Source organism: Solea senegalensis, linkage group LG19 (genome assembly GCF_019176455.1).
Source record: "Solea senegalensis isolate Sse05_10M linkage group LG19, IFAPA_SoseM_1, whole genome shotgun sequence".
Taxonomy (NCBI): Eukaryota; Metazoa; Chordata; class Actinopteri; order Pleuronectiformes; family Soleidae; genus Solea; species Solea senegalensis.
The window spans coordinates 14,952,462-15,013,868 of NC_058038.1; the positions used below are offsets into that span (position 1 = coordinate 14,952,462).

A 61,407-nucleotide genomic window follows, 5' to 3' on the forward strand; every position below is an offset into this window, starting at 1 on the left:
CGTCATCATTTTTAAAAGGTCTTCATTCTTGCCCGTCTGTGCAGAAAGCAGCAGCAAAGATTTCAAACAGAAAATGGATATTGGAGCTCTAAAACGCTGGAGTAATGTGGATGACAGGTGTATCCGGAGCAGAATTTATGGATTTTTAAATTAAAAATGACTAGTATGGATGTAGCCTCTGGTTAAATCCACTGTCGAAACACCAGCAAGAATATCTGTCGCAACTGAATGTTAACATATTTTCTTCCAAATTTGGTCACGTCACTGCGAAAGATAGACATGGATGTGGGATGCAGTCTGGTTTGTTTTACATGCCTGCAAACACATGAAGTTTCACCCCCCCTTGTGCAGTGACTGTGTCAGTAAGGAATCAAAACTCTCGACATGAACAGTGCTGTGTTTACCTGTCTCTTGGGCAGAGGCTTCAGGGTGGGTGTAGCAGTCTGGTTCCTCCAGGCCAGTGGGGGGCAGAACCACTCGACCTCACTCAGGTAGATGAGGAAGGAGCAGTCCGAGCCGTCCACGCCATAAAAGGCATAGCAAGGGTCCGACGTCCAACGGGCACGCATCCACTGGAAAGAAAAGCCCAAAACTGTTTGTCTGTCTGTGTCTATGTGCAGTCTTTTACCTGCTGCCCAAAGCAGAAGTGTAATGATTGAGATGATTAAAATGTTACAGGGAGATTCAAATAAAGTAAATTCAGTGTTCTGCAGCAGGCTGGAGAGAGAGTTCGTAAAAGTATAATGAATACCAATAATTGAAGGGCTCGCTTTTGCACCAGTCTGAGCTGATGGTCTTTGAACAGCGGTTCAAAGACTTGTGTCCCACTGACTTATTGCGACGCACTTTACAATCAGTACTTTTTTTCTGACTCTCAAATCTTCAAGTGTTGAATCTCTTTTAAAAGGAGTTCAACGTGGACCCTTAAACTGCCGCTCCTGAACAAAATCCTTCAAAAAAAACGAGCACAAAATGGAGCAGCCGTGTTCTGACCAGAACCAGAGAGAGAGCAACACACTATACCAACTTTAAAGGCTAGAAATGGCTACATGTTATTGAAAAAAACAATCCATAAAGCCGAATAGAATAAGAGGCTTATTCTGACGAACAAAACGCCAAACAATCAGGTGATTGTATGCTGGTATTTTCTTCACTTTCTGCCAAATTGAAATCATTTCACTTAAATTTCACATACTGGGCCTTTATGAGCAGTTTATTGGTTTCTAAAGCTCAGATATGCTTTTAACCTACAAAACCCCTGCAACACTCAGATCTTCAGGTAGCGGACCTTTTTAATTATCCCTGAACTTAAAACTAAAACCTCCCATCTCCCATCTCTGGAACAGTCTTCCTGGAGAACCGAGGGCAGCCAAGAACGTTGATATTTTATTCAAAAGCAAACACGAGACCTTTTCACCTGGCTTTTAACGGAGTTTTATTTATCTGAACCCCTTTGCTTATCTTTTTTATTTCTACCACTATTGGTGTGCACACATGTGCATTTCATCACTAATATCACATTTTGGACTGTTATTGTATCGTTTTGGCTTGTATTTTTGAATTAAAATCATAAGTCAGCTTTTATTAAACTCCGGTTGATTCAATAATATTTTTAGAGTGTAAAATACTCACATTTAAGAAGCTTACACAATCAGAAATCTTGTTTTAATCACGGAAAAAAGCTTTAAGCCGATGAATCGATTATCAAAATAGTTGTCGATTAATTTAGTAATTGATTAATAATCTATTTGTTGAATAATTGTCTACAGTTATACATTTATCTACAGTGTTTTAATCATTGAGGGCCACTGAGATAATTTTCTGTGAGTGATTTGGGGGTGTTTTGTGAAGCCCCTTGAGTTCAATGACTTAGTATGAAAGGTGATAGATAGATAGATAGATAGATAGATAGATAGATAGATAGATAGATAGATAGATAGATAGATAGATAGATAGATAGATAGATAGATAGATAGATAGATAGATAGATAGATAGATAGATAGATAGATAGATAGATAGATAGATAGATAGATAGATAGATAGATTTTTATAGACATGTTGTTACTGCATGCACACACATCTCACACACCACAAAGCAAGCAACGGCGTTTGAATATTGGACAGAAGGTACACTTTCACACCATCTTGAAATCTATATTAAAAAAAAACAAGCTTTCCTTTCTTTAATTATTTCCACTCCAATAGAAAGAGGCAATGTTATTTATGTGGATATTTCACAGCACACAATGCTCTGCTACCTATATTAAGACTGCAGTACACACAATATTTTCCATGTTTGCTTATAAAAACCATATTTTATTCTGTTCTTACTATTTTCAAGGTCCAGTTTCGCCTTGTTGTCGCCCATTATTTGTTCCCATCACGCTCCATTTCTCCCTTTATCTTATACAAAATTCATGACGCGCCAAGGTGAGTTGCCAACAGAGGACAGGGGAATTTGTGTTGCATGTGTGCCACTGTTTAGACTAAAGTGAGATATATAGACTTACATCCACCTTGCTGGGGCAGTCTGGATAACGGGGATCTTTAGGAATCCCACATTGCCCTAGAGTTCCGTCCCTGACTGGAGAAAACAAAAACAAACACAGTATTTATCAAAGCCTGAACACATATAGAGCGAGAGAAAAGACCAAAAATCAGCAAGTGTACCGCATCATTTTTACACTGTACAAAGACAACAAAGTCAAACACGAACAGGAAGGTGAGACGCTTGCGAAATAAATCATATTCTGTATCCACTGTGTTTTTCCCATCTCTTTTTCAAGCCAAATCAACCATCTGTTGTCCACTTCTAACATAAACACTGTCAACATGAATCATATAAGTTGGGAAATCTGCCAGTAAATCAGATTTTAAACAAGCTGTCAGTCACAAACAGTAAATTGACAGATATATTTTACAGATAAAAAAATATCAGCCTCTGAGTTTGTCTCCAGATGATTATGTTTAATAGTGTTCTTAGCATTACAGGCAAATCCTGCACACAGATCATTGAGAGAGTATACGGCTGGCTAACAAGCTTTTACAAAAATGTTGGGCTCCCTTGCTGAATGTCTGTCTTCCAAGTCACTTGCTGGATTTACTATGGATAGCTTGCATTAGTGTCGTGGATAAAAATCATAATCTTCAGCCCTCTTTGTTCTCTCCCAATCTTTCCTGGCTCTTTCTGCGTTTCTCAGCCGACTCTCTTTTTTTTCCCCTTCTACTTTCCTCTGCCTCTCGCTTTACTTTCCATTCATTCTTTCCCCTTGAAGCCCAGCGCTCGCGAGCCTAATTAAAGGAGCGGTTGCAGCATCTCCAGCAGCATCCTGCCAACCATGGAAGAGCACACTCACGGACACATAATTGCTATCCATTCTGTCTGATTAGCATGATAACTCCAGACCTCTCACGGAGAAGGGCGCTCCTGCCTGCCAATGTCACAACTTAGCAGAGTTCACAGCGGCCTCATTCAAACGCCATCAGACATGATGACAACAGACGGATTAGCTCACTCATTTAAATGAGACATGTCAGGTGAACTATTTTCAGTCATAAAGTGCAATGTAGTGGATACAAGAGAGGAATTGAACTGTGAATCACATTGCGCCGTACCCACGTCTACTCTGCCGCCAGTAAAGAAGCTGAGAATGAAGGCTAATAAAGAAAGCTGACAGACATGGATCCCGTTAACCAGGCAAGTTATTAATCACCGCGACTTAAACATCCTGCCTGCAGTCCTGCGGTGGTGATATGAAGCACTGTGCTGTGGTGCACATGGAGCTCCTTCACCCTGGCACACAGCAGTGGTTTGGTATTTAGACATGAAATGTGCTGTGAATAACGTCTGTCATGTTCTATATGATCAAGCAGCAAGTGCATGTTGCACAGGATATCGTGCGCTCCAGTGACTGACGGAATCCAGCCGGAATCCACAGTCGTTTTTCAGATTAAAAAGGGATTGGAAACGGACGGAGGGAGTTCATCGGAAGGGCGACAGTTATATCTCCAGATGTGTGACACGTGCGCATGCATTTTGTGAGTGTTGTACCTCTGTTGCTGGCCATGCTGTGCTGGAGGATTTGCTCCACCCTCACCGCCATGTCAGACATGTTCTGGGCTATCGCTTGGATGCGCTCCACCAGCCCCATAGGTTGAATCCTGATCGAGCACGCCAAACAGACAGGCAAAATTAACACGCGTGTGCGCACACACGGTGGGTGAAGACTTCAAAATATTCAAGCAACGACCATCTTGAAGTTGACCTGAAATCACTGTCAACTGCAATGAGGTGTCCAGTGTTCAGATTCAGACTGAGACAACATTATTGATCCCAAAAAGGGCAATTCACTTGCAGCTCACCACATCTGCATTACATTCAGACAACCTTAAAGGAATATTTCACCGATTAGCATTTAGCTTTGTAGTATTTTTCCCAGAGTTTAGAAATATCTTCATTGTTTCACCAGTGACACTTGGTCCTGTTAGCGTAACTGTTAGCAAAGATGGCGGACACTGTTTACATTCTGGGAACGAGGTGGGTCTAGTGGTGCGGAATTAGCGTTGTAGTTTCAAGCCTCGGATCAAGCCATGTGTCACTGGTGACAGTCACTCCGGAGAAAGTGAGGTTGAGAAGCACAATTTTTCAAAAATACTACCGCTATTCTAGTAATACAAAGCTAAATGCTCATCAGTGAAGTATTCCTTCAACAATTAACCGACAATGAAGTAATTGGCAGGTCAAATAATACATTTCCTTAGTCACACACTAAATAAATAAATGCACGTGCACGTTTGGCTTTAAAAAAAACTAGATTAAAACATTATCTCAAATGACAGTTATCCGAGGTCAGCAGCCTGAAAGCTGAAGGAATAAAGGAATTAAGAAACGATTTGTTTTGACCCCGAGGTGCATTGTACCTGCGAACCAGAGGGCATCACCTCAGACTCATCAGTCCCTCCCAGGGGGATGCCAAATCATTTAGTCCCACTCCAAAGATCTTGGAGCATGACTTTACAATGTAGCAAAGGCTGTTTCTGTCCCATGTTTTTTAATAAGTTCCTGTTTGTTGAAAGCTTTTTAAAATCCACAGCCAAATTATTTGTTGAGACAAGGACGTGAGACAAGGACGTGAGTCCTTGGGGGGGAACTAGAAACAAAAAATCAATTAAATTGTTAGCAAAAGTATTTCACTGCACCAACAAACACAACAAAATAATTATATAATTATTAAAATGACTAAAAGGACAGCGAGTGTTGCAGAACTGTACTCTTTATAACCACAGATCAATGCCCACGGACATTGCCCCTACAAGCTCCAGCACGTACTGTTTTTGAAAATACGACAATGACAAAGAAATGGTACCAAGGCAGGTTTTAAAATATCTTCATAAACAGCATCACTGATAAAAAAAATAATTGATCCTAGTTTGTGACCTCCAATATCCTTACACACACACTTATTTTTCTTGCAAACCTATGGCCTTATAAAGAAACATTACTTTCACAATAACACAGTTTGTAGCAATGAAAAATATGAAAACCTTGGATAGATATATTTTTTTTTTTACAGGCCTTGATACAGGGACTTGTCCATGACACCTGTTGCAACAACGTTGTGTGGTTTGACCCTCTCCCATTATTTCCTCAGAGTCTAAGAAATCCCAGTGAACAGTGAGAAATTTCAGCTGTGTCAAAAATCCAAAACCTAAATATATAATACAGTACAGTCAAAGAAGTGAAACTAACTTGTTACACTTCTGTGATACACAGTAAGAGAACTGATGCTTTTTACCGTAATATTGTATTTTGGAAGAGAAAAACTTCTAAATGCTTTTTTTGCCTGCAGTTGTTTGAATCTCATTCCCACAAAATTGGTGCAACAAAGTCTCTTGCACGCTGATCCCGCGTCTTTACATAACTCGACATCCTCTGATGAACATCCGATGCGAGACAACAACAGATAAAAATGTCAAATTTAAGTTGCATGCGTCACCACATGACTTTAAAGCTCTGACTATGTTGTAATCAGTGATTATGAATGAACAGAACAACTGCCTTGGCCTGTTTTTACATGAGAACAAACTGTGAAATTATTATTTATTTTTTTAATGAGTTCTCTTTTCATGTCGTAGCATTATTAAAATGGATATTGCTCGTTAACAAACTCTGAATAAATAAATAAACGCCGGAAAACTAGAGCAACAGTGATTCTGGGCCAGATGAAGATCAAGCAAGACTGAATTCAATGAGGCTGCATGTATTTTTGCGAGTTCTCCAGGGGGAAGGTACTATTAGCGTGTTGTGTTGCATAACGTAATCCCATATCGTTTCCAGGAACAGTTACCTTCAAAATGTAACACGGCGGTAACAATTAACTCATTAATCACAAGCTATTCTGATAATCAGTGTCTGTTTTATATTATTATTCAAAGGTTTCGAAAATGTTCTTTGCTCCTCTGTGACATACAGCCATGGTTCTCAAACTGCAGTATGTGTGCCACCAGTGGTACGTGAGCTTCCTCTGGTGGTACTTGAGAGGAAAATCAGAAAATATTGTCCTACTGTATACTGTATTGGTGATAATGGTGCTACTTCAAGAGCTCAATATTTTCTCAGGTGGTACTTGGTATAAAACGTTTGAGATCCACTGACCTACAGGAAACTGAAGGGAAAAGGGAAAAACAGTCATTGACATTTCTCACCATTTTCTGATATTTTAGGGACCACAAAATAATTGAGCTATTACAGAAAATAATAGGCTGGTTAATCAATGATGAAAATCATCATCATTTGTAGCCTTGAGCCTGCGGAAAAACAGGAAAGTAAAAATGTGTTCACTTACACACAGGCATATAATATAATACAGTACAGACACAGACCAGTGGTTATTTATGCACAGTGTTGTTGGGGTGGAGTGGCTCAGTCGTTAAGACCCTACCCTGTGTGCGAAAAGACATCATGGTCGCAAGTTCGATCCCACCCCTGGCTGATTGTACTTAATTCCATTGTAAGTCGCTTTGGATAAAAGCGTCTGCTAAATGACATGTAATGTAATGTAATGTCTCACAAAGAACTGGAGGTAGCCCAATATTATAGTGGCCAATATTTGCCTTTTTTTATACAACTGGCATTGGCCTATTATTATTTTGTTCTCAGAAACTTCATAAATGTTGCCAAGTCACTGAAACTTTATTTTTTCCACCAATTTTTTTTGACGACCGATTTTATTATTTTATTTGACATTTAAAGTTCTGTATATAATTGCAGTCATAAAATGAACAATGGAGAGGCAGACCACAGGTTACTAAAGTTAGGCAATTTGTTGTATTATTTGCTATCATTAAACAGTAATAGTTTTTCAAATGGAGGAAAAAAAGAAAATTGGTTAAATAAATAGGCAAAAAAAAAATAACGAAAAAGCGGCAATTACTCATAATTGGCTTCCCTGATTTCTAAAAATTGGCATTGACCATAGAAAAACCCGTATTGGTCGACCTCTACAAAGAATAATCAATTAGAAAACAATTTAGATTGATGTAATCCATTATGTCCTGGGATTAGCTGCTACAGCGCAAGAGGAAAAACCTCCCTTCTTTATCATTACACCAGGTGGCAAAGGTTTTTCCTGCTAGAATGTCAAACATTATAATCTTTGACGTCACCTGTAATGAAACAGTATCAGCATGGGATACAATTTTACAACCAACTTTTTAAAAAAAGCTATTTGGCCTTTTCTCTCTGTTAACATTTGCAATTAAATGATTGTTAGAAACATGATGGAGAGTATATCCAAAGGGCACTGTGTGAAGAATCACTTCATTCTGTGAATGCAATATTAAATAGCAGCGAGTAATCAATCAAGAATTTTGACCAAGACACTGTCTCCTCTGTCATTGTTGAATATCTGTTGTCACACAAACACTACAGTAGCCAGCCCTAATGTAAAATCACTAATGTTATTATAAAGTCGGAGTCCATGATGTGCTGTGAGTGCTCTCTCTATTCAAGTGGATTTCAGAGACTTTCTGTCTGCAAATGAGAGGAAAGTGAACAGGAGAGACATAGAGACCAAGACAGGGGGCAGCTTCAACTCCTCAAACTCCAAGTATAGGTATAGGCGGGGATGAGGAAAGGTCTGTTGCCATGGGAACGATGGAGCAAATACAATTCTTGGCAGGCAGCTCTCTCAACTTCCTCATTTTTATAGGCGGCGCTCTTTATTTCTCCATCTGCCCAGGGAGAATAATAACGTTTGCACTGATACATCTCCAACACTAAGCTTTTCATGGCATAACTCTCTTTTCACAGCATGCATCGCCTCTCCTGGGATGCCCCAGGGCTCCATAGTTGGCTTTTGACCTTTCTTTCTCATGGCATTTCTCAGGTCCACTTCATTTCTCAGGTCCAACTTCAAACTGTGATTAAGAGCTTCCAACTTTGGAAAGCAGCCTTATACTTCTCATAGTACAGACTGACAGAGATTATTAGTAGAAGAAGAAGAAGAAGGTCCACGTTGTACTTTAAAAAAAAATCTCTGCATTACTATGCCTGGAAACTAGGAATAATCACCTGCAGACCACCTGATGTTCACCCTCAACAGCCTTGAGCTACTGCTCCTTCCCAGCATAGTTCAGCACCACTCTGTACCACTTCTGATAACACTGCAGTAACACTGAGTTGTACCAAAGTCTTTCTTACTTACGGTGCTTTTCCACGACACACTTTCTACGTCTCAACCTTTTTTAAGTACCTGCTCTGACGAGGTTCATATGTGACATTGACAGACTGCGCCCGACACGGAAACCAAACCGAACAATGCCGAAGTGTAGATCAGTTAAAAAGTCTTAAAAATCCTCAAAACATGCGTTACTCTGCAACTTTTGGCAAGGAAATGTCTAAAATGTCAACATTTAACAGAGAAGTCAGGCGTGTTTAGCGGCCCACACTGCCGAAAGTAGCGAGCCGCATCACAACCCCTCCCACCGCATTTCAGCGGCGGATGGAGTCTACGCTCCGGTCATGGACGAAGTACTGAACAAATAGTTCCAATGAATTGACTCTAATGATTCAGTTACACCGAAAAACACTGTGTGACGCGCAGCCGTGCTATGATGACTCCACCCACACTGAGGAGGTACACAGTAATGGAAAACCGACCAAACCGTGTAGCGTGGAGCCGTGCCACGACTGTATCGTGGAAAAGCGCCATTACAGTCTGACTATACAAGTGTGATATAACAGCAGTACATTTGCACAAGCTGATGCACCTGGATATTTGCAGTACCAACCACACTAGTCCGTGAGTACAGTAGTGTTTATGTAGCACCTTTCTAACTTAAGCACAAGAAGGAGTTGAAAAAAAAAAGACAAAAAGCTTGTGAATTAGCCACTGTAGAGTCTCAAATGGTACATAAAAACAAAACCACAGAAGGAGCACAGCATGAATGAAAAATCAATGAATTACTCAGTTGTAAAACTCAGTTATTTAGCATTCATTTTCATTACGTTTCAGTTAAAATGTGTCTGACTTTACACAGACGAGGTGTAGCCTGCACGGAAACCGTACCCACATATCAACCATCATCGCCTTTACTCAGTGTGTTCTTCCAAACAGTGAGTCAATAGTTGCATCCCAATCCTTTCTTCACAATCCCGCGGCAAGGTGTGTGCAGGTGGTGAGCTGCCTTCTCTTAAAACCTTTCCAAGGCCAACCAGGATAGCAGGTTTCCTTTCACACTGACTGTATCTTTCGAAATAAAACCACAGCTGTCGGCCTAATAAGCCACAAAGAAGAATGTTATTTTAAAGCTGGAACAAGCGCGTTGTTGCTGTACCTGTCCAGCGCTGAGCTGAGCTCGTCCAGCCTGTGGGTGTCTGTAGCATTTCCCAGCTTCGACAGCGTGTCCATCCTCTTCATGATGACCTCCAGCATGTCACAGATTTTTCTCAGCACCCCTCGAGACTCTTGGCCACCAAGCACTAAAATAAGAGAAAAAGACAGTCACGGCACTACGCAGCTGATATAAATCAAAGGGAACGGAACAGACTGAGGATAAAACAGAAGAAGAGCACAGGAACAAAGAGCAAGTGATATATTAAGTTAATGAGTATGTTAATAAATCTGACATTTATATGGCATGGCACTGTGTAAAGTCATTTTATGTGGTGACATTGACTTCATACAATGAACACAAAGTCACAGGAGCAAACACGACAATAAATCACCCTCTGAAATGATTTACTGAGCTACGACTTGCTAGGAATGCACCAACCATTTATTTTATGTTCCATTTTACTGTTGGTTTACTTAAAGACATTATCTCTCGTCTAGTTTCTGGATCCGCTCTTCCTTCATCATTAAACCAGCAGCTCAACAGGAACCAACGCTCTCAGAAAACACGGGAACAGGTAAATTAGTCTGACGGTATTGGTTTTGTGTTCCTGCTTGGCTGAAATTATTAATGACCTGGCCGGTGGTAAACCTGGACGATGCTGTTAGAACACCTAGTCAATTAATGAGCCTGCAGCTACAGACAATAAGGTCAAAGCAAGCCCCGGTTGAGGACCTAACCCTGTGTTGTTTTCTTTCATCGCTCTTAAGCTCTACAATAAATGTAAAGAGTAAAAATAGGTTCTGAACGGGTTCGAGCCGACCCGCGCGAGTCGCCGTGTGCCACGGCTCCCCGCGCGCCTCGCGCTCTCACCCGTTCATTCACCGCGCGCGGTACTAGTTATTTTCAGTACTAGTTATTTTCAGTACTAGTTATTTTCAGCGGCGTCCCCGCACATGTCGATCCAAATTTCGGGGGGGATCGGCAACGTATGGCAAAGTTATAGGGCACTTCCTGTTTAAAATGGCCGACTTCCTGTTCGGTCAAATGCGCGTCCGTAAACGTGTTCAGGGAAGTTCCCTTGTCTTACATATCAAGTTTTGTGCAGATCGGACAATCTTAGAGTTTACTTCCTGTTTCGGGCATTCCACTTCCTGTTGGGAGGTCATCTTTTGCAGACATGCTCAGGACAGGTCCCTGGTGTGACATATAAGGTTTCGTGCAAATTGGACAACGTACGGCAAAGTTAGCGGGCACTTCCTGTTTAAAATGGCCTACTTCCTGTTCGTCTCTGGAAACATGTTCAGGGAAGGTCCCGTAACTCACATATCTAGTTTTGTGTCAATCGGACAATGTAAGACTTTACTTCCTGTTTCGGGCGTTCCACTTCCTGTAGGGAGGTGACCTTTTACAGACATGCTCAGGACAGGTCCCTGGTGTCACATATAAGGTTTTGTGCAGATCGGACAATGTACTGCAAAGTTAGAGGGCACTTCCTGTTTAAAATGGCCGACTTCCTGTTCGGTCAACGGCGTCTCCGTAAACATGTTCAGGGAAGGTCCCGTAACTCACATATAAGGTTTTGTGCAAATCGGACAACGTACGGCAAAGTTAGAGGGCACTTCCTGTTTAAAATGGCCGACTTCCTGTTCGTCTCCGGAAACATGTTCAGGGAAGGTCCCGTAACTCACATATCTAGTTTCGTGTCAATCGGACAATGTAAGACTTTACTTCCTGTTTCGGGCGTTCCACTTCCTGTAGGGAGGTGACCTTTTACGGACATGTTGAGGAAGGGTCTGGGGTCCCACATACTAAGTTTCAAGTGGATACAACAATCCCTGTTGGAGCAGCATCAAAAACTATAAATGTAATTCTGTCTGCTGTCACCAGGGGGCGCTGTATTTGAAAATTAATATTTTCATATAGACGTGTTCAGGGCTGGACTGTCATCAATCCCAGCAACTTTGGTTCAGATCGGACCAGGATTGGCAAAGTTGTTACAGTTTATTTTTTTAGAATTTTCTACCACCACCAGGAGGCGCTGTTTTCAAAATGTACCGTTTCAGCAACACAGTCGTCTTCAGCAACTAACCATCATCAACTATAGCAAGTTTGGTTGGGATCAGACCTTCCATCACGAAGTTATAAGAGTTTCACTGTCTGTTGTGAAAAATTATTATTATCTCCAACTTTGGCGCCCCCTATCTCGTACGCCATACAATATTTTAAAAAGCTTTTGATAACTTTTGATGCTCAACTCGTCCACATTGATCTCACCAAGTTTGAAGGTGATCGCACAAAAGCTCTAGGAGGAGATAATTGAAATACAAGCTGTCATACTGTCTGCTGTCACCAGGGGGCGCTGTTTTCGAAATTGAATATTTTCATATAGACGTCTTTAGGGCTGGTCTATCATCAATCCTAGCAAGTTTGGTTCAGATCGGACCAGGATTTGCGAAGTTGTAGCAGTTTGATTTTTTGTCCCAAAAATCCGACTTTGCGTCGTTGCCATGGCAACACCGTTAAACGATTTGTCGTCATATTGATCACGCATCATCTACCATGTGTTTTGACTGTTGTCACCAATTTTGAGTGCGGTACGATTATCTGTGTAAAAGTTATTCCCGAAATCGTAAAAAAACTTTTTTTTTGTGTATTTTCTTTCACCACAAGGAGGCGCTGTTTTCAAACTTCACCGTTTTTTCATAGACGTCTTCAGCCATGGCCCATCATCAATCATAGCAAGTTTGGTTCGGATCGGACCTTCCATCGCAAAGTTATAAGAGTTTTGTTTTTCTGATGCGAAACATCAGAATCATCACGAACTTTGCCGCCCCCTATCTCGCGCGCCATGCGACATTTGAAAAAACTTTTGATACCGTGAGCTCCTCAACTGGTCCACAGGGACCTCACCAAGTTTGAAGGTGATCGCACGAAAACTCTAGGAGGAGTTAGTTCAAATACCATTGCTGCGAATTCGCCAAAATCGCCAAAAAATGGCCAATCAACCCAAGATGGCGGATTTCCTGTTGGGTTTGGATCATGGTCATAATGTAATTTTTTCTTCATCCTGACCCACTACACATGTGTACCGAATTTCGTGCATGTGCGATATTTGTGTTGGTCATGGTGAATTTGGACAGGTGGCGCCGCACTTATTGGCCCCTCCCACATTCAATTTTCAACGCACATTCCCCGAACCTTTTTCAGACGTAAATTTACACCACGATTGATGCGGTCACAAAAATCTGTGAGTTTTGGGGTATGGGAAAGGCCTCAAAAAGGCGATTTACTTTAAGGAATAATAAGAATAATAATAATAATAATCCTTCCAGTTTCAAGAGGGTTCTTGCAACCTTGTTGCTCGAACCCTAATTATTAACATGCAAATGCACCGGAATTCACAATCACCATAGGGTTCTCATGTGCCTTCGCTGTTAAGAAACACAATTAGCTCGTTGCCTCAGGCAGAACGCTTCCATGAGTTGAACAATCAAGTTGTATAAAGCCTTTCTCTAGAGGTGGGCGTGAATAAGGGGTATGAAATCCAAGAAGGATAGAAACCACCAGCAGCGGCGCAGCCTCATGTTATTCCTGGGGACTGCAAGTGAAAATAAAGCCTCACCTCTCGCTGTTCCTTCATCAATTGCATTAGGCTTTAGAAAATGCAATGTGTGCAGGCCCACTTCCCCTGTCAGAGTTCATTCATCACTGCTCAGGCACATCACCTTTCACAGAAAAAAACAACTCTATTTCATCACGAGCAAATGCAATAAGAGAGAGAAAATCTTCCATTTCTCTAGGTCCGAGTGCATTTTGTGAGGTTTAAAAATGGAAGAGAAGCACTCAGCAGGAAGAGTCACCAAACAATGGAAAGGAAATGCAGTGGTATACTGCAGCTTAAAAGTGAATTATATTACGGAAAGCCCAAAATATTCCCCCAGACCTATTTCCTTTATTGCCTACACATATTTTCCCCTCTCTCTTAACACAATTTCACTCATTTCCAGACTATCTCTCCACTCAAACTGGCCAGAATATGAGTAATTCAGCAGTCAGACAACAAGTCCTCCCCAAGACAGAAAAGAAAGAGACTAAATGGATTTCATTTCACATTTGCGGCTCTATAGCAGTGGTTTAACAACATCTTTAATACGAATAATGATACAGAAAAAATAAGGGGTAATGGAGAAAATGCAGCCCAAACCGTCCAACACCCCGAGGACCGTACTATTTACCCACCCTAATGTGTTTCTTTCTCTCAAAGTTGACGGAACAGAAACTAAATTGGGTTCACGGAGAGGGTTTCTGAATATTTGCTAAGTTCAGAGGATCGTAATATAAACAAAGCCTCTGAGCTTTAAGGTTATCCACAGGAACGCTCCTCAGACACGTTGTGCTGGTGCATCACCTTTGCTGTGACCAATCGCCCTTCACGGTAACATTTATAGAACCTGACCTTATAATATTTGCGATCCGTGTTCTTCCTCGCTTCATTCTTGCCTCTCGGAAAAAAACAAAACGGCCAGTGAACAGTCCGACGTGTCGACCTCAGTGCAGCAGCAGTTGATCTTGAGCGTCCATGTGCTAATGTGGTGCGCCCGCCCTCCCCCTGTGTCATTCCTCATCCGCTTGTTAATAAAGGGCCAATTTAGCAGCAGCTAATCTCATTTAATGACTCAATTTTGGAAGTGCCACGGGACAATCGATATCATGAACAAATTCCAGTTATATCACCATTTGTACTGTGGCCTGCTGCGCAGTCAACATTTAATCGCTGTCCACGGAGAGCAACTCGCGACATGTATTGTCACGCAGCAAACAGGGGCCACTAAGTACTCTGAAGAGCGCTGATGAGAATAAAGACCGTGTATTAAAAGGGTATTTTACCTGAAAATAACAAATAACATTTTTTATAGAGGATGTACTGCTGGGTCAAGCTGATTTTTCATTGACGACATCCTGATCAATCTCCCAATGTCGAGTGCACGGCTGTTTAACTCTGTTGTTCACCTGAAAGCCAATAATCCTCCTGTTATCTCAGACGGTGCCATTATCACGTCGTTCTCCTCGGTTTCCCTGCAGAGTTCTTTAACACGCGCCCTTTTTCCTTCACATTGTCTATTGTCCATTTTACAATTAGTGCCCGAGGCTTGTTCCTTTGTTGGTGAATTTCTGCTCTTATTAGTGACCTTTACTAGCGCATTTTTTTTATACCTGATGTGCTCTTTTGTATCCTCACCGCCATTTAACTGAGCCACTGCAGCCAAAGCTTTTCATATGACAGACGGATTTTCTTAAGCTTTAAAAGTTCCCTGCTGGTGTAAAAAGCACAAGCTCCAGGCATTTAGAGGGACTCTTCATCTGTGCCAATTATCTGTTTATGTGCCCAGGATGCGAATGGCTGCGAGTATCTGAAATCGCACAGCGAGAGGTTGCAGGGGTTTTATCGACCGCTCTGTCTATAGATCATTTAGCCATGGCCTCTCAGCGCTGAATTCATAGATAACAGATTCGGTGCTTCAAGATATTTCATTATTATCCTGAGACAGAGTAACAGTAATCAGTGAGTTGAGTTGGGGGGGTGTGGGCAGCAAGAAAACTGTGGACACATTCCAATAATTCCAGCTTCATGGAGGTATAAGCAATGACATCCCCTCTATTCAGGCGAAGAATCCAAGCGTGGCATAACATGAGACTGACAAACTACGAAATCCACACTTTGCATAATGTATCATTTGGTAATCCTCACATATGCAGCACTCTGGGTGAGTTTAAAAAAAAAAAGAAAAGAAAAGAAAGAAAAAGTGGCACGACTCTGACATTTCTACTCTGCTCCACTTCACCTTTGAGAGAGCATGGCATCTCACTATACAGTGCTAATTCAACCAATTTCTATGTTGCTGGGTTTTTCCACCAGGAAATTTATTTAGGTTATTAAGGTTGCTAAGTAATGTTCTGCGCCTTCCATTTTAGAATGACTGACTCTGTTGTCAAAATATCGAATCTATCACTAAAACAAAGATACCGGAACTCGTACTCACTATAATTAGGAAAGAATCCAGATTGAAGAATGTAATAAAAAAAGTGCATTAACGCTTTAGTGCCTAATTTTTAATCATAAACTTGTTAACAAACCACTGACAAATAGGTCAATTACTCAATTAATCGATGACTAAAAATGTTTTTGGGGCTTTTTTATTCAGATTAGTCAGCTTCTTAAATGTGAATATTTTCTTGCTTTCATTTGAGATGAAAACGCTGATCAATATTGTTCAACATTTTATGAACCCAACGATTATGTAAATAATCCTTAGTTGCAGCTGCACAAACCTGCCTCACATGACTCTCTGCGTTTCTCAGTATAGCAGCGTCTTAATCATGCGTCACCCAGCAAGTGAATCACAGAAAATGATTTGTTTTAAGACAACAGACAGATGGAGGCAACAGCAACACTGCACTAGTAAAGCTGCAAACAGGTTAAAGTATGACTACAAATACAAAGAGGTGCCTACCAAAAAGGTTTCAGAAGGGAATTCTGCAGGTCGGATAACAAAGTCGTGCGGCAGTGTGAAGAGATAAACATTTCTTGACCCCACCCACCCCTGCGCTGCTGCTGCTGCACATGCACAAACGCAACATTTAAATATTGTTTCTTTTCACAAAGACCAAACAAAGGCAACACAGTATTGGAAACAACACGAATCACCAAAGGTCACACACTGCAGGTTTCAAAGTTTAACAGGGTCTCATTTCTGGATCGTTACCAAGAAACTGCACTGCATCGTGTCAGAGCTCATCTATTCTGCGCTCTTTTAAATAAATAAATAACATTTTAGAATTTTTACAACATTGCATACTAAGACTTTTTGGAACACTTGAACTTGTGAAGTAGTGGAGTGAAAAGCACAACATTTGCCTCTGGAAGATTCATCAAGTATCAAACACTGAGCAGAATTATTCACTAAAAGTACCTAAAAATGTCAAAAAAAACTACTCCCATTTAAATTGGAATTTGAATGGGATATTCTATATTAGCAAACAAGGTAAATGAATCCAAGTAATCTATTATTCAGCAGTCAGTTTATTCATCCATGTAACTGTGATCAATACTGGCGTGTCCTTGTGTCATTTGAGGAGACGTGCGTCGTGGAAGTTCATGACCTGTGATGCAAGAATCAAATGCACGTTTGTGCAGGTGGAAAACATTCATTCAAACAACCATTCATTCATTCATTCATTCATTGTCTACCACTGTATCCTCCACATGAGGGCTGTGAGGGCCACTGGTGCCAATCCCAGCTGACGTAAGGCGAGAAGCACGGTCCAGTCCATCGCAGGTCCAACATACATGTCAAATAAACCTCTGCATGTTTTTGGACTGTGGGTGAAAACAAGAGAACCTGGGGAAAACCCACACACACACAAGAACATCCATGCAGAAAGACCCTGAGTCATCTTTTTGCTCCATGTGTTAAGCCACTATTCCACCATGGAGCCCACACATTTTACTGGTTTACTTATTATTGAGTCGTTTTACTGAATTTCTCTCTTAACAAAAACGGTTAATTGGAGCTCTGTAAACGAAGTGTGACATTTCATTTCACATTGAGCTTATCAAGATGGAAAAAAACGTGTTCCGATGCATCGGGATACATAAATTAAACTATTGATCAGAGCAGTGTGTCATATTTGATTTATATGCAACATTTTCCTCTCTGCCCCACTGGCACCACTGAGAGCAAAATCATTTCAACTAGTCATTACTGTTGGCTGGCTGGCTAGTTTTCTTAGTGAGGGAGCTCAGGGTCAGAATTCTCCATCTCACCCGTCACCAAGATAAATTCTCTGAACACTCATACACACACACGGCACCCTTTCTTCTCGCTGCTAATTCAAATATTCATGACAGGGAAGTAATTGAGATAGTTTGTCGCTTTTCTTGAAGCCACAAGAGGAGAAAACCACGGCAATTTGTCCGTGTTGGTGCTCCAGCATCTTGCTTTGTGTAGACGTGTGGAAAAAGGGGGAAACTACTCGCACTATTACAACAGGGTAAAGCTTCACGTGCCTTTATTTGAAGCTTGGATGTGTCTCCTTGCGTCCTCCACACTATGCAATGTTGTTATTGTTTTATTGACTTCCACACAGGTTTAAACCAAAGTGAACGGTGGTGTTACGAGCGGTCTTTTCCACTTCAGATTCAGAGGTTTGTGTTATGACGAACACTTAATAAACCTGGCCCAAAAAAGGAGGAACAAGGAAGCGCTAATGAAAGCAAATGTGAACTTCCTGAGCAACTTGCTACTAATTTGCCAGAGCTGGGGATCAATGAAACATGTGCCCTGAAAGTGGCTCATCATTATTCATCACCACAAGGATGCAGAAAGCACATCTAAATTAGCAGCAATGTCGCTTGTACCTCATTTATTTAAAATTAATTGTGTCTCTATCTACATATATATGAGCACTGTTTCCATGTCAATCTACTTCAGGGCTGGCTGCATTAAATCAAAAAATAGAAAAGAAACTTCTTTTTCTTCTTTTAACAAATGGATTCCAACTATATTTTTGGAGTTATATAGAATTATTTATGCATTAGTATCATGGTATTATTCTGGTGGCTGAGCCATTTAAGAGTGTTGGGGGGAATTTTATCTTTGTCAAGGAGGTTATGCATTTGGCTGCATTTGTGTTTGAGCAGCATAACCATAGATTTCATAACGCAAAGTGGACATAATCTTCTAGTTTGCAGGGTGAGTCTAACGCAGAGGTACTTTCTTGAATAGAGCTCCAGGGAGTGACACCACTGGTTGCAAAAATGGAAGTCTATGGGAAGATGGACCTACTTTTCACTTGATTTATAACATCAGTAAACATTTTGGCCTCAGTTGCTAGCGCACTGATGTCTAAATGATGTACCCATTTAGAGGAAAATAGATAAATTGAGCATGGCACATATGCTTGATTGGACGTGGATCATCATGTGATTAAGTATCGTCTAGGGGGGTATCAAGCACGTGGCCCAGGATGCAGATTAGAATCTAATCATAATGTGAAATGCTGATCTGTAAGTTGTGTAAATGGTTTATTTAGGCATAATTTCTCAAGAAATTGTTCATACTATGTTTTGTAAAAAGATACTTCACTAAATGTAAAACAAAGGGGAAAATGACATTGACATTAAATTGTGCTGGTGTGTGTGGCCCCTGAACTAAAATGAGTGTGACACCCCTGGTCTAATAGGTTCCTGGATGCAGGTGACGTCTGTGATCTACCATTACATGTCATTTAGCAGACGCTTTTATCCAAAGCGACTTACAATTGAATCAAGTACAATTAGCCAGGGGTGGAATCGAACTTGCGACCATGATGTCTTTGGTACACAAGGTAGGGTCTTAACCACTGAGCCACTCCACCCCATCTACCAGTTTCAAAAGCAAACATGACGCCAGTCAAATTACAGTAAAGGGCCCATTTGATAGCACGTTCTAAAGACGTGAGCCTACTGTAGAACTATTAGATTTTGGTGGTGACGCAGACCTAAAATCAGTACTGTTGTGATCAACCAAGTACCCTTGGTACCTGTGCTCTACAAGTGTTTTCTCCTCAATCAAACTTCTCAATATGTAACGGAAGGTGCTGCACAAGACTTTAAACATCATGGTGGTACGTCACAAGAGCCCTAACATGGCCACGCTAGTAAAAACCTGCAATCAAAACTGTAGCACTGCTTTTTGTCTCAGAGACAATCTAATCCATTTGTACTTGGGGTCGACACCAGCACTTCTACCGCACATACGAAAAAGCAAAGCAAATCACTGGTCTTTCCACCAGGTGACTGGAGCTTGCAAAAGACTGAACAATGAGTGGTCATATTTTATTCATACCTCTCCCTTGTCAGGCACAGAGCCAAGCGGTCCACTGCACATTTTCAGTTCTTCCTAACTGCAGATGAAGTTCTGAGATCTACACACACACACACACACACACACACACACACAGGAAGCAGAGCCGGTGACTTCTGCCATTTTACATTCAAATGAAATGCTATGAAATTTCATAGCGAAAGCCACGCCCTAAGTGATGTGAGGAAAGACTCATTTTCAATGCATCGCATCGTGAAGACTGTTGAGCCATGAAATAAAAGAGAAAAATTCTATTAGTGATTGTGAAGGGAAAACAATAAAATGCAATGGATATGCTGCTCGATGCAATGCCCCCAACACCTGCCTCTCTGACGCAGTGATGGGCTGAAACTACGTGGAAATGGCCGGTTTTTGTTTTACATTCAACCCAAAATAATTCTCACTGGTGAGAGTCCGGTCCCCAAAGTAATTAATTGCTTTTATTCTTTGAGGGGCAGTTCAAACATGGATTTTTGCAAATATTGGTGTCAAATTCTGTTACAGAACTTAAAAACTATGTCCAAGACGAGGTCAAATAATATCAAATTCTGAAAAAAGCAACACAGGCCTCTAAGTCGCACGAATCTTAGCCAATTATTTGCTGTACTCGTAAATGTATAAAGCTGAAAGAGAGGGAGCTCTGTGTTTTCAGTCCACATTTCACTTGTTTATTTATTTTTACAGGCGAGACAACTTGATTTGTGGTATTAATGTGTGTCAGTGGAAGAGCAAGAAAGACATAACATGTGGTGCAAAGTGCAGCTTACGCCCAGTGCCTACATCATGTAGGGAGCAAATGCAGGTCAGGTCAGGCCCAGTGTCAGTGCATTGCTATCTTGAGGCAGCAGAAAGCCACTGCACCATTGACCACTGTCCTGCTACTGTTCTGTACTCTCGCTCCACTCATGTAGACACGTTTCACTGCCGATTCAGTCCGGAATCAAAATACGAACGAACAAAGTGTCTCCAAGTTAGCGCCGGCGCTGCGTGTCGACTTATTTTAATCGCAGCTGCACATCACACTCACAGCGTGCTCTTCCTGTCTTATCGCCATCAACTTCTGCCGCTTGCTCTTATCTTCAAACCTGCCTTTGGCACATTTCTTTAAAGCTCCTCAAACATTTCCTTATAAACACTGATTTTCATCTCAGATTTTTATTTTGCATCGATTCTGCTTGTGCTCCGTAACCTCATGCGTGAGCAGATTGTCATCGCACGATTTAAAGAGTAATGCGTCAGGCACAGGAGCACCTGGCTTTTTAAAAGGGAATGACAAGCTCTATTTGATTTGACTGATGTTATACCCAAAACAGACCCTAAATACAACCCCCTTCTGCCTTGTGCCTCACTTAGCACCAAGATTATGCACCGTGTAAATAGCTAAATGACTGAAAAACACGCACCTAATGCACCTATAATCTCACGGGCCAAATACAATTGTATTGCCGGCTTTACGGCCTCGAGTCTGATACAACACCTGGTTTAAGACAATGTCTGCCTTCACTGGAAGTTGTGACCGTCTCATATCCTGCAGTAAACACATTACCATCACTTAAAGGGTGATTGTAATTACAGCAATCGATGGAGAACACATTAACACCCGAACACTTCCATCGTGCTCTGGCCAGGCTAAAACCTGAAAGCCTCGGCTCTCTTCTCCTTTTGTGACGAAGCGGCATTAAAGATCCGTGTGGTGAAAGGACGCGCTGAAAAGGTGGTCTTCAAACAGCCTATTAGAAAGCTACAGTGCACCTCTGGAGCCTTTACGATATCTAGGATCAAACACCTTTGCCTTTAAGGCTTCCCACTCTGGAAAGGAGAGCGGTCTGTGTGCGCTCCTACTTCTGTTCCACCTCATTAGTTCCCTGTGCTGTCAAAAAGATGTAATGAAGAAAATGCATGCCTTTCAAAAATCTCTACATAGCCTGGTATCACCTGACTTAGAGTCAAGAAGGGTAACATTACACGACGCACAATGCACACAATGCAAATCTGAAATACCGCAGAAAAAGATCTGTAGGAACCTGAAAAGAGGGGGTTTTTTTTTAGAGGTTTGGTGCATCTTGTTTTAGTTTTGTCAATAAAATACAGTGACCAACACACATGAAGCAGGGGAATGGGTAGAGGGTGACAGAATGGAGAGGCAGAAGGTATAAAGACAATAATTACATATATTTCTTTACACCTTTTCCCGGCTGTCGTTGCCAGTCAGAAGGTGAGTAGCAGACTCTCAAAACAACCTTTAACTTTTAAGTTGCCTCCCTCACTTTCAAGTGATTTAAACATGTCCTGTATGAAAGCATGTCCCAACACATGTCAGCGTGAGGGACAATATGGCTGCGAGTGTCCTGCAGCAGCAGCAGCAGCAGGGTGGATGTGCCTGCGGTATAGCACTATGGCAGTACTACTCTGCTAAATACAGCCCGGCTCATTCATTACGCTAACTCCCCGCACCACTAATCCTGATTTCCAAACATGCACACATATACAAACACACAGTGGACGGACATTTACATAGCCCGACGCTCCCTGGTTGGTGGTAAAGCAGAGTTTAATGAGCTGGAGCCTGGATGCCTTCCCTTGACTGCAGCGTGTGAGTGGTTAATTAATCAGACAGCTCTACTGTCTCCCCCCCCACACACACACACACACACAAACTCCCTCTCCCCCCTCCACTTTTGCATATACCATTTCGCAAATGGTTTAGAATCATAAGAAATGTTCTCCTCATGCACGACACATACACTTTCACAGTTACACTGATTGCTCCCCAAGGAGGTGCTTCAGCTACGGGTCTACGTGAAATCCCCAAAGTACCATCATTCAAGTCGACATTATCTCACACAAGAAAACAAACAAACCCCGTGTTGGTCACTGATTGGGTTCGAGATGCACTGTATGGTTGATTCAACGCGGACAATGAAATAATAACGTCAACCAGCTGGACATCCTTGGACAGGTGTGTGACAGACAGTGCATCTTCCCCCCCGCCACCTGTTATTTGTCACAAAGGATGACACCAAGTGTCAACACTGTGAGAGGCAGCGATAAAAAGGTGAGAGACAACAGTCCGACACCGACTCGACCACACGTGATTCGCGCAAACACAGGCAACGTGGTGAGGGAGATACGTTTCTTTCAGGACAGGCCATTCTGCCACTTTTGATTTGCCATTTGGAGTTGTTTTTTTTTTTTTTGGTTAGGATTTGTTTACAGTCACCTGGGGATTAAAGGAACATCAAACAATGAACATGTTCCCATTTCCCTTCAACATACATTTCCGAGGTTTGAGAGAAATGTCATTTCAAGTTCAATAAATAGCCTTAAATTGACAGATGAGGAGACCATTTGATCTACAGCAGCGGTGAAAATAATAATAAAATAATAAAATAGTGACTTTTGATGAAGACTAAAAAAAAACCTCTGTCTGTACGTCTGGAACAAACTGTGTTACTGTTGCACTGTGTGTGCCCAACACTACTATGGTTCAGCCTTCAGCATCACTGAAAAACTAGAACTTCCCCACGGCGATGATTAAAGCGTCGATGAATCTATACATCACAGGACTCACATAAGAGACACAACATAAAAATTCAACTCAGCGACTGACACGTGGGTCACATCGAGGTCATGTGCACACTGAGCTAAGATGAAAAAAAAAAAAGAGAATGAAATCAGACATAGGTGTAGATGAGAAAAGAGAGAAGCCTCTCCAGGCGACAGAACCCGTTGATGTACTCCTGATGAGCAAAGTGAGCAGGTCTGTCGGCCCACTGACTGCAATCAACGGAGCCCCATGAAGCTCGCAGCATGTTCCCAGGCTGTTCATTACCAGCACAGGCCACAGCGACGACAGACGCAGCCCGCAGAGCAGCACCGACACGTAACTGCGGGCTTACCTTCGGCTCGCACTGTGAAGGGAGAATCTCCGGGTCGTTTGGCTGAGAACTGGCCCCCGAGAGAGGTCATTAGAAAGCACAGGCTGAAGAAGCCAATCCCCACCACGAAGATCCTGCAAGGAGTGAGACAGACACAAGACGATATGTGACAAAAGAGCAAGAGACAAAAGTAACCAACAAAAGAGGAGATTGAAACTTTTGTTGAAACAAAAAGAACAAAAAAACTACAAAAGTGCAAACAAGGACAAGACAGGAGAATTATCATAATAGGAGCAAATCCAAGTAGCTCTGAGTTGTTTGAGGCACTGTGGAGCATGGAGGGTTTTTTTTTTTCCACATTATGTGCAATCTCTTGACTGTGCGATCTCAAATGACCCAACACAGTGATGTGTTTTGTGCACGGCACTGTGCTCAGTGAGCAAATCCCGAAAAACAAAAGCATTACGTTTCAAGTGAGCGGCTGCACAGCGGGGAGTGAACACACACACACACACACACAGCAAATGTTTCATTTCTGAGGCTCTTAAAGAAAGTCTTTAGACCAAATAGCAGAAAAGTGGCCCCTGTGCTCACTGCAGGGGAACGTTTGAGAGAACGAGACAATCTTTTTAATACGACGGAAGTGCAGGACAGGTTGTCACTACTGTAGTGTCAGACAACAGAACACTGACACTGACAGAGAGGCTGCAGATGTTCAGTGGTGGTGGACTGGAATTAGTGTGTGTGTGTGTGTGTGGAGTCAAGTACTTTTGAGCTTAAGGTGAGACTTCTGTTTGCCACCAAAGTGCAACACCAGCATGTTGAATCAGGTCTGGAGTTGTGACAGAGCGTGTTCTTCATCCAGAATGCTGAAAAAACACCTGGGGAACCTTGTGCCTGAAAGCCTGACAATAATGCCATCATCTTGAGTTTTAAGTCATTTGAAGTCTGCTTTATTTGGCTTCACTGCTCCTCCATCTGCTGCTGCTGAAACGAGGCAAATCTGTACACAAGAATCTTGTAAATCTAATTGTCCCAACTGTTTCCAAATGTATGCCAAAGCCTTAAGACTTTTAAGATTTAAGACTTAAGCAACACACTTTGCTTATTTCTGCTGTTGCAGATATTGTGTGGTGAATTTGACAGTAAAAGTCGACATTTGTGTTTGTTTATAAGACGGAGGAGAAGAGCACGTTCTTACCTGAATGGTTTGAAAGTGAGAAGACATCTCCTCAGCATCGTGGAAAGGTCGCCGCTCGTGCCAATCATTTTCCACACACGTAGAAGGCGCCGGGTTTTGTGATCATGGCGCGAGTCTGTGTGACAAGCATAACTTTAGCCCACAGTCCCGGCGTCTGGAGTATCGTCTTTGCCGACTCCACGAACTTCACAACCCCGCGTGTGTCGCTCGTGTAAAAATCTCCTGCGCGTTCAGCAGGAAAAGACTCGATCAGACCGTTTCTCCAAAGAGGGGAAGGAGCAGTATTCGTGATTGTCCTTCAGCCTGTTCCACGTGTATCCATAATGTTGTTTAACATCCTTTAGAGACAGAGGCACAAGCAGGACTGCTTAGTTCCTAGTTCTTGGGCTCATCTGAGCGGATGGAGCAGTGAGTGGCTGCCTGTATCTGCGGCTCTTCAGCTGAGCTGCGCCACCTATGGATTCATACTGGGACATTACAGTTTCTCTACAGTTCAGAATTCAGCCTCATCTTTTAGTCTCTTGTGCACTATCATGAACACAACTCCGTAGTCCTTTAAACATATAGCAAATGCTTCTTCTTTTTTGTATCAAGTATTAATTGCACCAATTGTGATATTCTGTCCGGAATATTTTCTATAGCCTCACGAGCAGATCAAGAGCCAAAGCGAAGACCTTGAAGACCTTGAAGACCTATCCCATAATGCTCCTCGACACCAGACATCGTCTTACGCAGCTGCTGATACAAGATTACCACTTAAGGGACTTCCTCCTGACCTGACCTCAAGGACTAACTTGTGATTTGTATTCAATTCATTTCATTTTAAACAACATCAAAATGACAAGACTCCGCCCACTACATGCAATCACCAGTCAGCCCCTCCTAGCCACACCCCTAAGTGATAAAAACCCCCAGCCCTGAAGAAGTTTGACTCCTGTTTTCCTGGCAAACAATTTGCCAACGGACTATTTTTGATGTTTATGATTATTTGTTCGATATTATTTGAACATTCGTACTGTTTTAAACTTGATTCACGTGTTTATGGCCTGAGTAATGACATATAGATTGAATAGATTTTGGACACGGAAGTCGAAAACTTTTTTATTTAAAATGACTGCTTTGTTTAATTAATTCAATAACATCCCTTTATATTTGTGTTAACCATCTTGAACCACAGTCCACAATAAACTGTTGGCTCGGATGTTCTGTGAGCCAGTGACACCAGTCTCACTGTAGTTTTTATTAATGATCTTTAAAACATTTGGAAAGCAGAACATATGAGTAAATTGTATCGTTATCAGCCTGCGTCCCTCTCAGCCTCCTCCTGCTGTGTGAACTCTCTTTGAATGTTGAATGTAATTAGTGTTGTCAGTCTGATCTTACATGTCAGTGCTGGGTCCTTTGTTATACATGTGCATGCAAAAAACTGTCACTAAAAATGACAACTTTAACAAGAACTACTGTCATTTTTTTGTTTTCGACAGATCTCTCTGTGATCCCAACTCTGACGTGGAAAAGTCTTCATAAGGTGAACGCTACGCGTGAGGCACCAATTAGTGGAGCAGTATTGTAGCCTCGTGCTGGCTTGACGTGCAGGGAAAACATTTCAGCACCACGGACAGCGACACCATGCAAAAAGACAGCAGCTCAGCACTGACACCCTGTGGACTGAAGGCAGAACAGGGGGCCAGGGATGTCACTAGTGTTTGTTTGTTTTAATTCATATCCTCCAATCAATAGAGAATTTAGTTTTTATGGTATCAGGTGAATGGTTTTCATCAATTTATTTATTTATTAATTAATACATTTATTAATTAATGTATTAATGTATTAATTTATTAATTTATTAATAAATAAATGCATATGCAGACAATGCATATTAATAAACATTAAAATGTAAATATGTCAGGTTGTTGCCTGCAGCTAATTTCCACCTGTAGTCCCTTGGCTATGTGGAAGTGCACACAAACCTATTGCACAAACCCCTTACACACAATTATGCAAATGTATAGATGGTCACATGTTTGGTTACCCCCCTCAATTGCAGTTTCAGCTGCTTTGTAAATGTTGCAGGGCTTTTTTTTATCTAATTTAAATGATCATCACATTTTATTTTTTGAGCAGGTATGGGTGGGATTATGCAAATCAAAGTGTCTTCATGGAAACTAAGTGTTTAAAACCAACGATGTACAGTATATAAAGCTGTAAAAACAATTCAGTTAAAGGAGATTACTACTAAATTGAAACAATTAGTTGGTGTTTTGCTGAGCTTTTTTAAAGAAAATATTGAGGTCCAATAGACAGCAAGTGGCATCACCCTTAGATGTTCTCCGTCTTATTAAGTTGGGCCTGTTGCTGCTTTGTTGACTTTTGGCCTGCAGCCCAGTGAGACCGACTCTGTTGACTTTACAAGCCTATTTTTGAGATTTAAAAATATACACAGTCAGTGGTTTAAACATGCCTGATTTTCTTTTTAATCCAAGTGACTGCAGGGCTACATTAAAGTGCAACAGAGTGAATATTATGTGATAGTGCTAACACACTAACGAAATAATGAAGGGGTTTGAAAAGCAATGTCTAGCATTTGCAAAAATATCCTCTCAGATTCAAGTGTTCACAGAAATCAGCCTTCACACTCTGTTATTAGAAAATGAAATTCTAACCAAGGACACATCGCTTGTTCTCCATTTCTTATGGAAAGCCGTTTGAGCATTTATTACATATATCCATGATATCAGACTTATGGTCCATGTAGTAATATGCTCTTCGACTGCACTAGTAGAACAACTATGTCTTACTTGTGATTTTTTTCCAGTACATTTCTACCAGGGACATTTTTGGCCCTCTCGTATCCAACCAAACCTTACTAGTAAACTAAAGTACCCCAATGTGTCAAGCACGAGTAGCCCTCCGGACCTTACTTGTAGTGCCAAAATGTCCACTGGTAGCAGTAGTGGGTATTTTTACTTCACTAGTACTACTAGCAAGTGTAACAATGCCAACTTGTGGTACTAGTGAGTCAAAATGTACACTAGAAGCACTAGTAAGATGTTTTTGACATTACTAGTACTACTAGTAAGGCATCAAAATGTCTACTTGTAGCACTAGTGAGGTATTTGGGATCTTACTAGAACTAGAAAGGTAGAACTAGTAATATGTTCATGTCTTAAAGGGGTCATGTTGTCAAATGCATTAACAGTCAAAGACTCGTCACGATAAAAGGCAAAGCTCGATAACATACACTTGACATTATTTATTCATTAATTCATTCATTCATTCATTCATTTCCATCTTATCCTTTGAGGGTTAACACGACCAAATGAGATGGAAATATGTTGGACATGTGAGTAGTTCAAATATAAAATCATACAAGGTAAAGATTAAAAAATAAATAGACATTTATACAGTTTGTATTGTTGAATATAGTTTTTTGTTTTAACGTGTTCATATGATCAACCTTCTTATACTGCACAAAGTTATCTTCTTTAAGAAATGTCACCCAAAATCCTAACAATAGTCAAAGTAGGTAAGCAGGCATCATTATACTTTGAAAACACTGTGTCTTTGAATAATAAATGTCAGTTTCTGTATTCCAGGTAATATAATAGGAAAACTGGGATTTTTCTTTTTTTTACTAGTTGGTAAATGAATAACAGGTTGAGACAGGTAGACCTGAGGGTAACTTTGTCTAACACATACAGTCCCTGTGTTCTTTACACACTCGACTTGACAGTTAACTGGGGAACGAGCAGCAGCTGTGAAACCAGGCAGCAGGTCATGGGTGATTAGTAATGAGCTTCTGATACAGTATAATGTGAGACACTGTCAATCACACCCCGAGGACACCCAGTGGACAGGTGAGCAAGGTCACGCCAAGTAAAGAAGCAGAAGCAGACAAGGAAATGGAATGAGAAGGGAAGAGGAGACAGAAGCTTTTATAACAGAGACAGAACACGAAAACAGATTTTTTTTTTTTATCATAGCTAAAACCTACTTTTGTCAGTGATCAGTTACATTGTCAGGCACATTCTTCACATGTGTAAGACAGAGACGAGAACTATAACTTTAAGTTTGAACTAGAGTGAGGATTTGGAAAACTGAGCTCTGACGCTCCAGGGAACGTTGATCAAAGTCTTTCAGCGCTGGTTGGCAGAGTGACGGAAAAAAATATCTGATTTTTCTTGTTATTTGAGTTCAGTGCTAAAGTGAGTCTTGCAAACTAGGGAATAGCAGCTCACATTTCTGTTCACTTGAATGATAGTGAATATTATATGAACAGAGATCCTCTTATTTCAAATTTCACATATGATGCATGGGGACTAAGTACAGTTCAAATACATAATCAAACTCATACTGTAATCCTTGATCTTTCATGTTTCATTTCAAATTAACTCCAAAACAGTGTATCATTATTATTCTAATAGAACCGATTTGAACAGACTAGAATAAAATGTGCATTTAGATAAATTGAGACATACAGTATATAGTGCAATAATGCATCAGCTGCATGATTCATTATTAAATCTAGTATATTCTGCAGAAAATGCTAACTGTTCTAATAATCAGGTTATATCTCATAGTGTATTCTCAACATACTTATCTTTACTTAAGTCAAGAATGTGGATACTTATTTTATCATATTGTTAACAATGACACAAATGGACTACACTACACATGAAAAATCAAGTTATGAATGGTCTGGATCTGCAAATTCAAGCAGAATTCATAAACGCTATAATCACTATATCTGAAAACAGGACAGAAAAATCTGGTAGCCTGCCACTGACAGTTAAACTGCAAAATGTAGCCATACTTTCAGTTTTATTTTCATTCATTAGTTGTTGTTTTTTAACCAAACCAATTGAAACTCATTTAGTCTAGCTTTATGAGTTAGAGTAACACTTTTTATTAAAACCTTTAAAAGTGCTTCATTTGTCTGTTCAGGTTTTATAATAAACAGACATTTTTACACTTAGGCAGAGAATAACAGAGTTGACTCAAGTCTGACTTAAGTCACAAATGTGAGACTTGCTCGACTAGTGTTGACACTAATGACTTCCCACTCGATTTACACTTGAGTAAAATGACTCGAAATGTCTTGACTCATGGAATATTTACATTTTCTCAAATATTGAGACAATTTCTTTTTGTAACCCTGCTTTTGCGACCTTGCGTATAAACCTGGCAACCGAGCGACACCAACACCACTGTAAAATTTCATTCGACACTTTAAACCCCACAAAGGAAGGTAAGACAGGAAGTCAGTTGGTTGCTATTTTTAATCTAACACTAAATAGCATGTGCCTGTTTTTTAGAATAATATTTAAAATGAATTTCCATGGTTTAGGGTCAGTATTTTTTTAATCCTTACGTACATTGTATGAGAATTATTATGAAACAACACAGCACCATCTGAGGAAAAGTGCCTGTGTCTTGCTACTTCTGCGTCTTGACCAAACAACAACAACAGAAAACCAAAAGTTGTCTGTTGCATTTTTAAGTTTTAAACCTACAGCCTGCCAGTGACAGTTAAACTGCAAAATGTAGCCATACTTTCAGTTTTATTTTCATTTATTAGTTGTTGTTGTTTTTTAACCAAACCAATTGAAACTCATTTAGTCTAGCTTTATGAGTTAGAGTAATACTTTTTATTAAAACCTTTAAAAGTGCTTCATTTGTCTGTTCAGGTTTTATAATAAACAGACATTTTTACACTTAGGATTGTGTACACAAGAGTAATGCACATGAAGAAACGACTAAATTAAGGTTACTACTGTAAAATAACAATGCATTCAGTCCCAGTTATGTGTACGTTTTAGAGAAAGGGCCGGTTCATTCAAAAACAAATAACAATGGTCATAATAATCCGCATGTGTAACGCTGGTGTGTCTCAGAAGTCTTTCATTCCAGGACAAGTCTGCTCATGTCTGCTGCTCAAGAAGTGAAAACCTGACACCACAGGACTGAGGAAGACTCACTGAATGTTCCATGTGGCGTCACAGAACTTCAACACAAGACAGAGAACGTGGACAAGCTGTGTGGTCAGAGTATATACAGTTTATATCTGTATGTATATATATGTATATCAAAATGATGGGTTTACTCTCAGGTGTGAGGGAACTGCACGTGTCTGGCTGGATATTGGTCATCTGGCGCCTTTCGGCTGCAAGCATCGCAGGTGAGATTGTTTGTTTAGTGCATAAAATGAAACTATATATGTATATATATATATATATATATATATATATATATATATATATATATATATATATATATATATATATATATACATATATATACATATATATGCATATATATGTATATATATATATACACATATATACATATATATACATATGTATATATATATATATATATATACATACATATATGAGACTGATCTTTCCAAAACCATTTTCATGATTCAGGAAAAAAAACGAATCCTACAAAATACTACTATTTGTAAACTATAACATTAATTGAACCCTCTTTCGTTTATCTGCTGTCATACATACAGTATACTTATAAGATATAAGATTAGAGATTATAGTATATACATATATATACTATATAGTATATAGTCTTGAGTTTATGTAAAGTTCTCCAGTACTGGTTGCTGTGTCCCTTTCAGGCCACAAGAGTGCAGGACACACTTACATGACACTGTACATGAGAGCCAAGTGAAAGTAAAAAGAAAAGCCCAGCACACTTTATTATGTGTCTTTATTATCTGTCTTAAATATGAATAATAAATAATAAATAATATGTAAAAAAAAGGGAAAAAAAATAAGAATTAGAAACATTATGCACAGGCTTAATGGAGGAATTGAATTACATTTTAAGTAATTTTATTACATTTTTTACATTTCACGTGAGATATACTTTATACTTTATCACTTGAGATGCTAACATTAGGATTAGTGATAAAATAATGCATTACAAACAAGAACACAATGAGAAAACATTCATTCATTTTTGGGCCAGAACTATGTGGGGGGGAACCTATTTAGCATTCTGTGTCTATCCAACTTTGAATTTTTCCCAAAATATAAAAAATAATATGTTGATGCTCCTAGAAAAATACTATATATTAATAGTAGAACTGTCTTAGTTACGTGTGTCAAGGCAGTAATCTCTCTCCCTCCCTCCCTCTCTCTGATCATTTAGGCAGTCAGGATGTAAAGCTGCAGGTCACTCCCCAGGTGGTGTCAAAGTGTGGAGAAAATGTGACCCTGACGTGCACTGCCAGCTCATCACGCCAGTTGGATATTAAATTATTTTCCTGGAACTTCAAAATTAAACCTGTGTGTCAGTATGGAGAGAACCGATCTGACGCTGAGGTTGTGTGTGAAAGCACGGCAGACGCTTCCCATCACAATCTCACTCTGACTCTCATGAACGTGATGCCGGTCAACGCGGGGAAATACCTCTGCAAGCTGCAGTCTAAAGTGGGAGCAAAATATAACTCAACTGTTGTTGCAATGCAAGGTGAGTTAGTTTAACACGACACACTTTTGACTCAAAGTTGTTATTATGATATTAAAGGTGTTTGCACGGTGTTATGATTATAGAAAGATGACACAACATCTGTTCCCCATAGTCCTTGCTTTCACTTTGTGGTTGGCCACCATGACAGGGGTTCTGTGGAAAAACACGGCAGAGAATAACAGAGTTAACTCAAGTCTGACTTAAGTCACAAATGTGAGACTTGCTCGACTAGCGTTGACACTAATGACTTCCCACTCGATTTACACTTGAGTAAAATGACTCGAAATGTCTTGACTCATGGAATATTTACATTTTCTCAAATATTGAGACAATTTCTTTTTGTAACCCTGCTTTTGCGACCTTGCGTATAAACCTGGCAACCGAGCGACACCAACACCACTGTAAAATTTCATTCGACACTTTAAACCCCACAAAGGAAGGTAAGACAGGAAGTCAGTTGGTTGCTATTTTTAATCTAACACTAAATAGCATGTGCCTGTTTTTTAGAATAATATTTAAAATGAATTTCCATGGTTTAGGGTCAGTATTTTTTTAATCCTTACGTACATTGTATGAGAATTATTATGAAACAACACAGCACCATCTGAGGAAAAGTGCCTGTGTCTTGCTACTTCTGCGTCTTGACCAAACAACAACAACAGAAAACCAAAAGTTGTCTGTTGGATTTTTAAGTTTTAAACCTACATAACTGATGACAGCCAGAGGTTTAAGGCATTCTAGGTTTGTATGTGTTCTATTCATGTCCCATTCCCAAGAACACCCTGAGAGAATCTCGTCAAAGTCGGTATAAACCTTCATTTGGAATTAAAGAAGGAAATATTAGATTTTGGTGGGCAAACATTGAAGGTAAACGCCCCTCTGATCTCACAAATAAAATTGCCTTGGGAATATAATACATCATCACATGAGCAGACTATACAGGTTTTTGCTGAAGATTCTACATGCAGTTGCTAAAAAATAAAATAAAATCTATTATAAATAGGTCCTTGCACTACAGTGTGAGTGCTCGGCCCCAAATACTGTTTTTTTTTTTAGCTTTATTTAGCCAGGAAGGTCCCATTGAGATACAAGATCTCTTCTTCCAGGGAGTCCTTGTCAAGATTTAGTAGTAGTAGTAGTTTATTTCAAACATGCAAACGATATACAGTATAATATATAAATACAACAAAAAATAAGAATACAAAAGCGGATAATGAAAGACACCTGAGGAAAGAAAACAAACACAATGATTTCATGTACATATCCTAATTTAATCCCACCTCTTCTCCATAAATTATTAGCATCTATTATTTACCTCCCTCTACCTCTTACATTACTGTTCTTGTTTCTATCATTTATTTTAAAAAAGTAAGAAAAAAATAAGAAACATAAGGGAAAAAAAGACATGCATTATTAAATGCTTGTCTCCTGACTAAGGGTACTGCTAACATCAAATTTCTTCCCAGTCAATGAACACATTCTTGGAAAACATTGAGTCGACTGTAACAGCATTGGTCATGACACTGCTGGGCTTCAATTCTAAATGTTCTGCATATTGTTTGTCACCGTCGTCTTTTTAAAACCGATTCTTTTCACAGGTTGCCTCGAAAAAAACGCAATTAACAGCATTAATGAGTCTCACGTCGGGTGCTGGTTCACTGGAGTTTATCCCAGCAGCACCATCCACTGGTTCTGCGGAGACGTGAACTTAACAGACTCTACCAGCACGAAGGAGGAAGAGGACCAACATGGCCGCTTCAGTGTTTCGAGTAACATAAATGTGCAGAAAGGAAACGCCAGCCTGTCATATAAGTGCTCACTGTGGATGCCCTCTAAGGGGAAGTATGTCTCCAGCAGACTGTTAAATATTCCGAGGAAGATACAGTCATCGGGAAGCACCGTCAGACTGCAGTGGATCTGTGGTGTGGTTTGGATAATATACTTTTTAGTTGGAAAAGCAGAAGTATGAACAGATGATTTCTTGCATTCGGGCTCTTAAGTCCATTTGTTTAGTGGTTAAAATGAACTCTCATCCTTGAACGGATGCTAACACTCGTGGCACAGATCCTTAAAACAAAAAAAGTTCCCAATTCAATGGCAGCACAGCGTTCACGGTTTCTTAGCAATGCAGTCAAACAGGGTGTAGACGTGATTTAGGAGGTCGTGCTATTCTGACCTGTAGTGACTTGAGAACGCTAAGAGGACAGAGTACATTGGCTGATTCAAATTCTCTATAAAAGTAAAGAGACAACTGGTCGCGACTGATGCACGGCATAAATGTACAGACAAACAATATTAAATGTTCACATGAAATAAAAGAATGCACTGGCAAAATGTGCTTAATGTAAAACATGCATTTCCATTGCTTTGTTCATTTATGAAAAAAGAAATGTACAGAAATATTGTGTAGTGCAGTTTTTTTTAAATGCCTTTTTATGTTCTAATTGTAATAAAAGTGATGTTTCCTAGTACTTTGCACATTCTTCCTCACACCTTTGCACAGACTACATGTCTGTGTGTCTTGTTGCCTCAGACAAGTTGAGATATGCAAACATCGTGTTGCTTCAGTTCATTGACACGCTTAAAAAAACGGGTGGAATAAAAAGCTGATTCCCGGTTTTCACGTCACTATTTCAAGATAATCTTTTCGTCCGTTGGTGCACGTTTCAAATTACACTCGGATGGTAACAACAAAGTTTTCTGTGCATTTGTTGTCATTATAATTCCTTCCCGTGTGGAACTTCCTGTCTGTCACCTGCACTAGTCCAGTCGTGCACACTGAGGCAGAAAGGTAAATAACTCTGCAATCACAACTATGAGTCACAGGAGGACTTTAAGTAAACACAGCCAGAAAGGTGGAACGTGTGTAGGTATTGTGTTGCACGAACAGGTTCTCACAAGTGGTTTTCAGTGTGTGAATATTCGTCTTTCACGTGGTTTTCAGTGTGTGAATATCCGTCTTTCTCGTCGTTTTCAGTGTGTGAATATCCAGGTCTTTCGCGTGGTTTTCGGTGTGTGAATATCCGTCTTTCTTGTGGTTTTCGGTGTGTGAATATCCGTCGTGTTTTCGGTGTGTGGTCTTTCGTGGTTTTCAGTGTGTGAATATCCGTCTTTCGTGGTTTTCAGTGTGTGAATATCCGTCTTTCTCTTGGTTTTCAGTGTGTGAATATCCGCTTTCGTGGTTTCAGTGTGTGAATATCTCTTGGTTTTCGCACCGCGTGGTTTTCGGTGTGTGAATATCTGTCTTTCGTTTTCGTGAATATCCGTCTTTCCGTGGTTTTCCGGTGTGTGAATATCCTGTCTTTCTCTTGGTTTCAGTGTGTGAATATCCGTCTTTCTCGCGTTTTTCAGTGTGTGAATATCCGTCTTTCTGCTTTCGGTGTGTGAATATCCGTCTTTCCGGGTTTTCAGTGTGTGAATATCTGTCTTTCTCTTGGTTTTCAGTGTGTGAATATCGTCTTTCTCGTGGTTTTCAGTGTGTGAATATCCGTTTCTCTTGGTTTTCAGTGTGTGAATATCCGTTTTTCTCGTGGTTTTCAGTGTGTGAATATCCGTCTTTCGCTTGGTTTTCAGTGTGTGAATATCCGTCAGAACAAAGGGGGGTGGACTTCATTGTCTCCATGGACAAAATTAGACTCTAGGAAAAGCAAACAGACAGTCTTTCATCGATACTGTAAGTGGCTTGTATTTATTTAACTGTGATGTTTGTTTTTTGTTTTTTTTTTCAAGACTAACATTTCGTCCAGATTTAACCGTTATTGGTAAAATGTATTTAACATGACATAATGTCATATGCAACATAATTTACAACACTATAATTGTTTTTTTAGTCATTCTAAATGTATGCAGTTTTGGTTTAGTCCATATACTGAGTGAACACAGATTCTTATTGATGTTGAGCTTTTCTTTATGCAAGATAACATTCACCTAACCCACACAATGGTTTGCATTCGTCTTGACCATGACCCATTTATTTATTTACCCCTTACAGATACAGGTCTTACAGCACATGGCTGACTGTACACTGCACAATAAATTTGGTTTATAATTTGGTAACTTATTAAAATAGTGTGATGCATTTTCTCCATCAACCTATTTCTGTTTGTTCGTATTGACTCAGATGCTGGAGATGTGGAATTGCAGCTCATCACTTCCGTGTAAATCCTCAGGCTTTTAGTGTGGCGCAACCTTAGTGTCTGCAAAAGCCACACAATAGATCTGATGTTGGCTATTCAGATAAAACATTGTTGCCATGGCGAACTGTAGCTGCCAAAGTCTTGTGTTGGCTTTTATCTTATGTGTTGCTCTTCTTCTTTGGAATGAATGAGTCCCTCTGATGGACTAGCAATTGCGCTTGGCTTGGAAAGGTACTGAGATTTAAAATCTCTTCAAAAGGTCAAAGTCAAATATTGTGTGTATGAATTATCTGAGGACCAGTTGCATACAGTATGCCTTTATGTTGATGTTGTTTCTGGAAAAAAATAAAAGCATGGTACCATTTAATTTCCATTGCCCTGGGTATGCATTAATCAGAGAGGCAGTGATACATATTAATGAGTGTTTGTTTGTTCCAGCATGTTGATTATTGTGTTTTATTTAATTGTCATCTAATCTGACTCACTGCAAGAGCAACAGTGAAAGCAAGTTGTACCAGTTTTAAAAAAACCTGTTGACCCCCACACACACAAAGTTCTCGCAGCTTGTCTTCTTAGGAGGCTGCACTGACTTCCATTTATTTGGCCATCCTGAACAAACCTTTACCAAAGCCAAGTAATGCCTAACCCTAAGCTTAACTGAACCACATTTTAAATCTTAGCCTAAAATTCTCGGAAGTAGATTCTCAGAAATGAGGTCCTGCCTCTTCAGAACCAGGTTTTGGTTCCCTTGAGGACTAATGGTTCTGACAAGTTAGTTTATATACCAAAAAAGAGGTAACAAATATCAGTACATACACACACACACACTTTATATATAGCTATCTAAATTAAAACACTACACAGTACAGGCTGCACTGGGAAGCACATACCCCAGCAGCAAGAGACAGCATCTGATGGCATGAAATGGTCATGAGACTGGATGACCTAGATTAAGCCCTGAGTTCATATCTCCGCCTTCAGCCTTATTTCCATGTGAACTGTTAATTCCAGGAATAACCCACTTATCTGCATCCTTTCATGTAACAGACACCCATAAGAGCGATGTTCCCCCGCTGTGCAAATGAGATGTAAACTAAAGCTTCTGTGTGTGTGGGTAGTGTGCATTTTAAAGCAACACTATGTAACCTGCTGGGTGTGCTGGCACTGTAACAAACACAGCACAATTAAGGCAGGTGTTTGATGACTGCTTGAAATGTTCAAAAATTCAGCATTCATTTAATTCACAATAATTTAATTGCTGGACTTGATTCTGATCATTTGAGTCTATTTTGAGACACTTTTGAATGAAATACTTCTTACAGTCCTTATGCAAGGACAGAGGTTCAGCTGCTGACCGGGACTACATTTTATCGTAGAGATTTGTACATTATCTGTATTTCTTTATTATATCACTCTACTTCTTCTTGTATTTTATTCTTTTTAGAATCACATTTTTCAATTTATTTAACCACTTCCTTCACCTTTCAACTCCTCAAACTGTTACATTTTCATACACTCGTTTAAACATTTTAAACATTAGTGATTGCAATTGTTTTCCTTTGTATTAAATTCTTATAATTCTGCCTCCGTGTCGTTTGTGAACGTGCTGCTTTTATAATGATTGCGTATACAGCCTTTGTGTATAAAACAAGTAAAACATGAAGAAATGAAAGGAGCTCAGTTCTCCCTGTGACCAGTCACTGAACCAGCAAATGATCATTGTACTTCATGCTGCTGCTGCTGCTGCTGCTGCTGCAAAAAAAGTTTTAAACTTAGTGAATTCAGTTCACTTCCATGTGTCAGGAATGAAAATCCGACATGGTATAATTATTATGCATTGTCACAGTGGTGTTGATCTATTCAACTCAACAGCTTTTCACTTCAGCCGCTTCTGAAAATAATATTTGCTACTTGTGAGTCATTGTGACATTGTAGACATGGACGTGGGTGTAACCTGTAATCAGTAAATGTTTTTAATTGAGAGAGAGAAAAAATCTGCGTTCTTCCACTGGAACTCCATCAAAGAAATCCAACATCAAAACTGAGCAGTTGTATAACCATCCAATTATTTTATGCAACCGATCAGTCTCCTCTTCTCCTCCCTGATACACCATCATTCTTCCATCTGTGGACACTGAGCACTGTCACCACATATATTATGTACATGTGCAACTATATTAACTGTACACAGATCTGCAGAGGTGTGGGAAAACGTGCCAGCGGGGGCAGAAGCCATAATTAAGACAATTTCTAAACTGCACTTTTGAACTTCAAACAACAAAAGACATTCGTATCCGTGTCTTCACTTCTTGTCCCCAGAGACTCATAAGATTGTCATCAAGCTCCAAAGATTCAATTGGTTTTCTTTACCTCTGCAACACAAATGATTAAATAAAAACCTTATATAAAGTCTATGGTGAAGAAGCGATGATGGAGATGAAATAAAAGGATAATCTGTCACTGTTTCCTCTTAGACATGCAGCTGATTGGCCGAAAACAACAACAAAAGCACTTGAATGTGGTATCATCACCACACCCCAACTTGGAATTGGTTCACAGCGATCAAACAACCCAAATTCAAATACAAAGACTCCCCGATACTGTGATTTGAAGCATGGAGTGGCTTCTTTGTGATTTTAACCTGTATATTTTGTAAAAAATAAATAAAATCACTCATTTCTTTTATAAAGGAATCGATTTTTCTGTGTTTACTCGACTTGTTGCTGGTTTTCTTGTGCCTGGTCACAATTGTCAGACAAACAGATATGAAAGAGAAGTCATAATAGATGAATTTTTTGATCAAAAGAAGGGAAATTTAAAACATTTGCTGAGATACAGTAAAAAAAAAGTGGTACCAACAATGGGTGGAATAGTGGTACAGAAGGTTGCATAATGGGAGAGCAACACATAAAACCAAGCTTCAATATTAAATATTTCCAAAAATAAAAGGAAAAGGACTTGCTTCACTCAAATAAATACATGCTTGGTCCAGCTCAGATGGTCACATTACTATCCATTATCTCACTGCATTAAACATTCAACAACAACAAAGCCTCAGGTCATGTGCCTCAGAACCCGAACACAGAAACAGATCAGAACGGCGTCACAAGAGTTTTCACACTAGCATTATTGAGCATGTGTGTGATTTTCTCGTGGAGACCAAAACCTGGTCCCGAGGAACCAGAACCTCATTTCAGGGGAACTGGTTATGGTATTAAGTTAGGGATGGACTAGTAACGGTTAAGGATAATGCTTCGTTATGTGAGTGTCAATGCAGTGTCTTAAGAGTGGGAAAATGTCATGGCTGGTTTGACACAATCACCTTTGTGTACAAACAGTGGAGACACGTGCACTATCATGGTGTTATACGGAAAGATCACATTTAAAATAAATGATACAATATACCACCATTTCAGTAAAATGACTCCGCCCACGTTAAGTAGGTACTATTTTTGCAGTGGAAAACAAATTGCACAACACTCAGTGGTAAAAACACCATGAGACTAACGCAGAATTACTTAAAAATTACGTTTGCATTCCGTCTAGATTTCTAAACATCGTGTGTATAAAGCATTGTGTCTGAGCTGATGACCCTTGTACAGTGCTGCACATGCAAATGCAGTTCATAATTTAATGAGCTGATGTTAATCAATACCATTGTTCCCCACTGGTATTGGAAACAAAGACAGTATGAAGCAGGTGACCTGTTTACCAGCCAACGTACTGTATATGAAGAATTATGGGAGAGAAAAAAAAAAATGTGCGACTATCGGCCATTTCAGTCAAACCGACGCAGATTTCATCAAGATTGTGGATTGCCTGTGGTTATCTACAGAACTCAATGAACTTAATGAATGCATTCGCCTTGAAGAGGGTCTTAAGAGGCTCGGCGCAAACCTGTGGCCTTCAAAACAAAGCATGTGGGGGGGGGGGGTTTGTTTATCCTGCAACGGTCAGAAAATGCTGGGAGGTGTTTGGCAAATGCAAATGCAGTAACCCTTCCACTTCCAAGGTTGCCGCATACTGTAAGTCAGCAGGGTGATAGCCGTGAGTCATTTCGTGTAGTCACCTCTTTCTCAATATTCAAGTATTCCCAATATTCTAAAGTTATCGCTTTGAACCACCATGTTCACGGTCAGCATTACGTCTTTCATGTGGCTACAAGGGGAAAGTAAAGAGACCCAGTTTGTTTAGACCTTGGTAAGCAGATTTAGAAAATGAAAAATAAATGAATAAATAAATTAAAAAATAAATCATGCAATCCATTCCCGACTTGCCCATTTAGGCAGTTTAGTGTCTCTCCTACTAGAAGGATAGTGAGACTGACTTTTTGGACATTTGAGGCAGGGAGCAATAATTACAAAAGGAGAAAGCAAGGAGGAGACGAGGCACTACCGGACTAGACAGCCAGATTATCTGGCAGAATAATGGTGGTGTGCTGACCAGGCTTTTATATGGAGGTTGATGAGGAATAGAAATCAGGTGTGAGACAGCCACGCCCCCTACCACACAACACTCTGCATGAGTAAACAGGAAGAAAGAAAAAAAACAAAATAACAGGCCCCAAAGGAAACACAGTTCTCACAACAGTACACTCACAGACACATGACCATGAACTCCTTGTCATAGAGACACACACGGATGTCTTTATGTCACCAGCAGAGTTGCTGAGGTCATTCAAAAGAACACAGGTTTCAGTACTTTCCTCTATGTCCATTATTTACAGTACATAGAGTCTATAGTTCAACCTCACTTTAGAAGTAGTCTTTTCCTTCTTACTGTCAAACACTTCTGTTTGACTGCGCAAAGATTACACAACTAAGAATTTTCATTGTTAAAAATCTGTTGGTGTCATGAGCTTGTAAAAGTGATTTGAACCTGCAGTTGTAACGTTTGTACTTTCCTACAAATTGTGCTTAGCATTCTTCTGGAGTCAGAGACTGTATGTCCTTAAGTTAAATTTAAGGACATCGGAGGCAGGAAATTGTGCATAGCCGTATTTCAACATAAGAGCTGTGACTGGATTCGTCCAAAAATCTCCAACCGCTGCTTAGCTGTCATGGTTCATCTCTACGTGTTATCTTTGTGATCCCTCCTTCTACTGTGTTTTTATGCAAATTCTGTATTATTTACATTGTGCAACATATGTACATAAGGCGTGGTAAAATGAGGGATTATGAAAACCATGCAAGGCTAGATGTTGATTGTCTGTGACTAGCTAGTCAAATAATCATATCTAATATGAACCAATTTTACCACATTTTTCATTTTATTTTGCATTGATATTATTTGTGGTGAAAGTCATTTGTGTGGAGGAAAAGGCAAAGAAATAAAACAACACAATCCACACACCGGTGAGGTGAATAAGAAATCCTCTAGACCAGAACTTCTCATGTCACAGACAACAAATGTCTAAAAATGGAAAATTAGCTTTGAACTGAATACAAATATAAGTATATATGAGCAGCAACATGTTAAATAATCATGTGACAAGAAATGTTTGCTCCAGTGGTTCAAATTGTCACTCTGTCATAATAAAACCTCAGTTTTGAGATCCTGCACGCCATAATGTCTATAATACAGCCAATCACATGAAGAGCCTCCTCGATATGTAGCACATTTCACCAAGGAAACTAAAAGACTCCCTGATTCCACAGCTCGAAACCAGCAAAGCAGCTTACAGTAATGAGCACACGGCGTCTGCGATGCTTTCTGAGAATGTGGGGGAGCTCATTTTAATCTTTAATCTTTATTTTTGCCTCACAGTTTCACTGTTTCACTGTGGCTGAAATGATCATGAGCATTTTTTAAAGAAAGAAATAAGGCAATACGAGCTAAGTATGAATGTATGGGGTTACAATAAATGATATACTCGTAGTGATCTTAAAACCTGCATGAGTCAGATAAAGATAGATTTGTCTCGGCCTTAAAATCCTTACTGTTTTTATGTAATTGCTGGCATTTTAACTAAAGGATGTTGATTTTTAAAACTGTTAATTCCATGAAAAGATAATAAATACTTTATTAAGTCATTCTAAACGTGCTGTTGTATGAGACATTTTCATTTATATGTCTTATGTGCCTCCAAACATTAATGAGCAACAATGAGCCTATGGTTGCCACGACGATAGCTAAATAATCTTCAGCTTTGGTGTAAATGTAAGCGACTTCTAAATAGTTTTCAGATCCTTTGAGGACTTACCTTAACTCACACTTGAAGAAAAGAAGAACAAAATTTTTTACTCGTTTTCACAACCTGGCAACACAAGGATTCTCTTATTATCCACTCGGAGCTCATGTACAAAGCTTTAGTAACTGATAGACTTAAACGCATTAGTTGCAGCTTGTTTATAAGGTTGATGTTTTTTTAAAAAATTAGTGTCCAAATTGTACCAGCTGATGTATTAATGACCTGACATTTAACTTCAAAACCACTGAGGAAAACACCTTCAATATTATAACTAGTGATTGCAAATATAAACATCTGATATGTATATTATATTTATACATATACATATTTGATGACCTCCTGAGTGCAGTTAGTGCCATTTCACTCAGACCTAAAATAAATGCCTGGTGCTTACATGCCTCTTCCCCGCTGCCTCCTCCTCCTCCTCCTCCTCCTCCTCCCGCAGCATCATAGGTTTCATAACAACGCAAAGCCTTTGTACAGTTGAACGTTTCCAGTTTCATCACTGAATGTGTTGGATACGTGCAGAAGCAACGGAAGCGTCCAGCGATCCTCACTCTATAATGGTCTTATGAGCCCTCTGCTACATACAGAGACTTCTCCTCAGTTACCACTAATCTTGAGAAAGACAAAAAAAAAAAGCTGTACTTCAATAAATAAATAAGTAAATAAATAAATGCAGATATGATTTCAGGCTCATGACGTTTAAAAAAAGCTTGATTGGGGCACAGCACATTTGTGGTTTATAAAAAGCTGTCGACACACATCACAGAGAGAGCTTTTTAAGTCATAAACACTAATGCCTCCTCAAACATTAGATAGCACTCAAGTGCAGCAAAGTGTAATGAGATCAGTCATCGCAGGCAAAACTGCTCTTTTACCCTCGCTGTCCACCACCACACCTCTGCTTATCCAGGCCACAATGTTCCCGAGCCAAAGGGCAATGTCAGCTTGTTGACCTGCAGTTACCAACCTCGGGAGGAAGAGGAGGAGGACGAGTGCCCTCCTTCTGTGTGAAGTCACAAAGCCACTGAGCGAAAAGCATGGATTAAGACAAACAATGAGAAATTAGTGGGCTTCTGTGAGTTGTCTGGTCTGGACTTCTTACTGACATTTCAGGCGGTATTTGTATTTGAAGGACGAGAAGAGGCTAAAAATATATTCTCGAACAAGGTGCGACATAAATAGGAAAGTTTCCTTTTTCATGTTTCTTTGTGGACAGACACTGACGGGACAAAGCAATAACCACCTATAGCCACTGTCATGTATGGAGCTATGGATTAAATATGGCACCAGTGTCTAAGATTTAGGTGAAATTATTCCTGTTCGTCTGAAATTGCTCTTTTCATTGTACAAAATTATTACATAAATACAAACATTTAAAAAATTATTATAATGTACACACGGGAAACTTTGGGAGGGAAGGATGAGGACAGGTGAATGAATGATGAGGACAGGTGAATGTTGAGGACAGGTTAATGAGGACAGGTGAATGATGAGGACAGGTCAATGAGGACAGGTGAATGATGAGGACCGGTGAACAATGAGGAGAGGTGAATGAATGATGAGGACAGGTGAATGATGAGGACAGGTGAATGATGAGGACAGGTCAATGAGGACCAGTGAATCGGCACTAAATAAGGTCCCTGAGTGAGTGAGAAAGTATTTATGACTGATACATTATGTGTTTAAACTTTACATATTTTATTTTGTCAGCACTTTAATTTATAAAGGTCTGCCTTTAATTAAAAACAATTGTAAAATGTGTATCCCCTTGTCCTTTTTGCACAACACAACAAATCTAAATCTTTATTAATCCCCTTAGTGAAATGATTTCTTTGCATTTGACCCATCCTAGAATTAGTAGTAGCACCCGGGGAGCAATGGGGGTTGGGTACCTTGCTCAGGGGTACACCAGCCATTTTGACCTGGTGGGGACTTGAACCACACGTGATTCATACCATGTGATATAAACAACAACTTACATGCCCGTGTGAGTATTTGTTACGATCTGTTTGTTGTACTAGTTGCCATGCACGTTAAGTTTTCCAAATATAGTCTGTTGATCTTTTTTATTTCTCTAAGTACACATTGGTGGCTTTAAAACCCTCTGCATCCTGTGACAAATAAGAAAACAGAACTGACAGACTAGGTTGCCACCTATATCAAAACACACAGCTGATTAAAGACACAACCAACTGCACTTGAAAAAATATACTGCATATAATCACACACCCTAACACACACACAGGGACTCATGAGTTTCTCTTACCCAGGTATCGCATGAGCCTGTGCTGGCTTATCAAACATTGCGGTGTAAATGTAATTATAGGGGACACCTCGTGAAACTGGATCATCCTGCTCTCTTGGTAGCTTTCTTAGGAGAATGAAGACATGACGAACCATATGTACACAGAAAACACTGTCCCTTCCCTCAGACATCACACACTGAGTCTTGCACAAAGGTCATAATCTACGGAGCACAGGGTCCTGAGGGAGTGTCCCTTCTCTGAGAGCAAATAAAAGACATGAGGACGGGCTGTTCTTCCCATGGACACAACCAATCATCAACACCACAGACTAACACCTCTGAGCCACAACAGACAAAAGCTCAATTCTACACCAAAGCCCACAAAACACCCACCGGCTGGAAAAGCTTTAATTACACACACACACTTGTTTTTAATAATGGAAGACGAGAAATAAGTTATTTGACCTCTATGTTGACCATGCATGGCATTTGCATTTAAATTGCAAATCAGCGGCTTTTTCTTTGTTCCAATAAATGCCATGTGATCAAAAGGACACGTGTGATTTTGCATTCAACATAAGCAGGTCCAGTGGATTTTAATGACTTTGTGTAACATGGAAGATCAACAGATTACCGTCGCCTATTCAGTTCATTAAGGTGCGAGCCCACAGGTACCATTTATGATGGACTCCACATTTGATGGCTTGTGAACATGCATGAGAAAAAATGAGAAACTGACCTTGAGTGTGGGACTGGATGGTTGTTAGTCTCTGTGTGTCCCTGTGATGGACTGGCGACAGCGTGGACCTCGCCTTTTCACCCTTTCAACCCCAGCTGGGATTGGCACCAGTGTCCCCCCTGTGGCCCTCATGTGAAGGATAAAGCAGTGGAAGATGGATGGATGGGCTCCCTCGCTGGCACTGCCTTTCTCTTGTGTTAAATGAAGTGAAGAACCTGAGAAATGAATGTGAATTGCCCAGGGGCTTTAGCTCCATGACGGTTTTGTCTCCAGAGAGGAGAAAATGCATGCCTGGACGACACAAAGGTCAAAAAGTCCTGACTCTTAGAAGTTAGAATTGTATCCCGCAACAGCAGCGTCAGGAGACACACGGTGCAGAAAGAATTATAACAGAATAAGAAGGAAAATCACTAAAATGTACAATCATGTCACATACATGGTCGCATTTAATCTGAACAGGCTGTTTTAATCCAATTTGAAATGATGTGAGCTTCAGTAACTGTGCGCACGTCTATACTTTTCAATTCCCTTTCAGTTTACAGGTAATGATTCTGTGGTATCATAGCAACAAGCGACAAAGCCTGGGCAGAGGGAGTGTGTGTGAGATGATAACTTTCTCTGAACTGCATGCAGATCATTCGGCTTTCCAACACAGCCGACGTGTGACAATGAAGAAAGGCAACACAATGTTTGTTGTGTTATACTCAGATTAAAACAGGGGCAAAATTCACATGAAGTGCTGGACAAAGACCTCTCTGTCAGCCCGTGTTTCATATGTGCAATAACAAGTTTGAGAGAAACGTCTACTCAACCTGGGATTATGCTCATTGTCAGATTATAATCATGAGCAGTCACTCTCAGGAGTCTTGGTGCATGGTCGACTGAAGTCTGAAAAAGAATGCGGGCGTTTATCACCATGCAGCTGAACGCAGTGATCTCATTTAGGAACACTTTAGGCAGCAATGGCTCACTCCTCATTTTCAAATGACAAAACTGAATATATTTTCTCCATTTTAGATTCCGATCTCTTTCGTCTGTTTATTTGACGCATCATTCAGAAAGTCTTTTTAGCAGCTTTTCTGGAGATTTTGTCCTGCAGCTTCCTCTGCAGTTCACATTTTCCTTTGTGCTTATATTTTCTTACATATAACTGCATCGTCCAGGTGATATTTTGGCTAAAATATTGAATTTCTTACTCATATCTTAAACAAATAGCCACCTGGTTATAAAATAAAATAGCAAGTGTTTTACACTATAGTGGTTCCAATATTCTGATAAAGAGTGTTTTTGATGATTAAAATATAAATATGAAAGCCACTGGCGTTCATGTCAGCAATCGCCACCATTCTGCTGCAAACTGACAACTTAATATGAACAAGTCTGTTGCCTTTCCTTTTCTTTTTTTTCCCCCTCCCCTTTTTACTTCATTTGCATCACCGTTCTGATTGGCTGCTTCAAGTTCACAGAGAGAGGGAGATATGCCAAATCCTGATTGGCTGAACACAGATGGGGGAAGGGACTGCCTGTGAACATAAATATAGAGAACACACTGACAGGCACATGCATCTGCAATCATCATCCTATGACATTCAGCTCCATCACTGCAATCCAAACGACTTTCAGACAAGGAACTGTGAGTGAAATAGAGATTCAGAGAGAGAATAGGTGAGAAGAGTATTTCAAACTAAGTAGAAATACAACAGGAACCCACTATGTCATTTAAAGTGAAGGACAAGACAGAGGTGCGTCTGGTGTTTCTGGGAGCAGCTGGAGTGGGTAAGACGGCCCTTATTCAACGCTTCCTCAAAGACACATTTGAACCCAAGCACCGGCGAACAGTGGAGGAGCTCCACAGGAAGGAGTATGAGGTGGGGGGCATGAAGGTCACCATCAACATCATGGACACCAGTGGCAGCTACTCCTTCCCAGCCATGCGCAAGCTCTCCATCCAGAACAGCGATGCCTTCGCCCTGGTGTACGCTGTGGATGACCCCCAGTCCCTGGAGGCGGTCAAGAGTCTGCGAGAGGAGATCCTGGAAGTCAAAGACGACAAGTACACACCCATCGTGGTCATAGGCAACAAGATCGACCGTCACAGCGAGCGACAGGTGTCCAGCAAGGACGTGCTGTCCACAGTTGAGCTGGACTGGAACCATAGCTTTCTGGAGTCTTCGGCCAAAGAAAATGTCAACGTGCTGGAGGCTTTCAAGGAGCTGCTGATGCAGGCCAACCTGCCCAGCTGGCTCAATCCAACACTGTGCCGGAGGCGGGAAACCATCCCAAAGGAAAGTACCAAGCAACCGCCTATGAACAAGACCAACAGCTGCCTCATCTCATAGTGATGTGGAGCAGAAACACACATAGAGACTGAGACATGATGGCAACAAGCTGCCAAAAAGAGAGTCAAAGACTGGACACATGTTCATCTAAAGTGTTAGACCAATGTGTGAAGACAAAAGTAATACTGAGTTTGAGACCCGAGTTTGAAGAGATACTGCGCAGACGTCACCACAAAGACATGAAAGACTGTTTAAAAAAAAGAAATAAACCACAGTGCACAGACACCGTTTACCATGAATGTCAAAGATGATGCAGTAATAAATGTCGTGTTACGCATCATATAAGCTCCATTTTGCTCAGATGTGTTTCATTTTGGGGTTTTCGTGTTACTGTTGCTTTTAAAAAGCACAATTACTGTACAGTCACTTTTTATTTATGCACATGTAGGTTTGTGTCTTTATATGGTGTGTTTTATGAAGAAGAAGAAGAACTTTACATTTAAAACATTATGCTGTGAAATGTGCCTGTGCAGCAGTGTTGAAATCTGGACATTTACTGTTTCTCACTGTCTTTGTTTGCCTGCAAGAATTTAAGTGTTTAAGTGCTTTTTGTATTCACCAATACACCACAGTGATGTTTGTATTGAAATATAAATGCTGATTTTTATTATAAACAAAACCACTCTTGGTGTAACAACTTGTTATTTGCACTAAATGTTTTGTTCTTTGTGTGACGGAGCAGAAACAAAGGACGTGTGAGTGTGGGGAAGAAAGATGTAGTGACAGTTTTTTTTTTAATGGCAGTGATGCATAAAAATAATTAGAGAAATTAGAAAAAAAGTTTGAGAAAATATGTCAGATTAAAAGACACAGTTTGCCCTGAATTTAAAACAAAATAATGAATGTATTACAGTCATATTACATTATAATTGTGAGAACTGTATTAAAATAAATAAAATGAAGACTATTACTACTGCTATTACTATTACTGAGCTATGTCCCACTCCGACTTGTACTAACCCTAACCCTCATTTTAAAAAGTGTATCTTGAACCAGAGAGGTTGGGTTTTTTTGGTGAAGTGAATTAGTAACTGCAGTAAGTAAGGTCTAAGAAAAGTAAGGTCTGACCAGCAGCTCTAGAGCCACATGTGGCTCTTCAGCCCCTCTGCAGGAGGCTCCTTGTAGCTTTTGTAAGTCTCATCCAATGTCTACGTCAAATGTCATAATAAAGACCGCAATCTTAAATGACGTAATGTGTACATGAAGCCGTAAAAACATTTTGGGGTCCTGTCCATATTTGGATCCAGATATTAATTCATGCCAAGCAGGTTTTCTCAAGCATGAAGTACATCATTTCAAAATAGGATACTAAACAATGGAAGGACTAGGTCTAGTTTATTTTCTCCTCAAGAGATTGGGTATAAACAGCAATGGATATTGCTGTTGGAGTTATTTTTCATATATATGTATAGTATTATGTATGTGTATATATACACACACATATATATATATATGTACGTATATATATATATATATATATATATATATACATATATACACACATATACATATATACACACATATACATATATACATATACACATATATATATGTATATGTATATGTATAGTATAATATATATATATATACACACATCATGTCGTTATCTTCAGTTTATATAGATGCAAAATAGATTTTGCAGTGCCACATGTTCTCATTTCCATGAGCTCTATGCTGTACTGCCCTCCGGTGGTCAGTACCAACAATGCAGTTAAAATAAATGCTCCTTTCTGGGTAACATGGGTCTTATCAAACATATTTCAGCATATCAACAACCAAATAAAAAAAGAAGAAGAAATGCTTTAGAATACATTTAGATTAGTAGGTGATATACCTACATCATTAGCCACAGTTGATGTATTCTGGTTCTATAAACTACTATGCATTAGCACAAGTTAACACTGTAGTGACCTGTGTCTGTTCAGTGCAGACTCATGCAACAAACAAACCAAGAAGAAATACTGAAGGTTTTTACTACTTCCTACTTGTCATATTGTACACAGGACGATAACGTGCACCAGTTAAATCTGTTTGTTCATGTTCTCTACACAGTCTGTGTATGTGCTCTTGGCAAAACTCCCAAAAGCCACAAAGGCTAAGAGAGGGGAGGGGAGAAGGTATGCTTCCTCTTTCCTAAAACATTCAGAGAGTAGGTGCATTGTTTGACCAGAATCTGACAAGGAACTCATTTGCGATTATCGAATCTCTGGTTCCTCTTTGTGTCCCGTTTAAGCTCACAGCTGCGTCGCGCTCGCTCACAGCTCACGGATGGAGACACTGAGGCAGACAGTCACTTTCAGAAACACAGGTGCGAAGTAACATTTTCATTCAGCACATATTGACACTGTTGTAGATTGTTGCTTGTCTGTGTATGTACTTTTTAAATTTTGTGTCCACAGTTCACACAGAAATCTGTTGCGTTATTCCAGTCTGTTACACATACATGATTGTCTCTGCTCCTGAACTTGGTCTAAGCTCCTCAGAGTTGGACAGATATATCTGAGAAGTTTTGAACAAGTACAGGATTTCTGTACTGTCACTACTTTAGGTCATCAACCAGTGTAAGACAAATATGAAAATAACTGCCATATACAGTAGTGTTGTAACCATTAGATTTGTTGACTTAGTAACGCTATAATGACATCACAGTAAAGTTACTTCTTAAACACGTTATTGGAACACATTCAGAAAATACATATGTGCAGTAAAATCGCTTAAACTATCAGTATTTAGTGTACTCCACCGCCCTGGAACCCTAATTTTATGTAACTGGTAAATTGACATCTTGCTAAAATGCAAGAGGAACTTTCAGTCACATCATTCTAATATAAATGCCATTGATCACAGAATTTGTCAGATATAAAAACAACAAAGCTGTTGGTTATTTGTTGTATATTTTGTAGGGAAGGAACACAATCATTAAACAGTGAAGACGTGTTTTATTTTCATAGACACGGGCAAACACTGTAGAGGCAGACAGAGGGCCGTTGTCTTTACATCCTTCACATTACAGATACGACAGAAGAAAAGGACATACAAAGGAGTCAAAGGGCTAAGGACATATAAAACATGAGCTGGAATTCACCATTTTATACAGACAAAGTCAAACTTTGTGCCTACAGATGCCCGGAGTGTGCAACTTGAGCTGTCAAACACCAACCGATGAGCACTTCAGAAGGATTCCAGTGTCTATAGCAAAAATTAAACTAATGGTAAAAAAGCAAACGTGTACAGTACAGCTGTAAGGAAGGCCATCTCAACAAACAGTTTTTAATCCTCGACAAGAATGCAAAACAACTAAATAAATTACGCATTGGCTTGTAAAGCACATTTCCCTGAGCAAAAGGGTCAATCAGCAGAAACATGCACTAAATTTACCCTTGAGCTTCACGCCGACATTTCCTCAGAGGGCACAGAAAGGTGCTAATGTTGAGAAAAACAGTGCAGACTCCTACATGGATCTTCAGTCGAAAGAATTCTAGCACATTAACGGGTCACTTCAGCCAATTACTGAACAAAACAAAACATACGTATTAAATGCCAGTTAAATGTAGCCATCCACATTTATGTTCTGCTGCAACCACAATATGATGGGAGTGAATTTTATTTGGGATGGTCAAATTATGTGGTTCGATATTTTACACACGTTTTACGCTTTTAGTATGAAATGGAGTGTTTGCTCCACCTCAACTGCACTGTGGTAACAGCAGGAATCTATTATGAATGCAATATGAATGGACTCATTTGTATGCCACATTAGGAATTTTACAGTAGGTTACCACAAAAACATACAAATATACAGTAGTTTGGGCACCAGTGACTCATCTTTGTAATCAGCAACAACACATCCCATTAAATGCATGTAATCACAGCGCTGCACGGCCCTGGTGCAGCGTGAGCACTGGGAAACTGGTTTAAAGCGTTTAAAGTTCCGTTACTCGAGACAACTTGTCATTTCAATATTCGCAGACGAAATTCAGTCGTTAAATTAAACATGAGGTACAACAGATTATGACAAAGTGTCTTTCAATCAGTTCAAGAACAAAAGCTTCAGCATATGAATGAACGCATCAAAGCTCAAGTGTTATTCTGTCTCTCTGTCTGTGAGGAGCAGAAATCAAAGTCACGGTTGAAATTTGATGACATTATTTGATTTTGGTGACAATCCAGATACAGATTCCGGATTTTATTTAAAAACGATGGTTAACCTTGTGACATAGAGGAGTGTATTGACACTGTAGGGAAACTGAGCAGCCTTGGTGGAGATGTGCACTCATTGAGTACTATTTTATCTTACACCGTAAAGGGGCATTTCCCAACCTAACAATAGAAACACATTTTTCACAAGCTTTCGTGAGATAAATTAGTACATTTCAATTTCTTGTAAGTGAGTAGAATACATGTGTCAATAGTCAATAATAGACATCATATGAAATATGGCATTAGTATGTTGTTAGCGGACAGGGAAGAAGTGCACCTGCCCTCAGTACTTATCCGACCCACCTCAGCCCTCATTTAGCGTTGGAGACGCTCTAGTCATCCACAGTGATGTTGCGGAACAAGTAGGCCATGGACTCTCCGTTGTGGATGCGGCGGATTGCCTCTGCCAGAATCATGCTGACGTCCACCGTCTTGATTTTGGGACACTGGAGCTTCTGTACTTCATGGGGCACAGTGTTTGTCACCACCACCTGAAAACCCAGTGAATATGGAGATTGTTATTAGTCTGAGATTGTTGTTAGACTTAATGAGACAGTTTTGATTGTTTAACAAAAAAAAAAAAAACAGTGTATAAGCACCCTTTCTCATCAGACTAACTGAATTAAAAGCTAAACCACACAATTTGGTCTTCATGGTTTTTGGTATCCACATCTTTCAGCTGGTTTGTGCATGAACTTTCAACAGCTTGAAGGCTTTTTGAAATATAATTGTACAAATTGCACATTGAATGATTGTAATTTGTCCACACTAATACACAGAGCTTGAGCAAATGTAGAAGAGGTAAAAGGTTCATAATCTTTGCACTTTGACAAAAAGGTATGTTTGCATTCATAACATTAAAGGAGATAACAGATTTGAATGTTGCAGCTGTACATGCCTTGTCCATTTGTTGTAAATCATCTGAGACAGATAAAAACTGTGCCACTCAAAGGTTTAACACACATCAGTACCATGGACCTGCATCATTGGGGTTATTCCTTACTTCCCCTACAGCAAGCAGTGCAAGATGAGAAAGACAGGCTCTATCGGGTACAAGCTGTTAGCTTCAATATTAGCTAAAAAAGGTAAACGCTAGTGTTGAGCTTGAAGGAACTGGATGTTTTGTCCACCGATAAAAACTGTGCCACTCATCCAGCTTTTACCCAAAGGTTTAACACACATCATTACCATGGACCTGCATCAGAAGGAGATCCAAGGCTTCTTTGGCTTTCCTGTTGACAGCCCGCATGCCTCTCCTTTTTTTGATTCAGTACATCCAGGAAGAGGTGATAAGCAGGTTCTAGCGTTAATTACAGGAATCTATGTGTCTGTAAAACCTCCTACACACAAATTAGGTTGTTATGGATTCTAGGTTTCACTCAAGGGAGTAAATGAAAGTCATACATAAAGTAAGCTCCTCACCTCGTCGATGGCAGATTCCTCTATGAGGCGTGGAGCGTCAGCAGAGAGTAAACCATGTGTGGCCATGATATAAATTTTATAGGCCCCTCTTTCTTTCAGGATCTCTGCAGCGGCAACAAAATCTCCTACATCATCTATAATGTCATCCTGGGAAAAGACAGAACAAAAAATAAGAAAAACACAACTGTTACCAAGACTCAACAATTAAACACATCCCTTCCTCTCCACCATGAGGTCTCTAACTAGTTGGCTTCCTACTTACCTCAATATGAAATTAAACAGGCAAACTCTTAGGAGCCTAAATTTGATTATATTGATGGAAGTTTACCCGATTCTTTCTTCTTTTCAGAAATGAATGGGACAAAAAGGAGGGCAGTTTTCCCGATTGCTATAGTTTGGAATTAACACTTAATAGACGGGTACTATATTGGTAATATAATTTTGTTTCTGATGTAATTTGGCAAAAAACTGTGAATATTGTGAGGAAGAATGAGGAGAATATGTTATTTACAGTTAACAGGATTATTATGAGAATTACTACATGCTACATCAGTGTGACAATTCCACATGAAAATGTTAGTGAAATATTGACACTAACCATATTTTTTTTCGGCATGCACAAAACACAAGTTAAAAGTGACCAAGCTATAACTTGGTGATTACTGTATTACACATTTATTATCACACTATTATACTGTATTGTTACTTTAATGTAATAAGTGTTATCATAGTATAAACATCAGGTCAGTGCAACTATTCAATGGTTATTTTACAGCAAAACCTAAATTATACACATGCATGAAATGTATTAGTCGCATAAAATCTTAGCTTTTCATATGTAACAAAGAGAGGTGGCTATTGCTAAATACAAGCTAATTTAAATGCTGTTGAAAACAGAATGAATGTTCCCGTTTAAAATAATAGAACATATTACACAATGCACTCAATTTAAATCAATGAAAACTACATAAAATGATTTTATTTCAAGGAGCACTGTCTAAAAGATTATCATATGTGCATCATGCTTCACTGATGCATTTGCAGCATCTTACCACAATGATGGCAATTCTCCCTCCCACGTCTCCGACTACAGTAATGGGAGGTTTCTCCTTGGCCATCATTACTGAAAAGTGAAGCACAAGTGGTTACCTGTGAGACCACATGATGAAGGCGATGCGTATTACATTTGATATAATCTAAAAAAAAAGACTCGCTGTAGATTGGGTAAAATGGGTTTAGAAAATGTTTTATGATTTAGGCAAATCGACACCCCCAAATCAGAAGGTTGTTATGGGATTATGTAACGTATTGGTACAAATTCAGTTAAGAGTAATATAAGGAATATTTCATTTATAATTTGAATCAGAAGCCAGCATCTCTCCCCCCATTCTACCCTACCTAACCCGGGAAGATTACAGCGAAATGCTAAACTTAGTACAGCACATGCCATGCAAAAACAAATCAAATGGCAGGGTTTTCTGCCCAGGATACCCAATCAGAAGGCAATGTCTCTAGACTGCATGGACACATACAACCTCAGGCCTGGGCTGTGGCAGGCACATGGCAGCAGTCTGCATATGAACCAAAAAGCACCAGACAGTCTCATTTCACACAGGACAACAGAGGCTGACAAGTGCTGATGAGGATTCCTTCATACACACTTGCCAATGTTCTGGGGGGGTCAGTCCTCAAGTCGAACATCACTGCTGCCAACGACTACTTTTACATGCACACAATAATCAGACTACATCTCACGTTATTTACAGGAGATGCGGACGCAAAAGCTCAAGTTTTTCAACCACACTACCAAGAAAATATACAGTTAAATTTGCCTTGTAAATATTTTTGGAGCAAGCTACAAATAAATTCTCTTCACCCCTAGGTATTTTGGTAGCGCAATACAAATATACTACTCTGCAAAAGGTGAAAAAAAAACAGTTAAAAAGGAACCAATATAATGAAACAACATGCTAATAACTGTGCCACCTTGTGACAGTCCATAATCATACAATAATTGACTATGATCCACGTCTTTAACTGAAGAGCTGATGACAGGTTTTCAAACTGCATTTTGAGTATTGGTGTGCATGTAAACATGGTCATTCAGAGAGGATAAGGAAACAAACAACTGGTAAACAATCAGCCAGCGAAGCCGATTGTGAAGGAAAAAGTGTCAAGAAGCAGAGAAAGGAGGAGCATGCCTTGCAGAACACTGTGCTGAAATGCTGAATACCATGAGTCGCACAGCATCAGAACACCTGGCAGTGTCACAATCAGACTTCTAAAACAGCAAAAGCTCATTGTTAGCACTGCACACACTTCTCCAAATGATTACATGGTCTGTACAACTTGCTGAGATACCGTAACAAGCTACCAGAGAAATGTATGGTCAGATATCTTTAACATTAATTTAGCATGTCTTCAATTGTTTCATTAATCCATATGTCTCTTATAGAATTGAATATGATGATGAATTTCATTAGTAAATTTTGACAACAGGATGGCGTTGCATTCAAGACACTACTGCCATAAAAATAAAAGCCTAATGCACTTAATATTATAGTTGATAGAATAACTATCTGTAATTTAGCTATCTGAAGTATAGCTTTGATTTGTGCGGTGTGAAATCTATGCTTAAAATGTTTCTGCCTCCCTTCATTAGATGTCAGGTTTCAAAAGCATGCTTCATTGTTACCATCACATGCATTGGTGACCAAAGGTTAATCAGGTATTTAGGAGCAGGTTCAATATGGATGCATTGTGTGTTGATTGGCAAGATGAGTCCAGATATACAAGTAAAACAAATTAAAATAACACAAAATAAATGTTTGGCATGGTTTTGGTTTGATTTGTGGATTTCAAAATAAAATCAGAACATCACATACAAAAGAGGGTTTTGGCCATCTTGTAAAACTGTCTGTCTGGAATCTTAGGAAGGTGCAGCAAAATTGAGTATTGCTTGTTTCAAATCTGACATGTCATGCAAATAGCATATAGTAAGAAGCCCATGGTGACAGACTGGCCTGGAGATGTTCTGTTTCGGCAGTTTTCACAAACTCCCCCTTGAGAATCCAGATGTATTTTCACAAGATGCAACACAAACCCTTTGATTTACACATGCATGAACTGAGGAATCATTAGAGGAGGAATCAATTTGTAGTCAAATGTAAGTTAAGTTTATGGCCGTACTTGGGAGCTCTATGCCAGGGAACGGGGCTTGTTGTTTGCCTGCTATTACCAACAAATAAACACCACGTTAACACAAATGCACAAGTATTTGACATGACAAACACATGATGCCGAGACTTGGAAAATCCTCTCTTTAGTCTCTTTAGACAGAAATTAAAACAAAGGTCACATCAAACACAGCATGTTAAATCTTATAACAAAAAAGTCTTATTATGGTTAAAGTAATTTGTGAGTTGTTGGTGCAAAAGGAGGATTTTTTAAGTCAAGAGTAAGAATAAAACACAAGTACGAATATAAATATTTTTTAGCAAAAAAATAAATTAAATTGTGAACACTGAAAGCAAATACTTTGTGGAGTCATTTGCCAATGACACAGTCATTTGATAGGTAATGACTCAACCATTTACTATACATTGCCTTACCAATAATTAACATTGCAAATATGAGCAAAACTACGCGCCAGAGTTACGTTAGTATTTCAAAACAACAAAAAAATATTTCTTAAATAACGGTGTTTGCTGAGAAACAGGCAGGGAATATGAGTCAATTATTATTAGGCACATCACTCTGTAAGTAAAGAGTTGCAGCTTGCTGTAGATGCAGCATGAGTCGAAGTAGTTTATCTGTGGGATTAAAACATGCAGTGACACAAAAATCAATTATTAGATAATGGTTGATGGTATGAGAGAGAAACAGCAGATTCAGCTCTACACAGGATTGCACATATAAGAGGCAGTACTTATTGTGTCAATGCACTGAAGTATTGACATATTAAACTTGACTTTCTTGCCAAATTCAACCAAGCTGTGACACATAAAAAGGAATCTGTGTGTAAGGAAACAATAAATAAGAATGTGTCACGTGTACAAATAAAATCTATAAAGCAGTGGACCTATAAATCTGTAAAAAAGAACCTGACACAGGAAACAGCACTTTGCAAAAATGTGGGTTCTTACAAGGCAGTTCCAATCCTGTGTGTCCCGAGGTGTTGCGTACACATGGTGGCGAGTGTCTTCCATCAGCCATGTCAGATTCTGAACACTGCGCCTCACCGTGAATCACAGCAAGACCCAAACGCAGGCGCTCTGCATAAGACTGAGCCCTTAAAGGAGAAAACCAGAAAAAAAGGGTTAGGGAAAGTCAAAATGCTGCAGTGAAATGAAATGAGGTCGACAGTGTTAGATATTTTGTTTAAATTACATTCAATTTAATAAATTTCACAACAGAAGATGAGATGTGTTGGGGGTCTTTCTCCATCACTTACCTTTTAGCTGCTGCTGGGGACTTTGCTACAATAATGGCATTTCGGTAATCAGGAATCTAACAGGATAAAGGAAAACGTGTCAATATTTGTGTGTAGGAGGTTTTACAGAGACATAGATTTCATGTATTTAACACTACAACATGCTTATCACCTCTTCCTGGATGTACTGAATCAAAAAAGGAGAGGCACGCAGGTTGTCAACAGGAAAGCCAAAGAAGCCTTGGATCTCCTTCTGATGCAGGTCCATGGTAATGATGTGTGTTAAACCTTTGGGTAAAAGACAGATGAGTGGCACAGTTTTTATCTGTGGAAAATAAACACATTTCCTCAAGCTCAATACTAGTGTTTACCTGCTTTAGCTAACATTGAAGCTAACAGCTTGCACACGATTGAGCCTCTCTTTCTCATCTTGCACTGCTTGCTGTAGGGGAAGTAAGGAATAACCCCAATGATGTTCTTTGCGCAAGACGTCTTGAGGGCATAGGCCATGACCAGCAGCTCCATGATGGCTGTGTTGACATCTCTAGACATAGCAGAAACAGAGCAGAGGCTCTTGTAACAGCAGTTTGTGATAAAATATGGCATGGACTTTTCTGAAAACGGCATGATTTTCTGTATTTACCTTGGTATTGTCTGAATGATGAAAATAGTTTGGCCACGAACAGATTCTTTAACATCCACTCTCGTCTCTGTGCAGGAGGAACAAAATAAGACACAATGACTTAATTTAGAAAAGATACATATTAACGACCCTGTGATGGACTGGCGACCAGTCCAGGGTGTATCCCACCTTTCACCCTATGTCAGCCGGGATTGCCAACAGCGCCCCTGTGACTCTCATATCGAGAATAAAGAAGAAGACAGATGGATGGGTGGATGGGATATTAACGACAATAACTCCTTATGTTCACTTTTAAGTTTTAAGATATCTTTAGATTAAATATTTTACTTCATCTGCTGAGTCTTTCATTTTTATTTCAACATTTCTGTCAAACTTTAGCAATTTTTATTTGACTAAAATATGCAGTGCGTGCAGATCTACAACTTGTAACTTTAAGCATGTGATATACCCTACAGTGCTAGTACTCTCAAAGGCATCACTGGTAAAGGAATTTCTGGTCAAGTAACATTTTATCACAACTGCTGAAGACACAGGGGTGTGAACAAATTAGAAAAGAAAAGAACCCACCAGGAGCAATGTTCAATTTGTTTCTTGATTCAGTCCATTTTGATGTGGATGTCAACCAACTACACAGTAACATTCATCTACAGTATATGACATATCACAGTTAACATTTTGAAAGCTGATAATTATTTTTAGAAAAACAAACCTGAATCCAGATCTAATAATTTCTTCATTGGGCCATGACAAAGAACATTTAAATTCCTAACTTTTTGAGTGATCTTGCTCACACACAAACACAACTTTCTGTGTTCTAGATGTTTTCCTGCATGCAATAGCTGGTGGAGGATAAGTGGAAAATGTGGATTAAAATGTGAATAGTTACTTTATATGCCACAGACACCCAAGATAGCTTTGTGAAAAGTCGACAACCAAAAATTGCAGGAAAACAACCAGAACCTCAAATAACAAAACATTTCTACCCTCCTCACCTCGGTTTGATTCCTGGTATACCACGGACTTCCCCAGCTCAACTCCCAGCCTCCTAAAAAAACAAAAAATAAGAGCTACGACATAACCAGTCAAAGCAGCAGCAGCAGAGGGAGGAGATGCAGTCACCTCTCCCTCAAACTGGTGCAGTGTCCATCAAACACAAACCCAGTGGTCACATATAAACACGTTATTTCACTATACAATTACTTTATACATTATAATCCGCTGAGAATCAGTGACATATTTTTAAAGTTGCAAGGCATCTATCCTTTAAGGGGGCTTTGCCAAATGAAGTTAGATGGTATTTATTTATAAGTTTAAACGTCAGAGTGTTGTGTAAGAGGCTAAGTCATTAGCCGACAGTGGTGGTGAACAGTACATAGACACGATGCTTACTCTGTTATCTTCTTGGCTAGTTCAGTGCAGGCTACGGACGAGTTTGCGGAGAAGACGCGATAACCACTTTTAGCGACATTCATCGTGGCTCTCCTGGTGTGACGGTCGCCGACAGCAGCGTACGTGTAAGCGATTCTCCGCGTGCGTGCGACGTTGTCGTTAGCTTACCAGCTAGCCACCTGTGCCACACTAGCCTGTCCGTGACTGTGAGCGAAGCTAAAATAATACAAAACGAGCCTCTGTGTGCGACACAAACTAAGCTACAGCATAGCCACAAAATAAACAAAATAAAAAAATCCTTTTGCTCGTCAGTCAGCAAACGTATCCAGCGGTTCGACTGACACCTGCCACTCAGGTTGCACAGTTGGAGCCTAACAACTGTATACACATATTGAGAGGTACGGTGTCCTCGTTGGGTCAACAACGCCGGCTGCACTTTTGCAGACCAAATAGGTCTCTGTCATGGATGGTCTAGAAATAGGACATTTGCACAGCAGCCATTTTGACAGGCCGCAATAATAAAATCACAATAGTAAAACAGAAAGATGAGCTGGGAATGCTGCTAATTGTCTGTATATTTTCTCTTCAGACAAATAATTTCCGGCAGACTGGACACCTGAGAGATGCAATGCTGCCCCCTACAGGAAAAATAAAAATGTTCAAAGTTCTTCAAAAACCTTTCCTGTATATTTCTTTACGTTCTCAAAATAATAATCATGCCGTTGACTTTGTGCGTGAGGCAACTTTCCTGCCTTTGATCTGCCCTCACATAAGGGAGAAAATTACAGGAAAAAGTTTATTTCGAAAACGTATAAACATGAGAGAAGAATAAGAACAAGTGGAATGTTCTAATAAATGAATTGTTGAAACCAGCTGAAAATGTAGAAGCAGATAGAGACAGCAGATAATAAAAATAAAATAAAATTTTTGATTTTAAATTTGATTTAAAACCTATTTCACTTTACCCGAGTGATGCTGTTGTTTGCTTGTAGTGAGAAGGCACCAAAAAATATTGAAATTACCCTATCTAAGGTACAACAAAGCATAGTGTTTTCCCATAATATGACAATATGATATTGATTCTTTATATATAAAAGGTAAAAAAAGAGTGCAAGTTGCTTTGTGCTACAATAGCCAGGGACCTCCACTATGTGCTTTTATTATTTACAAATTCTGACAAAACCTTAATCAGTCTGTATTGTATGATTTATCACAGTGTGCACATTGCAGTAATATGTTGTAGTTGTAATTTATGATAAACTGACCGCTCAAAATGCTGTGGTTGGAAACACAGTGTGGTGTGGTTGGGGCAAATAAAACATAAAAGGCTTCATTTTAACAGCAACAAATGATGAC

General features: G+C 39.7%; 4 protein-coding genes across 5 annotated transcripts in view; 2 read left to right on the plus strand and 2 right to left on the minus strand.

Moving 5' to 3' along the window:
- The window catches only part of LOC122784705 (alpha-1,6-mannosylglycoprotein 6-beta-N-acetylglucosaminyltransferase B), a 55,402-nt gene extending 30,148 nt beyond the window's left edge, over positions 1 to 25,254 (minus strand). The window contains exons 1-6 of the mRNA XM_044050019.1: positions 24,823 to 25,254; positions 23,643 to 23,755; positions 9,839 to 9,983; positions 4,053 to 4,162; positions 2,512 to 2,585; positions 405 to 572 (exon numbers count right to left, since the gene is read on the minus strand). Of these exons, the coding sequence (XP_043905954.1) occupies positions 405 to 572; positions 2,512 to 2,585; positions 4,053 to 4,162; positions 9,839 to 9,983; positions 23,643 to 23,755; positions 24,823 to 24,890 (678 nt within the window). The 5' untranslated portion in view covers positions 24,891 to 25,254. The remainder of the gene's footprint in view (positions 1 to 404; positions 573 to 2,511; positions 2,586 to 4,052; positions 4,163 to 9,838; positions 9,984 to 23,642; positions 23,756 to 24,822) is intronic.
- Positions 25,255 to 30,770: 5,516 nt separating this feature from the next.
- Positions 30,771 to 34,778, plus strand: LOC122785537. Its single transcript, XM_044051377.1, has 3 exons — positions 30,771 to 31,000; positions 31,990 to 32,310; positions 33,909 to 34,778. The coding sequence occupies exons 1-3, from the start codon at positions 30,811 to 30,813 to the stop codon at positions 34,277 to 34,279; spliced, it is 882 nt and encodes a 293-aa protein (XP_043907312.1). The 5' UTR covers positions 30,771 to 30,810; the 3' UTR covers positions 34,280 to 34,778.
- Positions 34,779 to 47,203: 12,425 nt separating this feature from the next.
- Positions 47,204 to 48,864, plus strand: rasd4 (rasd family member 4). The gene has a single exon (XM_044051177.1). The coding sequence runs from the start codon at positions 47,339 to 47,341 to the stop codon at positions 47,963 to 47,965; it is 627 nt and encodes a 208-aa protein (XP_043907112.1). The 5' UTR covers positions 47,204 to 47,338; the 3' UTR covers positions 47,966 to 48,864.
- Positions 48,865 to 50,884: 2,020 nt separating this feature from the next.
- On the minus strand, positions 50,885 to 60,626 carry LOC122785397 (phosphoribosyl pyrophosphate synthase-associated protein 1). 2 transcript variants are annotated; one of them, XM_044051154.1, is made up of 11 exons: positions 60,052 to 60,626; positions 59,655 to 59,707; positions 58,663 to 58,729; positions 58,391 to 58,563; positions 58,192 to 58,307; positions 58,041 to 58,096; positions 57,733 to 57,878; positions 56,777 to 56,818; positions 54,640 to 54,710; positions 53,588 to 53,734; positions 50,885 to 52,656 (listed from the first exon to the last, which is right to left on the minus strand). In XM_044051154.1, the coding sequence occupies exons 1-11, from the start codon at positions 60,132 to 60,134 to the stop codon at positions 52,498 to 52,500; spliced, it is 1,113 nt and encodes a 370-aa protein (XP_043907089.1). In that variant the 5' UTR covers positions 60,135 to 60,626; the 3' UTR covers positions 50,885 to 52,497. The 2 variants fall into 2 exon arrangements, with proteins under 2 accessions (XP_043907089.1, XP_043907090.1); XM_044051155.1 differs by lacking the exon at positions 56,777 to 56,818 and having other exon boundaries at positions 60,052 to 60,625.
- Positions 60,627 to 61,407: the final 781 nt, after the last annotated feature.

Coding starts and splice junctions, on each gene's coding strand:
- LOC122785537 (XM_044051377.1), top strand. CDS start 30,811: ATGTGGCGTCACAGAACTTCAACACAAGACAGAGAACGTGGACAAGCT. Junction 31,001..31,989: donor TTCGGCTGCAAGCATCGCAG/GTGAGATTGTTT, acceptor CTGATCATTTAG/GCAGTCAGGATGTAAAGCTG. Junction 32,311..33,908: donor AACTGTTGTTGCAATGCAAG/GTGAGTTAGTTT, acceptor TTCTTTTCACAG/GTTGCCTCGAAAAAAACGCA.
- rasd4 (XM_044051177.1), top strand. CDS start 47,339: ATGTCATTTAAAGTGAAGGACAAGACAGAGGTGCGTCTGGTGTTTCTG.
- LOC122785397 (XM_044051154.1), bottom strand. CDS start 60,134: ATGAATGTCGCTAAAAGTGGTTATCGCGTCTTCTCCGCAAACTCGTCC. Junction 56,819..57,732: donor CACAGGATTGGAACTGCCTT/GTAAGAACCCAC, acceptor TGTTGGTAATAG/CAGGCAAACAACAAGCCCCG. Junction 53,735..54,639: donor GGAGAATTGCCATCATTGTG/GTAAGATGCTGC, acceptor GTCTTTTCCCAG/GATGACATTATAGATGATGT.